The sequence below is a fragment of the Andrographis paniculata genome, unplaced genomic scaffold, assembly GCF_009805555.1.
Source record: "Andrographis paniculata isolate CXL003 unplaced genomic scaffold, ASM980555v1 Contig9END, whole genome shotgun sequence".
NCBI lineage: Eukaryota > Viridiplantae > Streptophyta > Magnoliopsida > Lamiales > Acanthaceae > Andrographis > Andrographis paniculata.
The window spans coordinates 182,991-251,014 of NW_026137639.1; the positions used below are offsets into that span (position 1 = coordinate 182,991).

At 34.3% G+C, this 68,024-nt stretch overlaps 11 protein-coding genes and 1 non-coding gene across 18 annotated transcripts; 8 read left to right on the forward strand and 4 right to left on the reverse strand.

Moving 5' to 3' along the window:
- Nucleotides 1-3,192: 3,192 nt before the first annotated feature.
- On the forward strand, nucleotides 3,193-12,209 carry LOC127244221 (ARM REPEAT PROTEIN INTERACTING WITH ABF2). The gene is made up of 19 exons (XM_051264658.1): nucleotides 3,193-3,518; nucleotides 3,778-3,938; nucleotides 4,531-4,703; nucleotides 4,777-4,897; nucleotides 4,972-5,046; nucleotides 5,156-5,250; nucleotides 7,509-7,584; nucleotides 7,699-7,806; nucleotides 7,891-8,019; nucleotides 9,268-9,336; nucleotides 9,427-9,486; nucleotides 9,640-9,763; nucleotides 9,877-10,016; nucleotides 10,797-10,860; nucleotides 10,941-11,020; nucleotides 11,146-11,210; nucleotides 11,324-11,441; nucleotides 11,534-11,658; nucleotides 11,743-12,209. Exons 1-19 carry the CDS (start codon nucleotides 3,263-3,265, stop codon nucleotides 11,840-11,842), a joined length of 2,139 nt encoding a protein of 712 aa, XP_051120615.1. The 5' UTR covers nucleotides 3,193-3,262; the 3' UTR covers nucleotides 11,843-12,209.
- A 6,700-nt stretch (nucleotides 12,210-18,909) lies between these two features.
- On the forward strand, nucleotides 18,910-21,180 carry LOC127244410 (uncharacterized). The gene is made up of 5 exons (XM_051264941.1): nucleotides 18,910-19,200; nucleotides 19,301-19,378; nucleotides 19,471-19,546; nucleotides 20,661-20,734; nucleotides 20,817-21,180. Exons 1-5 carry the CDS (start codon nucleotides 19,078-19,080, stop codon nucleotides 20,886-20,888), a joined length of 423 nt encoding a protein of 140 aa, XP_051120898.1. The 5' UTR covers nucleotides 18,910-19,077; the 3' UTR covers nucleotides 20,889-21,180.
- A 533-nt stretch (nucleotides 21,181-21,713) lies between these two features.
- On the forward strand, nucleotides 21,714-23,172 carry LOC127244227 (protein FANTASTIC FOUR 3-like). Of its 2 annotated transcripts, none has more exons than XM_051264668.1 (2): nucleotides 21,714-22,095; nucleotides 22,186-23,172. In XM_051264668.1, the coding sequence occupies exon 2, from the start codon at nucleotides 22,337-22,339 to the stop codon at nucleotides 23,147-23,149; it is 813 nt and encodes a 270-aa protein (XP_051120625.1). In that variant the 5' UTR covers nucleotides 21,714-22,095; nucleotides 22,186-22,336; the 3' UTR covers nucleotides 23,150-23,172. The 2 variants fall into 2 exon arrangements, with proteins under 2 accessions (XP_051120625.1, XP_051120626.1); XM_051264669.1 differs by having other exon boundaries at nucleotides 22,189-23,172.
- On the forward strand, nucleotides 21,752-21,823 carry TRNAH-GUG (transfer RNA histidin (anticodon GUG)). The gene has a single exon. It is a non-coding gene; the product is annotated as a tRNA-His (tRNA).
- Nucleotides 23,173-26,319: 3,147 nt separating the features above from the next.
- On the forward strand, nucleotides 26,320-33,080 carry LOC127244201 (preprotein translocase subunit SCY2, chloroplastic). 2 transcript variants are annotated; one of them, XR_007837097.1, is made up of 14 exons: nucleotides 26,320-26,477; nucleotides 26,931-27,434; nucleotides 27,927-28,015; nucleotides 28,605-28,684; nucleotides 28,811-28,900; nucleotides 30,156-30,247; nucleotides 30,533-30,616; nucleotides 30,923-31,064; nucleotides 31,353-31,469; nucleotides 31,674-31,803; nucleotides 31,891-32,014; nucleotides 32,097-32,203; nucleotides 32,320-32,542; nucleotides 32,942-33,080. XR_007837097.1 is itself a non-coding variant. In XM_051264633.1 (13 exons), exons 1-13 carry the CDS (start codon nucleotides 26,432-26,434, stop codon nucleotides 32,407-32,409), a joined length of 1,695 nt encoding a protein of 564 aa, XP_051120590.1. In that variant the 5' UTR covers nucleotides 26,320-26,431; the 3' UTR covers nucleotides 32,410-32,630. The 2 variants fall into 2 exon arrangements, 1 of the variants encoding a protein (XP_051120590.1); XM_051264633.1 differs by lacking the exon at nucleotides 32,942-33,080 and having other exon boundaries at nucleotides 32,320-32,630.
- LOC127244202 (protein trichome birefringence-like 10) lies at nucleotides 32,556-35,655 on the reverse strand. The gene is made up of 4 exons (XM_051264634.1): nucleotides 34,317-35,655; nucleotides 33,594-33,983; nucleotides 33,347-33,505; nucleotides 32,556-33,275 (listed from the first exon to the last, which is right to left on the reverse strand). The coding sequence occupies exons 1-4, from the start codon at nucleotides 34,772-34,774 to the stop codon at nucleotides 32,903-32,905; spliced, it is 1,380 nt and encodes a 459-aa protein (XP_051120591.1). The 5' UTR covers nucleotides 34,775-35,655; the 3' UTR covers nucleotides 32,556-32,902.
- A 123-nt stretch (nucleotides 35,656-35,778) lies between these two features.
- On the reverse strand, nucleotides 35,779-37,839 carry LOC127244206 (small nuclear ribonucleoprotein SmD1a-like). Of its 2 annotated transcripts, XM_051264638.1 has the most exons (5): nucleotides 37,698-37,839; nucleotides 37,508-37,584; nucleotides 36,242-36,433; nucleotides 36,085-36,149; nucleotides 35,779-35,980 (listed from the first exon to the last, which is right to left on the reverse strand). In XM_051264638.1, exons 1-4 carry the CDS (start codon nucleotides 37,709-37,711, stop codon nucleotides 36,088-36,090), a joined length of 345 nt encoding a protein of 114 aa, XP_051120595.1. In that variant the 5' UTR covers nucleotides 37,712-37,839; the 3' UTR covers nucleotides 35,779-35,980; nucleotides 36,085-36,087. The 2 variants fall into 2 exon arrangements, with proteins under 2 accessions (XP_051120595.1, XP_051120594.1); XM_051264637.1 differs by having other exon boundaries at nucleotides 35,779-36,149.
- A 109-nt stretch (nucleotides 37,840-37,948) lies between these two features.
- Nucleotides 37,949-39,450, reverse strand: LOC127244203 (probable aspartic proteinase GIP2). Its single transcript, XM_051264635.1, has one exon. It carries the CDS (start codon nucleotides 39,433-39,435, stop codon nucleotides 38,116-38,118), a length of 1,320 nt encoding a protein of 439 aa, XP_051120592.1. The 5' UTR covers nucleotides 39,436-39,450; the 3' UTR covers nucleotides 37,949-38,115.
- Nucleotides 39,451-40,985: 1,535 nt separating this feature from the next.
- LOC127244200 (uncharacterized) lies at nucleotides 40,986-44,474 on the reverse strand. Of its 2 annotated transcripts, none has more exons than XM_051264632.1 (2): nucleotides 44,364-44,474; nucleotides 40,986-43,884 (listed from the first exon to the last, which is right to left on the reverse strand). In XM_051264632.1, the coding sequence occupies exon 2, from the start codon at nucleotides 43,819-43,821 to the stop codon at nucleotides 41,485-41,487; it is 2,337 nt and encodes a 778-aa protein (XP_051120589.1). In that variant the 5' UTR covers nucleotides 43,822-43,884; nucleotides 44,364-44,474; the 3' UTR covers nucleotides 40,986-41,484. The 2 variants fall into 2 exon arrangements, 1 of the variants encoding a protein (XP_051120589.1); XR_007837096.1 differs by having other exon boundaries at nucleotides 40,987-41,163; nucleotides 41,254-44,430.
- A 348-nt stretch (nucleotides 44,475-44,822) lies between these two features.
- On the forward strand, nucleotides 44,823-46,170 carry LOC127244205 (transcription factor MTB3-like). The gene has a single exon (XM_051264636.1). It carries the CDS (start codon nucleotides 45,239-45,241, stop codon nucleotides 46,004-46,006), a length of 768 nt encoding a protein of 255 aa, XP_051120593.1. The 5' UTR covers nucleotides 44,823-45,238; the 3' UTR covers nucleotides 46,007-46,170.
- A 6,576-nt stretch (nucleotides 46,171-52,746) lies between these two features.
- LOC127244365 (myosin-9) lies at nucleotides 52,747-65,268 on the forward strand. 3 transcript variants are annotated; one of them, XM_051264853.1, is made up of 28 exons: nucleotides 52,747-53,188; nucleotides 53,679-53,807; nucleotides 54,557-54,700; nucleotides 54,835-54,980; nucleotides 55,059-55,221; nucleotides 56,483-56,541; nucleotides 56,631-56,790; nucleotides 56,888-57,037; nucleotides 57,117-57,253; nucleotides 57,338-57,484; nucleotides 57,572-57,673; nucleotides 57,747-57,804; nucleotides 57,885-57,986; nucleotides 58,551-58,588; nucleotides 58,681-58,807; nucleotides 58,896-59,078; nucleotides 59,177-59,308; nucleotides 59,405-59,514; nucleotides 59,620-59,680; nucleotides 60,067-60,244; nucleotides 60,437-60,642; nucleotides 60,727-60,846; nucleotides 61,683-61,940; nucleotides 62,016-62,155; nucleotides 63,068-63,312; nucleotides 63,507-64,220; nucleotides 64,359-64,452; nucleotides 65,189-65,268. In XM_051264853.1, exons 1-26 carry the CDS (start codon nucleotides 53,186-53,188, stop codon nucleotides 63,557-63,559), a joined length of 3,351 nt encoding a protein of 1,116 aa, XP_051120810.1. In that variant the 5' UTR covers nucleotides 52,747-53,185; the 3' UTR covers nucleotides 63,560-64,220; nucleotides 64,359-64,452; nucleotides 65,189-65,268. The 3 variants fall into 3 exon arrangements, with proteins under 3 accessions (XP_051120810.1, XP_051120811.1, XP_051120812.1); XM_051264854.1 differs by lacking the exons at nucleotides 63,507-64,220; nucleotides 64,359-64,452; nucleotides 65,189-65,268 and having other exon boundaries at nucleotides 63,058-63,289; XM_051264855.1 differs by lacking the exons at nucleotides 61,683-61,940; nucleotides 62,016-62,155; nucleotides 63,068-63,312; ... (1 more) ...; nucleotides 64,359-64,452; nucleotides 65,189-65,268 and adding an exon at nucleotides 61,571-61,681.
- A 482-nt stretch (nucleotides 65,269-65,750) lies between these two features.
- On the forward strand, nucleotides 65,751-66,957 carry LOC127244208 (LOB domain-containing protein 16-like). The gene is made up of 2 exons (XM_051264641.1): nucleotides 65,751-66,215; nucleotides 66,302-66,957. The coding sequence occupies exons 1-2, from the start codon at nucleotides 65,940-65,942 to the stop codon at nucleotides 66,803-66,805; spliced, it is 780 nt and encodes a 259-aa protein (XP_051120598.1). The 5' UTR covers nucleotides 65,751-65,939; the 3' UTR covers nucleotides 66,806-66,957.
- The last annotated feature ends 1,067 nt before the right edge of the window (nucleotides 66,958-68,024 follow it).

The window sequence follows — 68,024 nt, forward strand, 5'->3', positions numbered from 1 at the left end:
TTTTTATTTCTTACTATCATTAATTTTTTCCTTAAAATTATCAAATAAAAATATAATATTTTACAGAAAATATTACATTATCAATCAAAATATAATTTAAAAACTATTTCGAATCAAATACAAATATTATTTTAAAATTCGAATCAAATCGAATGCAGCCATAGTAAATTCATATACAAGTTTGTTGCAGCACAGCCTTGCCCCTTTATCCGTCCGCCAAACTACACTATTTAACTCCGTTCCAAACAAGATGTTTTTAGATCGGTAATATTAAGTATGATATTTTAGAAATTAGGTGATGTGATAATAGAGAAATATATATTTTATTTTTTTATTTGGATGATGTGAGATGATCAAATGTGAATATAGATTAAGTATAATTAATTATTTTATATTTTAAAATATTGCAGGGTGTTTGGGGTAATTGGGAGAGGCAGTAGTATTTATAAAATGTAATAATAATAATAATAAATAAATAAAAAATTAGTAAAATAAAAAAAAATATAAATACATATATGTGAGGCCCAAATTTTCCATATTAGATGACGACCCAAAAGTAGATAAAATAGAGGCCCAGCCATTCGGGCTTCCGTATGGCTCTAGAACATTCCGCCTGTTTAAGGGCGTGCTTCTTCTTATTGATTTGATTACTATATAATAAAAACCTTATTTGAAATGTGATTTTTTAATAAAATATTTTTCATGTCAGTTATTTTTTCTAAAAAACATAGAGTAAAAATTATTTATATATTTCTCATAAATACATAAGTATATTTTTATTTATTGTTTATTTTATACATTAATACATTAATTATATGTTTTTCACTCTTTTTTATTATATAAAATTATTTTTTCAAGCATAATATTCAATTTTTATTTTTAATAAATATATATTATGAATTCACGAGCAATGTCTTATCATTGTCCTGGAGTTTGGATTATGGAATTGTAATCTAAATAGATTTACGATTTGATATTAATAAAATATTAATCCACTCTTTTGAATATAAATTTAATTTTTTAGAATAATATAAAAATAATAAATAAAATGATTTGATTTGATATTTTTTAATGTAATTTTTTTATTAATAGCATAAAATTTGAAAAATTTTCGGAAAGAGTAGTGAAATTATTTACAATTAGTCTGATCACTTTAGATAGAATTGATTTGTTTGTGTGTGTGGTATGAGTTAATTCTAAATGGCTAAGGAAATAATTGTGTGTTTTTTGTGGGTTTTTATCCGAAAGTTTTACTATTTATCAATTTTTTTTTTAAGAAAATACATATTTTTTATTTTATATATTTTATTAAAAAATTAATTTTTATTCTAAATATTTAATCAATACATATTTATATAAAATCATATAATTATTTCAATTTAATATTTTTATTATTTAAATATTAAGCACAATATTTAAACGCTCAAAAGAATAAGCTCTAATATTTTAATAATATTTTATATGAAAAAAAAAAATACAGCTTGTTTATCAACATAATACAATGACAAATGAATATTAATAAAAAATGCTAGCTTTGTTCTTCTAGCACGACTTTTCAAGTGCGATTTTAAGAAAATAATAATAATAAATACAAAATATATCATGCAAAAATAAAAAAATTTAAATTTTTTTTTAAATAATTATTATAAAAAATTCAAAAATCAACATTCAATCTAAAATAATTCTATTTTTGTTCGCTTAACAAATTATTTGTTTTTTCATTGTAGTGTATAGTCAACATTACAAATATATTTTAAATTTACAATTTATTATACAGATGTTATTATATTTCTATCATATAATACTTTTAGTTTAGTTTTTATACTTTTATTTATACTACATTCTAATATGATACTACTATTTATAAAATTTCTACAAAAAACAAACGGATAGACATATATAGGACAGATGGAATATTATATAGAAATAACGACATTTATGTAATATATTATAAATTAAAATGGTATTTGTAATATTATATATATAATATTTTGTTATGAAAACATACTAAAATGAAAAAAATGAATATTTTGTTAGATAAATCAATAGAGTATTTTTTTTTTTATAATATTATAATACAAACTTGTATTAATGTGTTATTTTGAATGTTAAATCAACTTTGAATGTAATATAATAAATAAAAAAAAAATTATGTTGAATTTAATATTTTCAAAATAAAGAACATTGAATTAATAAAATAAAGTGCAAAATTTTAAAAGTAAACACATCCATTGTTTGGTTTGTGTTTGAGTTTATGTTTTTGTTTGACTTTTATTTTATTTGTATTTAATTTATTTATTTTAAAAATGCACTTGTTTAGGGTTTTAATTAGTGATAATATTTCATGTGAAAAATAAAAAATTATATCAATAGTATAAAAAAAAAATATTTGTATTGAAAATTATTATTTTTTATAAAAAATATATTTTTTCCTTCTCATTTAAAGATTATAATTTTTTATTTTGGTCTGTCCCAAAATAAAGTTATCATTTCGAATTCAGTAATTCTACTATCTACTTAACATAATAAATATCCTTTAAATTTATAATATATTTGTCATTTTCATTACAATCCAATATAATAAAAATGGAGTATTATATATTGAAAAATATTTACTAATAAAAAAAAAACAATTGAACAAATAAATCCTAATATTTTTTAAAATATATATTTTTGTTTAGAATGTTTTGAAATTGAAAATTTTTTGGATGAGAAATAAATTTAATACAAAAAATACTTTAATACTAGTACTCCGTAAATAGAGAACTCTTTTAAATAAATAAAAAAATATTATAATTTCAATAGGAAGTATTATATATTGAAAATATTTACTAATAAAAATAAATAATTGAACAAATAAATCCTAATATATTTATAAATATATATTTCTATTTAGAATGTTTTGAAATTGAAAATTTTCTGGATGCGAAATAAATTTAATACAAAAAAGACTTTAATACTAGTACTCCATAAATAGAGAACTCTTTTAATTATATATTTTATTAATTGATCTGATCAAATTTTGGCGAGTTGATAAGAAACGCGGGAGCGCTAATGTTCAAATTATTTGAATAAAATTGTTGTTGCTCCAAAATCGTTTATTTAAATTACCCGACAAAAAGCGCACTGCGAAATACCTGAAGTACCCCGATCCATTCACAAGCTTTCCCCCACACAAAAACCATTTCCTTGGGCTTGGCACAGACTATATTCATTACCATTCTCTCTCCTCTCTCTCTCCCAGAGCATCTCTCTCATCTCCATGGACAACCACGGCCAGAGCTCAGGGCGGCGCCACCGCGAGCAATCGCTGTCATCTTCGACGTCTTCGAGGAGGAGTTTGAAGAGGAAACTCGACGATGAGTTCTCCGTGGAATCGCCTTCCGATATTCAGCAAGATCTCGTGCGCGAAGTCCGGGCGCAAGTCGAGATCCTAGAAGCGACCTTCTCTTTCTCGGAGAAAGATCGTGCTTCAGCTAAGCGCGCTATACATGTCCTGTCAGAGCTTTCGAAGAACGGTACTAAAAAATCGGAAAATAAAGGAATTAAATTAACCAAAACTGATAATTCGTTGTTTTAAGAGTCGAGAACTGTTTTCGCGAGCGTGATTGTGCTGGATTTTGAGTTTAGGTTTTGGATCTGATGAGTTGTTGCGCGTGTGGTGTAGATTGTTCAAAATTCTGATTAACTTGATTTTGTGTGTCCTGATGAGTCCTTTTAGTGTGCGTTCTGACTTGGGTTGCGATATTAATAGATATTATGCGCTCGTGGTTGCAGAGGACATCGTGAATGTTTTGGTGGATTGTGGGGCGGTTCCTGTGCTAGTCAAGCATCTTCAGCCTTCGCTCCCAGCAAGAGAAGGTGAAACCGGTCCAAGGCCGTACGAGCATGAAGTGGAGAAAGGCAGTGCTTTCACTCTCGGACTTCTTGCCATTAAAGTATTATCTCTACTGAAAAGTGATCTATCTGATATTACGCGTGTGTGCTTTTACGATTACTCAATTATCTGGTTCTGCTCTTATCAGGCGAACTGACATAATGTTTGAAGAAGCTCTGTATAAATAGTTTAGAATTATAATTATCATAGCATTATTTTGGCTTATTTTTATCTACATGCCTAGTATCCAATGTCTATTCACAACAAACAATTATAATTTTCATTTTGGCAAACTATCATGTTCTTTTAAATGCATACTTCATACTGTAGGCTCTGCTTATGAAATCACTTGTGGATGGTATGTCTGAATAAGTGTTTGGTTAATGATTAAATCAATCAATTTCATGGTTGTTTGATTCTTTGGGAAAAAACAGAGGAAAAAAAATAATTCACAAGTCTTCTTATTATTTATCATTTGTTCTTTATTTCAACACCGGGGCAAGTCTTTGGTATAATGTGACAACTTTTGAATAATAATTGTCCATCTTGGCAAACAATCCATGCATAATACTTTGTTGAGAAAATGATGTAAAATTTTATTTAGATCTAATCTGTGCAACAAACTGACCTTGTACTATTCACTTGTTTGACAGCCAGAACATCAACAGCTCATTGTTGATGCAGGAGCTCTGCCTCATCTTGTGAATTTGTTAAAAAGGCATAGAGATGGTACAAATTCTCGAGCTGTAAATGGCGTCATTAGGAGAGCAGCTGATGCAATAACAAATCTTGCTCATGAAAATAGCAGCATTAAAACTCTAGTTAGGTTGGCACTGTTGTACTACTACTAATTTGTTTTGTATCTTGTGCTTGGCCTCAACAATCTTTTGCTCTTCCAGGATTGAAGGTGGCATTCCTCCACTTGTTGAATTGCTTGACTTTTCTGACCCCAAGGTGCAGAGAGCAGCAGCTGGTGCCCTTCGAACCCTTGCTTTTAAAAATGATGATAACAAAAACCAGGTTACCATCAACTTTCTGCAACTTGAAAAGCATATTTTTCTCCATTATCTTTTCTGATTTTTTTCAGCGTTTAGATTGTGGAATGGAATGCTCTACCAACTCTTATTTTAATGCTGCGCTCTGACGATGCTGCCATACGCTATGAAGCGGTTTGCAATTAATTGCTTTTATTTTCTCAACTACCCTGTAGCTTTTTATGTGTTGCCAATTCGACTTAGCATAATGTTATATTTTATTTTTTTAAACCCTAACCTTCAGGTTGGCGTAATTGGAAATCTGGTTCACTCATCTCCGAATATCAAGAAGGAAGTCCTTGCTGCTGGAGCCTTGCAGCCTGTCATTGGATTACTGAGGTATGTTTATGTGCATATCCTTGGTTGAAATTTTTTAACCAGGATGGTGGTCTCTTGTCACTAAACACCAATATATAGATATGGTGAAATATGAACTATTATTCTTCTACTGGCTCATGTTGGATGAGATTTAACTTTTGTATGGAATTTGGTGGCTGCTACTACCTATAATCTGCATAATCTACATGTTGCCTTCTGTTAAAACATCATTCTGTATTTAGAGAGAAAATAACTACTGTATTACAAAGATTTGGTCAACTTGGTAACCCTTTGTTGCGTTATTGCTCTCTAAATATTGATCTTGGAATTGACATATAATCTCATAGCATGTCCATGAGAAGGCTGTGGTGTTTTCTATCCTTGTTCTAGCCATATTGATTTCCTTTCATTGTTTCACTCTGATTACAGAGGCTTTTATAACTTAAGTCATGGATTTCCTCTAGTTTCTCATTTGTAGGACAAGACATTATTAAACCTTCAAATTGTGAGATATTTCTAATTCAAAATAATTTTACCAACTCGCTGAAACAAGTTATTATATATGTGATTTTAGTTTCACTGGTGTGAGCATAGGATTAAGGAAGCTAACAGTTGAACACACCCAAGCAATCGCACCATATGCAGTATTTATGTTGTAATTTTTTTATTTTATTGGGTTATTATTTTTTAAATGTCTGTTTTTCTTTATAGTTGAGGCTCCTGGTTGCCAGCTCGAGCTTCTGTTTATGCGTTTGCTATTGGAACAAACTAATATCTACCTTTTCTTTATGAGCTTACTAAAAAGCAAATAATTCTAGTTGATTCATGCTTAATAGTAGCAAGAAGACTACAAGAATATACTATCTAATACAGAGTATTATTCATGTGCCACTCTCTGTGCCAAGCACTTGCAAAGATGCTAGTCTTGTTCAACTTGCTCTGTATGCAATTAAATTGAACTCTATATGGATGTTTTGTGAATCTGTTATCCATAGTGTCCACCAATCTTTACATACTTTCGTAGAGATGAACCTCCTTTTTATCTTTGCTCTCATGTATTGACAACAATAACATATTCTAATGTGTTAGTCCTTGAATTGGATAGAACATGTTGCAGCAGGAAGATTTTCTTGGTTGTCTTATCACACACTTGCTAGACTTAGGTGTTCTAGTTTCTTCTCTAGATAGCGGTTGTTAAGCATTCAGTTATCAGTCAAAAAAATGATTCCACTCCTAATTTAAAAAGGAACCCTGTTGCAGCATCCTTCAACCATGATTGCTTTAAATGATCATTATATGGGACATAATTGTCTCCCTCATATTGAAGTCACACACAGCATAGTGATGGGTCTTAGATAGCCAGATAGGCAATTGGTCTCTTGGTGGTTATGTTGCCTTCAGATCATCTGTTAAGTTCCCTACTTTTGTTCACAATGAGGTTTTTTCTTTTCACAAACCCAATTTTTTGAGTGTGTTTTTTATACAATATAGCGTCTTATTCTACCCTTGAGTATGTTCTTATTTACACAAGGGAAATTATTAATAGATATAATTGGTTATCACCTAATATATACACTAACACATATGGCAGCTTACACATTTGTATAATCTAATGTTCTGAAATTAGAAGATTCAGTTCCTTGATAGATATGCGATCTGCAGTTTGAATAGTTTGGCTATTGATTAAGGTTGGATTAGAAATATTATTGCATTTTAAATGATCAGCTCACTTGTTCTTATTTTAAATATTATTGTTAATGCTTCTTTTCTCCAACATGCCCCCTCATGTGTGTGTGGAATTACTTCTCCACGTGCTTAGCATGTGAATGCCATGACATTTTTATTAGTGGGTGAAGGCGGGATATGAATATGAGGCCTCACTTTGTTAACATGTTAACACACCGCTTAGTTTTATAGTTTAATCTGATAGGAAGAAGTGTGATAATGCAATATTAATATTTCATTTTTTCCAACATATTTATTTTATTGGAAGGAGATGTGATATAACTTAGCCATTGAGGGTCTGTTTATGAAGCAAAACTGTTTGGATTCACCTGATAGCTTAAACAAAAAGCACATTATAATACACCATCATTTTTTATCATTCTATTTTACATGACTTTATTATTTGTTTCTAAAAACCTCTGTTGCCTGTACCTGTTAAGTTTCTCATTACTTTGCGATCTGCCTTCCCCTTTTCATCTGGATTTTAGAAACTTTATTTTTGGAATACCGGATAATTTCATGAATAAGTCTAACATGATGTTTATGAAACACAGTTCATGCTGTTCAGAGAGCCAAAGGGAAGCTGCTCTTCTTCTTGGACAATTTGCTGCAACAGATTCAGACTGTAAGGTTGAGTCAATATTCTGCTGAACCTGAAATTTGCATCAGTAATTATATAAGATTGATTTCTTTGATTCTTCAAACTTATCAATTCTGACAATACTGTGTGCCATCCATTTGCAGGTGCATATTGTTCAAAGGGGCGCTGTACCTCCTCTAATAGAAATGCTCCAGTCACACGATTCTCAATTGAGAGAAATGTCAGCTTTTGCCCTGGGAAGGTTGGCACAGGTAAAAATGGTAGCACTTATCAGCATGTGAAGAAGTAATCTTTATTTTATATATTAGACATTTAACTAGTTTTATGCTCTGCAGGATACTCATAATCAAGCTGGTATTGCCCATAGTGGAGGAATAGTACCATTACTAAAGCTTCTTGATTCTAAGAATGGTTCTTTGCAACACAACGCTGCATTTGCTCTTTATGGGCTTGCAGATAATGAGGTATTACAAACATTACCTTGGTGCTATAACATTGTTTAGTTATTTTTATTGTTATGTTATATATTTTGTTAGATATATCATGATATATTAGTTAGTGATGATTATGTTGTGTGGGCCCAAGTCCAATTTAGATTAGGGTTATTATGGCAATTAAGTTTCACAAAGGAATAGATTATTCTATTTACATGGTATCGGTGCGGAAAATCTTGTGTTCAAGTCCATCTCTTTATTGTCAAGGCCACGCCTTGGACGTGAAGGACATATTTGAAATTTATATAATATGCATTTATGTATTAATTTAAGTTAATTCGAGGAATAATTGGTACACCTTCTAGTAGAATTTCTTTTTACTTATATCTTTGGAATCTTATCCCCATTATATAGACACCAAAAAACAACTAAAAAATTGCACCCCGCAACCTACTTTCTCCTGTCTGGAACCACCCATCCAAAAACATAGTTCACCTACACTACATCCTTAAACCTTTAGCACTAGAGGGAGCACCAGCGTCTAAGTCAAAGGCGGCGGATATGGAGCGGAGGGTGACAGAGACGAGGTGAGATGGTGACCATACAAAAAGTGCACCAAATGCGTGTAACACCACATGCAGGAACAGTTGATGGCAGCAGCTTCAGAGGCGGGCAAAGGAAGAGACGTCGAATGACAAATTGTGCTCCAAATGTTTTGTCTCAAACCCTATGTCACACATATTGAAGTTGATATTGCTAATTTTACACTATTTTTCGTAGCATTCTGTGCTACATATTTCTTGGATTGAATTTAATTTGATCTTTATTAGCAAATTAACACGTGCCTTAAATTGTTGTGTTCTATTCTTCCGCAATCATTGTTTTTTTTTTTTTCAAAACCGTGTGATGAAGATGATTATTTGTAATGGACACACATCACATGGACTCTATATCTTTGATATTTCTACTTCTGTCGAGTTTGATTCCTGTGTTGCATGTCTTGGTACTTGCACTCCCTTTGGAGTTCATTTTTGACTCGGTCATTTCTCCCTGTATATATTAGTTAGTGATGATTATTTAGCTGGGCCCAGTGCAAATTAGATTACGGGTTTTTACATAAGTGTACATTGTATCTTCTTTTTTTAAGTGTACATTGTAATTATGTTAATTAAGCTTCACAAAGGAATAGATTACTCTGTTTTCATGTAGAGGTATGATTGTGTTTCTTACTTTCTTGGTTGAGTTTTATTCTTATCTTGTTTGATTTTTTTTTTTTAGGATAATGTTGCTGACCTTATTAGGGTTGGGGGTGTTCAGAAACTTCAGGATGGTGAATTCATTGTTCAAGTACTATCTCTGTCCGAACTCTGTTTGGGGGTGTGTTTATCTGTACTCCCTTTTAGTTAGCATAACCGATTATCCATTTCCTTTTTGCAGCCAACCAGGGATTGTGTGGTTAAGACACTGAAAAGATTGGAAGAAAAGATTCATGGACGGGTAAGCAGAATCATTCTGAATTAGTGTTTGTAACAAAAATTAATTAGTATGAATTTTGCTCTGTGAACTTGGAGATGCAATGCCTATGTTGTTTGTGAAGTTTGTAGAGTTAGTTTTAACCGATCTTTGAGTTGTTATGATTTCATCTAGCAGGTATTGAGCCATTTATTGTACATGATGCGGGTTGGAGAAAGAGATGTTCAAGGGCTTGTGGCTCTTGCCCTGGCACATCTTTGTTCCCCAGAGGACCAAAAAAACATTTTCATTGATAGTAATGGTAAGATGTTTGCCTACTTAGTTTATGAAGCTAATCAGTCAACTAGGCTCTGCTGTGTGTTATGCATTATCTGGTATAATTTTCCTTTGTAATGCCCCTTTTATTCAATGTAGGACTGACGTTACTTTTGGAGCTCCTGGAATCCAGCAACTTAAAGCACAAAAAGGATAGTTCTTTGGCTTTATGCAGGCTAGCTAACAGAACAAGCTCACTTTCTCCTGTGGATGCTGCTCCTCCTTCCCCTGTACCTCAGGTAGCAATTTTCAGAATTAGATTGTTTTATTGAAGCAGTTAGTGAGAGAATTTTATGGACTTACTATATTGCAAGTTTGCAACATCTAGTGTAACTTTTCTATATTTTAGCAAATGTGCACCTGAAATTTCATTGAACTGGATGATATCGGGATTCTATCATGTTAATAATTCTAATCCATTTTCCCTTGTTGTCTTTGTGTGTTTTACAAATTATTATTCAGCCAGTTAACAATTTAATTTTCTGTCATAAATATTCTCTCTATTCTTTTTCAATGTTTCTTTATTATGCTTGATCTAGAACTGTGTGACAGCATGAAAAGAAATTTGAAATTTTTTTCTTGGTCATTTTGAAAAAAATTTCTTTTATATATAGATTTGAATTGGTAATCCATCTTCCGGTTCTCACTTGATTATTTCAAAATGGTAGGGACTTTGATAGGCTATTGCTATTCGTTCACATGTAAAAATGAGCGGTTTAAACTGAGTTTTATGACATTTATATCACAAGTCACATGCTGCAGCAAAATGGTTTAATATCTGATGATCTCATCCAACTTTGGAAGCATATGTAGCGAAACTAGTCTGCCTTTGCTTTGTTCTGTAGTCAACACACTTAATTAGTTTGATTGATCAATGATGTTTTCTATATTGCTTAGGCACGTTTTTCTTTGTTAGTTTTTTTTTTTTTTTTTTTTGACTGTTGCTTGTTTTGGGTTTGAATATGTCTAATGTGCTGGTATTTTGCTGGTGACATGTTACTGTTGCTATTTTGCTGCAGGTCTATTTGGGCGAGCAATATGTAAATAATCCTACATTGTCCGATGTCACATTCTTAGTTGAAGGTTGAACTATGTTCCAAGTGCCTTTGATCCTTGCAAACCCCACATGTGTTCTGATTAATTGTGTTATTTGTCATCATCAGGTAAACGGTTCTATGCTCATCGAATTTGTCTTCTTGCTTCTTCTGATGCATTCCGGGCTATGTTTGATGGTGGCTACCGGGTAAGCATTCATTGATACACTACACAGCATACCTTAAGTTTGCATGTGTTGTGCATTCTGTATAATACTCATGGGGTTATTCCTTGGCTTAGGAATAGAAATTCTAAGTATTACCTTGCCTGCAGGAACGAGATGCCAAAGACATAGAAATTCCAAATATTAAATGGGATGTTTTTGAGTTGATGATGAGGTAAGTAGGATGGTATCCCTTCTCTACTCATTGCTTATTATAATGCAAGATCCATCAAAGTTGATATGTGCTTTCTTTATTTTTTGTAATTATGTTTTACTCCTTCCGTGTAGATACATATACACTGGATCCGTAGAAGTCAATCTAGATATTGCTCAGGATCTTTTGAGGGCAGCTGATCAGTATCTATTGGAGGGCCTAAAACGGCTGTGTGAATATGCCATCGCACAGGTTGATTCACCTAATAAAGAATTTCTCGTTTACTCATTGGACACTATGTGTTGTGCTGTTTCTGATAATTGATTGCTGTGTACTTTCTGAAGGACATATCAGTGGCAAACGTCTCTCTAATGTTCGAGCTTTCGGAGGCATTCAATGCATCCTCTTTGAGAAATGCTTGCATTCTATTCATCCTCGATAAGTTTGAGAAATTATGCATCATGCCATGGTATCTTAGATAACCTTTTGGTTTCTCCTTATGAATGTTTGGTATTGGTGACTGATCTCTTGGGAAAATCAATGTTCGATGTAGGTATTCTGAGCTGATTGGGCGGATCTTGCCCGAGACTCGTAATTACTTTGTGAGATTGCTGACGAGACCTCTTCGCCCCCGCCCGGAATTAGGACAATAGGAGGTTTGGCAGCAGTTTTGATACTGATCATCCTTGACTAATTAACTGGAGAATGATGGTGGTGGTGGTGGTGGTGTACATATATTTGTTAGGTTCTTGCTTGAGCCATGGAGAGGAAGCCCATTTGTGATCTCTTGGTCTTGAAACTGTTGTAAGTCTTGCACCTTAATGCCAACACTTACACTGCATAATCATCCATTTTGCCCTATTATTTGGACTGACTATATATATATATATATATATCTATATCTATATCTATATATAGCATCCATATGCATGCATGTTTTGCCTCATCATTGAATTTGTGTTTGGCTTTTAGGATTTTTGTTTGATTGTGGTGGTGATGACGGGCAGGTTTTGTTCTTTACGTCCCCTAGCAAATTAAAAAAGCAATGCATGCTTCTCATGTCTAATTTGTAGTCTTAGTCAGATACCATCCCTGGCACTTGTTTCTTTTATATATATATATATATATATAATTATATATCTTATTTTTTTTGAGTTTTTATAATGATAATATATTTGTAACTTATATAAAAATAATTAAAGAGTATTTTAGTGTTAATATATAATTATTTTTATTATAGAGGATATATTTTTGATTTGGATTACAAAATAAATAGTAAAAGGATATTTATAATTGTGACAATAAATATAAAATAGTACATCCAATAGTTATTTAATTGAAAATTTAGAAATACATAACATAAATATAAGTAATATTTTGAATATAAAACAAATTTTTTAAAAAATAGTTTTCATAAAAAAAAATTATATTTAAGCTTTGTTCTTTCAAGTATGTTTAATTTAAATTTATGTTGAATTTAATAGCTTATAATTTAGGCTAGTTACATCTAATTACGTCAGCTAATATCTAAAGGTGTCAGAAGTTTGAATGTATAGTTTTTTAGTTTGACCTCACATCTTTAGATTATTTTGAAAGACTTAAAAAAAAATTGAATTTATAATCTTAAAGGTTTCATGCTACCATTAAACCATTTCTTATGGAATTTACAAGGACATTACTATCACATTCTGTAGGTGTGATAATTGATAGGCGATATTTACAATTTTGCAAAAATCTAATGATGTGTTTTTCATTTTTTCATAATTTTTATTTTTATTTTTTTTATGTGATATCAAATTTAATAATTATAGCTCACATTTTAATTTTATTTTTAAAAAATCTACACTATTTACTATAATAGTATTTTTTAAAAGAAATATTATATTAAATAATATTACTATATAATTTTTAAATTTATTTTTTGTATTTAAATTATATTATGTTATAATCTTTTATAAAAAAAATAAATAATACGAATGGAATCAATCTGCCTAAAATTTTAATCTAAAATACAAATCAAACACGGTCGCTCCTATCCATGTTTCGTTTACCAGTGAATTCTTTACACGACAGTGCCATTACGTGTCGCCGCGTGGCTTGCGTCCAATGGTGTTCTGAATAAATATCCTTTATAAATAATCAAAAATCAAATACTATAAAAACACTAGGCTAAGGGTGAAGGCTGCGACTCTGTTTGTTTGGCTTTCGAAAGCCATTTTAGCGTTGATGCTTGCTACTTTATTATCATATAAATTTACTCTGTATGTTTGGAAGATTTTTCCAAAATTTTCTTTTTTATTAGTTTTTATTTATTTTTTTTTTAATTTTATAAAAAATATCAAATTAAATAATTATTTTTTTATATTATATTAAAAATTAACTTTGTAATCAAAATATCTCATCCTCGATACCCATTTATATAAGTATAATTCTTTAATTCTAAATTTTTATCACTTAAATTTCAATTCAAAATTCAAACTCCCAAACAAACATACCAACTTATATTTCAAAATTCTTATTTTGGAACTTATGGGTGAATAAGCTATTCTAAATCAAATATTTGATCTAAATCAAATCAAAATTGAAAATTTGATGTAAATTATATGTAATATTTTTAATAAAACTGTAAAAAGATATAAAATTATAAAAAAATTAGAATTTTAATTATATTATGTATTTTCGTAATTTTCAATTTTGTTTGAACTTTATAATTCAGATTTTGAATTTTAGAATTTTGATTTAGTTGGAAATTATAATTCAAATTTCGAACTTTTTGAATTGATTTTCTTTTTCTTTTTTTTTTTGTTTTTATAAATTCAAAATTTAAGATTGATTTTTATTTTTTAAAAAAAAAGTTTCAATTTTTCAATACAAAAATCAAAGTTGTATTTATATATAAACATGCCCAAATTCCTAGAGGAAGAAAACCCGGCTGAAATAGGGTAAAAATTCAAAGACAAAATTACAACAATATTCATAGAAATGCCGTACAGCCGTTTTGGGGCTAAATTTATAAGGGAGAATTGGGCGGTACTACTTGTCAATAATGTTAAATTTAAATTGAGTCCTTATTACTAAAAAATTGATCTGCACTCTCTTATTTTTAATATTAATTTAATTTCAACTCCTATTTTTTAATTTTTCATTAAATAGTATAATATAAATATGATATAATTTTAAAATATATTTAAATACTTCTAACCCTTTTTTATATACTTACCACATATCTAGCTATACCTAACATCCCACTCTATCTAAATTGTTCAACTATATACCCCTATATACTTTCTACGTACTTTTATTTGTATATTTTCAAATAAAAATAATAATTATAGTCAAATTTTATTGTAAGGTAAGACATGAAACTACTATACATTTCTCATACCTTAGAAAAAATTATATACCTCTTATTTGTGTCATTTTTCTCAATCACCGACGAAATGAAGAAAATATTGCAAAGCATATATATAAATTATTATATCAAATATTCAAAAACCTATGTATAAGATACAATTTTTTAATTAATACTAGTAATATAATTTATTTTTAGTATTCTATATATTTTAAATATTTACTATGTAGAAATCTTATTTGATAGAAAATAAAATTTACAAGAAAATAACATTAAATAAATTTTAAATAATAATTTAGTTAGGTGCTTTTATTTTTGCTATTACATTGTAATAATTTTTTTCATACAAAAATATATATAGTTTGTTGGGGGTTTGGATTTTAGTTTGAAATTTAAATAATAAAAATATTGCATTTTGAAGGATTTTTTTTTTGAATAGTAAAAAAATTGTAAAATATTATAAACGAACACACCCTAAATATACAGGTAGATATGTACACAATTTTGTTAGAAACTCTTTTTCATATTTATTAATATTTTAATTTTTTATTTTAAAACATGAAAATAATATAAATAAATTTAATTTTTTGAAAAAACCAATAAAAATAATACAATCAAATTCTTTTACTATTTAGCAATTTTAATTATAATGACATACCTAAAATAAAAAAAATAAATAATAATAATAATAAATTTATTCAAACATACATGCATATACTCTCACTGATGGAGGTAGTCTTTTCATGAAGTGTCTTAATTGATATCAATCACTTAAAGAATACTTGCAACTATACATATAATACTTAAGTAACTCCAATCATACATTGACTTTCGGTGTTGTACCCTGATTATATTGTTACATACGTGCACTAAAGACATACTCCAGTGTGGTTTTTGCGTACTTGCAATATGAAGTCATATGTTTCGCTAACGCATATCTATATTCTAATATATCTATATCTTGATAATCTATGGTTTAAAAGTGGTTGTGCTTGGTTCAAAATATTCAATTGATCTTTGTTACGATAGATAAATTCATTATTATTGTGTTCTCGTGACTTCCTGAATTGTAAGTAAAAAAAAACACAAGTTTTACTATGGATGACTAAACAAGTTAGAAATGATGTGGTTAAGTTTGTCGGTTGTTACTTATACATCACTCATCCCACGAATTGATTGTTTTTTACATATATTACATAGTAATCCACATTGTAGCACATACAATAATATTCAGTCCATCAAGTCTATGAGAGGAAGTGCTCTCACCGAGTACGCAAATTGACCTCTCTGTGTGGGAAAGACTAAAATAAACTACATTCGAGGATACCTGGTAATACACAAATAATACCTATGAAACTATTATTTATACCTCCGCATTTCGGTGTTTGTACCCAGATCACATTCTACATACCTGCAAAAAATATCCACATACCCTGGGGTAGATTTTAACTACCTATAATAATGGTCTCATATGCTTCCGTAAATAGTATATATGCTCTAATAACCTGTGGTTGGAGAACAGCTGTTTCCGATTCAAAATATTCACTTGTTGACAGTAAACAGGGATGCGCGTTTATCTTGTTAGTCTTCTTGTGACACTCCAAATTGTCAGAAAAGGTAAACAACACATATTTATTATGGATGGTTAAACTAGTCAGGAATGACTTATATAAATTGTATGATATATATACTATTATAGTCCAATTTTCACTTGTACATGTCTAACAAGGTCATAAGTGACTAAGTAGGTTGGTTGTTAGGGTACATGATTGCTGCCACAAATTAAAAATATTTAGACCTATTATATATTAATCCACACCGTAGTGTACACAACTTTCGGTCAGAGAAATCTAAGCATAGAGTCTGACTCGGCTAACCAGGTGAGTACTCCAAAACGGTTTTGTTGTACCCTCAACTTGGCTTCGTGTACAAAATTCTACTAGTTGTATATCTACTGCGATTTTATTTTTTATTTTTATGTAAATAAGCACTATCGCATAGATGTTGTTCGTGTCTATATATGTCAGTATATTCTCTCGTTTGCCTTAGTGTACCAATTACACTCAACTGCATTTAGGTCTAACCATTTCGATTATTATTTTCGGAGACTTGACTGACCTTGATAAGACAGTATTACCATACCACGTCATTGTGCTTCAAGAAATCAACTAAATACCCCCATAAGATAATTTGTGTGCCTCTGTTACGTTTTTTTATACTTGTGTCATTGAATTATCATATACAAAATGAGACTAATATTGTGTTCATGTATCACGATACATCCAAATTACAGCCGCACTTCTATGCAAGTGGAGTCTTACTATTGTATATTTACCTACAATATTATATATTATATGAAGCACGCCAAAAGTAATTACAAACTGCTTTATGGAAAAATGACATGAAAATTCTTTGAAGTGAATGGAAAGGCAACCATAGATGAATTGGTGAACCTTTTGCATGCATTTCTTCACAAGTATGCATAAGTTGCATCATCAATTCAATAGTTATATATTTAAATTATAATTTTTTTTATAATATTGTTGCAATGTCATAGTTCTTTTAGTATTTTCATTTAGTGTGAATTATTTGGTTGTTTTGTCTCTGTCTAATTTTTATAGTAACAAATTTATTTCATTAACATTATATGTTAATATACCGATTGGAATGCCGTTGAAACCAAATAATTTTGCATATTTTGAGGATAAGGCCTATTGCATTCTTATATACCCGGGTATTGATAATATATACGTTTCTATACATGATGCATACTCTATTAATTTTAGTAAATACCTCAATTAATATGCAATAAATTCATGTTGTAGTATCGTATGTCCCAAAAAAAAGAATGCATATCCATCAATAGAACAAAATAGTTGCCCGTATGATATATTCATTGCATTAAGATTATGTATGTCTTGTACTCATATATTCTTAAAAAACTATCGAAATATATTGTATCATATTCATAAACTAATTAAAGTATCAAACCATAACATATTGTGCCACAGAATACTATACATATACTTTGTGCCACAGAATACTATACATAATTTGGGTGTCAATACTTTATGCCACAAAATACTATACATATACACATTAAACTTAGATGTTCATATTATGATAAAAAAATTATTAGTACAGAGTACAAAAATCACTTAAATAACCTTAAAATAATATTTATTGTGTATCTCAATACATATATCTCTCACTCAAGCCATAGAAATAAAGACGTGTATATGAATACAGTTGTTTTGTCGTGACAGACATCATCAACTCCCTGTAATTATATTATTCTTTGTAACATCTCCAAATTCAAACAGTTTACAAGAATTTAGCATCAAATTAATCATGCAATAAAATAATAAGATAATTGCAAACTTGATGTTAAAGAACTTAAAATCATAATCATCCTATTGACTAGACTTATGTTCATATTCCCTATGCACAAATAGATTCGAGCATGGATTGAAAGGAGTCGGGAGTGCTTTGGCTATTGGAGGTTCTTTGGATATCAACAAGGTTTGTTAGTCCCCAATCAACCTTCGAGCTTGAAGATAAACCTAAATTAGCAATTATGTTGGTAGGAGCAACTATACACAACCGCAGACCATGTACCTGTATTTTCTAACATTCTCAAAATATCTAATGACTTAGCTAAATCCTTAAATTCCTGTGCCATATCTATACTCAAATTTATATAAAAATAAAAATAAAAATGTCTGATCATTTGAAAATCAAACAAAATCATTAGAATTGACTATAAAAAGTTAAAAAAATAAATAAATTCTAATAGGATTGTAGCACAATTACGGCAAAGCAATTCATGCTTAACTCAACTTCGTATTGGTGAAAATAGACAGATTCAATCCATCTAAGGTTACACAACAAATATGTCTTCTTTGAGACATTTTATCGAACGAAGTGCATAGAAAAAAAGAAAAATAAGTGTGAATTCAAAATCAAATAAACTACTTAAAGATGAAGTGAAATCAATTACATACAAAATAGATAAATTCTCATACTTCATTTAAGAAACCGTTATTACCTAAAGATTAAAGTAGGGAGAAAACGGGAAAAAGAAAATGTTTTCTACACGAAAGATATAAAGAAGATGACTGCTAGAAAATAAAAAAAAAAATAGAAAAAAAAACTCTTTGGCTTCCGCCAGAATGATATCTCGCGGGTGATGGAGAGATGCATTTGAAATAAACTAGAAATAAACTATTGAAATTAATTAAAATATACGAGGATGAAAAAGGGTAAAAAAGACAAATAAAAGTGAAGGGAATTAGTTCCAAATATTTCGCAAAAAATAGGATTGCAGTTTAAGATCTTTTTTTATAAAGAGGCTTACTCGTAATAAAAAGTCCAATTCCCCGAATTTATAATCCCTAACCGTCTGCCGAGCTCTGCTCTGGTGTCGAGCTCTACCGCTGTCTTCTTTCCATACTTCTTATCCTCTCTTCTTTCAATCAAAGAATTCCATCGCCAATCTCACCGTAATCCCCACACCGAGAAACTCCTGCTTCGGAAATGGTGTGGGATGAATGGTACAACTTCTTCGACGAAGAAGAAGAAGCAGCAGCAGCAGAAGAAGAATCCGACCGATACTCCAATGTCAACTTCGATTTCTTCTCCGTTTCTTCAAAGCCTAAGGTTCTCTTCCCCTCTCGTTTCATTTCTTCATATTTGGTCCTTTTATTTATTTCCTGCATCCTTGCCGATTTTGTTGTTCAAATCCCTTGTTACTTGGTAGGATTATTACAAAATATTAGAGGTGGATTATGACGCTTCCGATGAAGCGATTCGCTCCAACTACATCCGTCTTGCTTTGGTACTCGAATTTACTTTGCTTCTTTTCTTCAACTTTCCTCGATTTTGGTTTTAAACATGTTTTTTCCTTGTCGGCAAAAATTCTGTACTCAGAAATGGCATCCGGATAAGCAGAAGGATGGGGATTGCGCCACTTCAAAGTTTCAGGAAATAAACGAAGCTTATCAAGGTAATTGAATTCTTGGCAGCTCATCCCTAATTTAATTTCTCAAATATTGTGGTAAAATTATTAACCCTTTAGTCGGATAATTAATAGGATAATGGTGTGGTGTCTCAATTTTTGATATATTTCAATGCATCTTCAATCGGTGCCGGGATCTCCCTGTGTATCTATCCTCCATGTTATAGATATATATGTGTGTGTGTATCGATCTACCTTGAGTTTATAGCCTTTCTTGATGATGTTCATGAATATGTAGAAGGAAATAGGTCTCGTTGGGATTATTTGCAAGCCATTTTACTTGTCGGCTTTTGAGTTTAAAAGCCTTTCTTGATGATGTTCATGAATATGTAGAAGGAAATAGGTCTCTTTGGGATTATTTGCAAGCCATTCCCCTTGTTGGTTTTTGTTGTCTCTAGATTTACTCGTGTTGTGGTACTTGGGGTTTGAATACAAACATGAGAGTTAGATCCCGTCGGCCACTTCTATTGTCAAATGTATTTGGATGCCTAGGAACAGTTTGCCCTTCGCCCTGGGGGTTTTGAGATTAACTAATTGAGGCGAACATATATATATATATATATATTTTCTATTTGTGCTCATGGTGTAATGAAATAAATAAATGAATTGCATAATACCCCTTTTGTTTTAGTAAAAAGACATAAAACAACTTGTGTTTTATTTATTGCGGGGAACCCTTGTGTTATATTAAAGTAGGTACAAAATGTCTTCTTCGTTCGAAAACACTCAATTATGCAAGTTTTATATTATATTTTAAATAATCCATTCATTTTATAGTTTCTCTTAAAAGGATTAGATAGTAGTTCATCTCAAAAACACTTAATGATTGCTAAATTATTTAGTTATTTAGGTTTGTAGTTTTTGGATGAAAAAGGGTGTTTGGTGTATACTTTAATTTAACATTAGGATTTTCATACAATAAATAAAACACGCAATGTTTTGTTTATTTTTACTAAAACATAAGCGGTGTTATATAATTTATTTTATTATTATTTTTTTTTTGTGTAGATTAACATGTGCGCTAGATCAGCTACTTCTTTAGCCGACTAACATTGAAATGGTGTGTTCCATTATCTATGTGCTTATTTATGAGCATCTGCAGTTTTAAGCGATCCTGTAAAACGCCGCGAGTATGACAAGAAAGGAATTGTGTTTTCGTACGACAGCAACCTGATGGTGAGACTGCTTGCTTGCTTTCTATAAATCCTCTTGTCTTTTTTTCGCTTGTTTTTAAGCGATCCTCGTTCGTGCTCTGCAGGACTACCTTAACTGCTACAAGGGCCTCATTCTAACATGCAATGGTCTTGGCATGAAATGTTCTATATGGTGAGTTATATACCCGCACCAGTTTGTGTTTAGTATGAATGATGTCTGAAGCATATTGTGGCTTAACATCCATTCGATTCCATTTGGTCGGGCCTCTAATCTACCAAGTAATATATATTGAATGATATGATTTAGTCTAGTTGTAAATTTAATTTTGAGCTACTGCCAGCCCTTTCTAGTGTTATGATAAATGGTGAATATTACTATAAAAATAATTAATATAACTTATGTTGTATAAGGTCTGGATCTGATTTTGCACATTTATTAAATGTTTCTTCTCAAAATTATCTAATTAAGTAATTTTGTATATTATTTATATTTTTGTATGTGACTTGTACACATTTGTTCTTTGTTTATTTAAAACTTTTTTATTCATAAAATAACATTGCAAAAGGAACAACATTTTGAGCATTCAAATTGGTATTTGATTACTCTTACTAAATTTCCTAAATAATATACATGACTGCAGCTAATTCGGTGATGGTTAAATTCGAACAAGGTTTTAAATCTTGGCATTTTGTATATTTAGGTTATCGAATAATAAAATATCAATCTTATATAAACAACATATTTAATTATGTACAAAAATATGAAACATAGTGAGAATTGCACTACTGAGCAATAAAATACAATTACTAAATTACACACATCTATGATTATATTAATAAATCAAATAAAAATAAGTATTTGATTTTAACATTGTTTTGGAGAAAAAATAATATTGATTAATAATCTCAAACCAAAAAAATATGAGTACATATAAATACAAAGCCTTATTTGTCAGTCTCAAAATTTCATTCATAAATAGCAGATGTTATCTTATTGTTTATATAGTTGAACTGAAAAAACAAACCTTTGAATAAAAATGTGGCTGTAGTTTAGTGGTAAGAATTCCACGTTGTGGCCGTGGAGACCTGGGCTCGAATCCCAGCAGCCACATATTTTATTTTCTAATCAAAATCTGTTTTTCTAAATAAATAAATAACTTTGATGCAGAGAGGGATGAGGGTATTTACCTTCAACCACTTGCTAAATAACCGCAGATGCAGAATGAAGAAACAGTCATGGAGCAAAATTTGTGTTGCGGAAAAAGGGGCCCATAAGCTGCCAATTCATAGCCCCTTCAACATCAACCAATCAAATGGTTCATTTGTGAGAGAGAGAGAGAGAGACTGACTTGGACAGGTCTTTTCTGTGGAGAACAAAAAGCAGTAAGTTGTGTTATCTGTGTCCTGTAATGGAATCTTAGACAACAATTTGTCTGTAATTTTCACTAATTCCTTCCTCTGTTTGTGTGGCAGCAGAGTGGAGACTACACACACACAGATTCCATGCAATACCTTTTCAGACCTATAAATTCATCCCCAATCCATTGCCATTGCCTCTCCATCTTCCATCCCTTGCCTGCTTTGCTTTCTTTGAGTTCATCTTTTCCACATATAAAGAGTAGCCATGTCCTCTAATTCAACTGTTTCCCAAGGATTACAGTCCTGTCTGGAGCCTCTTCTTCCCCGACCGAACCTGTCAATGCACCCACTTCTACTCTCTTCCAAACCAGACCTGTCTTTCCCCTGTACTACACAAAATCAAACCACAATTCCATATCCTGAAAACCAGAACAACTGTGGCGCCTGGAATTTCATACTTACAATTAAAAGCAACACGGATAGTGGCAAGTGTACCAATACCAGTACTGATACAGAGCAGGTTTACGTACCTCCCCTAGATATTCCCCCTGTTTCTCCATGGCTGACTAATCGAAGCCTGGAATTGTGTACTGAGAGCCTGGGGAGCGAGACCGGAACCTACATTGATTCAATCATGGATGAATTCTCATATCCTGGAACCACGAGACAAATTACTCCCAATAAAAAAGCCCTAGAACTTCGCAAGCGGAGTAAACACGTCGGAGTGATTCCGCCGCCGCTGAGTTCGATCCGCGGACGCCATTGCGTTCATCTACTGCAGATTCACCGCGAAGACGGTCGGTTGGTGATCAAAGCTTCTCGATTCTCCTCCTGCAGAAAGTGTTTCAAATCCGAGCGCGGGAATGGAAGACTCCGGCTCTCTTTGATGATCCACGATCGGAATCAGGCGGAGAAACCAGCCGCGGCAGCAGATTCCCACGTCTCGGAGCACAATGATGCAGGAAGCTCGAAAATTGGGGGGAAATTAGGGTTTGGGAGCCGATGCAATGGTGAGGATCTCCACCAGGGCGGCACCACTAGGCTCCCAAGCTTCCCAATTTATGTAGCTATGTCGTGATCAATTAAGGCCCTGTTTGTTTTTATAGTTTAGGCCTTAATTGTGTATTTAATGTGCAAATCTTCAAGTACTAATAATAAAACACTTCTTGGTAGTTAAATTTATTGCTCCAAATTAAAGTTTGTAACATACAATACATATTACATTTGATTCAGTGAAAGAATATAAATACTAACACTTTAATATATTGTAATAATTCACACAGTATATTATATATACCATATTTGATTTTATATTGTATCATATTTTAATAAAGCATAATATATAAAATTAACTTACAATATACTATAACGCTATACACGAAATATGTTGATTCAATAATGCTCATTAGGCTCAATCACTGTTATTGTAAGTGGATTTTCACAAAGTTTTATAATTTACTTATTTTTTTTTATATTATTTAAAAATAATTTACATTCAAAATATCATTATCAAATAATTATTTAAATTTAAATTTTTATTATTGAAAAAATCTAAACTCAAAATCCAAGTCCTTTAATGTGATAAATTATGTGTATTTAATTAATTGCCACGTAGTTTGGAATAACATATGAAAGTTACCCAATAAGGAATGATTTTATTGTAATAACAGCAAAAACTTTCATTAATATTTACACACACATATATATATATATAAATATATATATATATGTCTTATTCCAAAAGCTCTTCCATTTTGTGTGTGTGTGTGTTTCTTTATTTGATGTGAAGGAGAATAATAATTGGCCATGCAATTACAATTTTAGAATAAAATGGCTTGTCATCCACTTAGCCATCATGCATGGACACAAATTAAACCTCTAATAATTTACTCTCTAAAGTAGGGACAATATATATACATACACAAACTATTTACTTGCTCCTTTAATTAAATTTGATTCTACCTTTCACATATATAAATATATTCTTTGGGATCGAACCCGATAAAGAATCCATGTGTGTATATATATATATATATATATATACATCTGAAATTCAAAATTTTTATGCCCGACAATAATGACGAGTACTTACTTAAGCTCACTTTCGTGGGATTTTTTTTTTTTTTTTTTTTTTTGAATATTGGCACTATACAGTGTTTTATAACGTATTTTGTAATTATATATATACACTTATAGAAGACACACACACACACATATATATATATATATGCGAGGCATGCATAAAAGTGTTCCTCCTCAAAATTAAATAGACAATATTAATAATAATAATAATAATAATAATAATAATAATAATAATAAATTATTAAATTAGAGTGTGGTGTAATTAAGTTGGTGTCTTAATCATGCAAAGTGCGGGATCTATTCTCTTTTTGGTGGCCATGCATGACACTCAGTCTTGCCACGTGGACCAATGGAACTCCGAACATTTCTGTCCTACGTGTCTCCCTGAATTGCTGTCCACAAAGTAGTAATGTAAATGTTTGTGTCCAAAGATTTAGGATAATAACTTACAAAAGTTTTGTCGAATGTGTGTCATCAACCTAACCTAACCCAATCCATCCTATCCTATTCCTATCCATTCTCACTCAGAAATAATATTGGTGTCATCATCAGTCATCACCCACTTTGATGGGAATTCAATTCCGTCGCTCAATCTACGCCCTTCATCTTGTTCTAAATCAACGGAGGAGGATACATGCTGGCATACCCGTCCGATCCGGCCGGGACTCCCACTCTATGGAGTCCGCATAGCTGGAATGAATTTTACATGATTTTCCTTTTTCTTTTTACAATCCATGCAGTCCAGGTATATTTTAGAATATATATATATATATATATATAAAATACAAAGTCTATTTTATAATTAACATTAATAATATTAAAAGAGTACGGACAATAAAACAAAATTTATTTTAGTATTTAAATTGAAGGTATTTTTACTAAAAGAAAATAAAAATATATATAATTCATCTTGTAATAAGACATAACATTAAATACTCATTTATTATTTCTTATAATTTTTTCTTTTCAAAATTTCAAAACCCTATCGTCTAAACAGAGAAAGTGTTTGATTCAGTGATTTTGAGAGAATTTCTTTGATTAACAGTTCGAAATTAAAATCAAACCTTTGTAGAAACAGACACTTCAATTTTCATTAATTAATTCTTACAAAGTAACAAAAAAAAAAAAAAAAAGTTTAGCGTGGACAAAATAACATGTTTTTACATGTAGGTGAATTTAACACAATAAAGTAAATTAAAGTGAATAATTGTTTCCAGGGCCGAATCTGGTCGTAGATACCATATAATTATATTATCACTACAAAAAATAGTATATTTGTAACGAAATTTCGTTCCTAAAGTTCACGTAACTAACGTAATTCCGTCCCTAATTCAATCTCTAATATCATTAGTAACGGAAAAAATGGATTTAAATATAAAAAAATGTTGTTACAAAATTGATATTTTTTTGAGTGTATTGCAGTGGCATACAAAGATCTGGAAGGTATATATATATATATATATATATATAAGGATTTTTGGAAAATCTACTGCATGCATATTGCTATTGATAGCTGAGGAGAATGTACAACGTAATAGGCTATTTCTTCTTCTCATTTACTACATATCATTGGCAACTTTGACTTATAATTACTTTGTCTCTTCTCGTGTCCATTTATCATTGGCTACCTCATCTCTTTACTCGATCTCCTACATGCATTCAACAAAATCTCATGTCTCTTTATTCATTTCTTGCATTGCATGCACTCTAATTGTATGTGTATATATACGTCAGACTCATTTCAGACACGTACGTACAGACTGAGCTATACCAGACCCACTTCAATTATATATACACATTATTCGTATGATGATGTTATGGGGTTGGGTTGGGTACTTGGTCAATGCATGTATAATTACTCCATATATAAATTGTTGGTATCCCACCTGTCTAGGCCCTACCTTAGCTACGGAAGGTAGCTACTGAGCTTTCGAATTTCAATTGGTTGCAAACTAGGCGACCACCTACGTATACGTAATATGAAATGATACTGTATAAAATAAAATATACGAGAGGGATTGTGCTCAAGCCCGACGGCCCAAACTTAGAAACTATTGGACCGGTCAACTATTCAATTACTTATGGGCCGCAAGTAGTGAAATACAATATGGAGAGGGAAGCCCTAATTATTATTATTGAAGAAAAATAAAAGAGCACGGGTAATTCAGGGATGCGTCGCGGACCATGTGGACCGGGTAGCACTGGGCAGATAAAGTAGTGTAGTTCTTCCGTCTTGCAAAATTTTCAGCTTTGTAGCAGCGGCATCGGTGCGCTCCCAATGGAAGCTACTCTTCTCAAGCCTCGCTCTCATTTCTGTGTGCAAGGTTCCTTCCGTTTTGACTTCGGAATTTTCATCCTTTGTTGGTAGTCTTTCTTGTATTGACATGCTTTCGTGTGCTGTGATACAATTAATTCTTTTGTGTATTGGCGTAAGTTGCGACGTGATGCTTTAGTGTCGATGATTTCTCCATGTCTTTCACTGTTGCAGAGCTGGAAGTGACGTAATTATGCGGCTCAATTGCTGTAGATTTTTATATATATTTTTTTTATAAGTGAGGTGGTGTAATACTCTTTCGTGGAGAAATTGAAAATTCTTTGATGTTATTGGTCAGGGTTAAAGAAAACTGGTATCTGTGTTATAGTTCGTGGTTGCATACTTTCTGTTAACCAACTTGGTTTTGAGTAATAATGCGCGGGATTCAACGTATTCATTGGCCGCACAGTTTTTATTTTTGGGTTCTCATGCCAATGTTTCTTACTGTTCTTCCAATTGGCAGGTCGAGATCATTTGCCCATATTTCAGGAAAATAAGTCAAGATTATTGAAAACATCTGCTTTTCTCAAGATGGGGGATTCAAAATTAATTAGGAGGCAACTGTCTTTATCTAGAATGCATGTATCCTTGAAAGAAAATAGAAGGGATTCTTTTTCAAGGAGCAGAATGCATGTTCGAGCCGCATCAACTGAATCCATAAATTTTGAACAGTTTATAGAGACACGAGAAATTCCAGAAAGTTCTTTGAATTTGAACAATGATGAAAATTCAAAGTTTTTGGAGCCTAAGCCTGAGTCTTTCCGGAATAAGTTTTTGAACTTTGTACGAATCAGCTCAATCATTAACAATGCTGCGGAATCATTTTTCAAAAGTGAAATAAGGAGGAGATTGTTTGTGACTGCCATGTTGATAATAATCAGTCGCATTGGCTACTTTATTCCATTGCCAGGATTTGATAGAAGGTTGATACCAGAAAATTATCTCAGCTTTGTTTCTGGTTCTGTTGGTGAGTTATTTTCCATATATGCTTAAATTAATATCTCCTGTTAATTAATTGAGTAGAGTTGGGTCTTGTGCTAGGACATTGAAAGTTATTTGGAATCTTTGTGGGTAGAGAACACTGACTTGTTGTTTTTAATCAACTTCCTTGATGTTATCTTGGCCTTAGGTTTGCTCTCTTAGATTTTTTTGATAGTTGAATTGTTTACTTGGCTATATTTGCATGAATATCTTCCTTGCCTGATTTTCTTTATTATTTTCCCCTATTTGAATTATATAATGGAGTTCTATTCTGTATTCAAACACTTGATATATTTTTATCAGATGCAGTTCCATAAACAGTTAGTTAATAAAATGTTTTATGTGTTTCTATTTTACCATATCATTTTTGGATAGATTGCATCACTGCATTCCCCCCCCCCCCCCCCTCCCCCTAAATAGACCTGCTTCATTCTGCATAAACCATTTAAATTGAATTTGGATAAATCTCTGTTTGCAGATGACCTGGGTGATTTGACACCAGAGCTCAAGCTTTCCCTTTTTCAGCTTGGGATCAGTCCACAGATAGCAGCCTCAATTCTCATGCAGGTTTAACCCTTATCATTGAGATCATCTATTTATTATAAATGACTTAAACACACCGTTGCACTGTTAAAAATGTGAAATTGCTAACATAATAATCTTAGCAGTCTTCATATATTGTTGGATAGCTCACCCAGGCTTAGTTTGATCTCTAATCAATTTTTTGTAGAAGAAATAAGTATTTTGTGCTTTAATTGTCCGGGTTCCTCTGTCATGGGTGTCTCTGGTAGGTACTCAATCAGATAGCATAGGAGGTGTTTGTTCACTTTAGTTGAAGAATCACCAAAGCATTCCATCTATCAGATTACATAGATCATATACTTCTCCAATCTCTATGATTTGTAATACACTTAACTTCCCAGATCGAATGCCCTAAGGTTTGGTATTGAGTGAAGCATATTTTGCGGAGTTTGGAAAAATGACTGTCATGAGTTCAATCATGGAAATCTTAAACCCACTGATCAACGTAAATTATCGGAGGGACAGGATTTCCAACATTTTACAATTTTTTTCCTCGAAATATTCTTGTACTGATCTTGCTGGTATTAAATTATGTGGTCTTCACATTTACTCATTGGCATATACTTTTGTTCAGGTGCTTTGCCATGTTGTTCCTTCTTTGGTGAAGCTGCGGAAAGAAGGCCTAGATGGTCATGAGAAGATTAAGAGTTATATGTGTGTCTAGTTATTCTTCTCAAGCAGTGAGACAAGTCCTTTGCGAAATATCTTGTTGCTTGCAGAATCATTTTTCTGATTGCAGATGAAATGCTCTAATCTTCATGCATCTCTTAAATCTTTCAGATGGTGGATTTCCCTTGGTTTTGCAGTGGTGGAGGCTCTTATTCTTTCCTTTTATTCTCTACCCTACTCTGTTTATGCTGCTAGTCACAGGTAATTCTGGTGCATGTTTCTTTTGTATATTAAGCCCTGAAGTTGCGATACAAGTAAATTAACCTTGTTGGAGCTAAGGGCTCTTGACTTCCATAATGATTCTTAGTATTTGATGTTATGTATGCATTTCAGTGCTTACCTATGTGCTTCCCTAAAGCCATTTATTTTCCGGTTGGAATCAGTTATGAAAGAAGCATGACATGAATCCAATTTTTCTGAATTTCTCTATGAAATCTTTTATTAAGGTTGTTTTTGTTTGAAGGATTGAACACGAATGACCTTTGTAGATTCTTCTTCAATATGATCCATTCATACGCATGCATGAGGGAAAATTCATAAATGGTCTTCTTGAAAGTGTTAATAAGTCTACTTTTTGTGTTAATGTCCATATACTTTCTGTGTTAAAAATAAATTTGGTCCCACATCTCTGGCGACTAACCCAATTTATTGACATGTCTTACGGTTTGTCATTACAGCTTTACAATGTGTATATGGAAGCGGGACACAAATGTTGAAGGATTCGCTTGTGTTAAATTGAACTGTGTACTCTGACATGAAAGTGCATTCATGTGAGAAAATAAATGGCATTTTCAATTCATGTATTCAATGTAACATGGGCATGTTGTGTTTTAACACAACTGCATCCGAATCAGATGACACATCGAAGAGTTGGATGCTGTGTATGACAATTTCCCAAATAAATCAACATCTTGGGTTGGCTGACAAAAGTGTCAAACCATCTGTTTATGTTTTGTTGTCCACGAGATTATTTATGTTACAAAGTTTATAGTGGTACTTTAGGTGTTACTCAATACTGTCAATGGGATCATTTGTGATTTTTTCCCCCATGAATAATATCTTAAAAAGCTCAGAAAAATGTTGCGTTGTGAGGTGGTAATGGTTGCTTCATGCCACTTTTGATGTGCTGTATGCATTTTGCAGTGCTTAGTATATTCAATATGCCATGCATATGAGTATATTTTTTAAAATTTTAATCTGAAATGTAACATTGATGAGATATTGAGATGTTTTATAATTTGCTTCACCAGTCATTGTTTTTCCAGGTTTCAATCTTTTGCCAAACCTTTATTGGTGATGTTCTTATTTTGTTAGTTTCCCATTCATGTGTATTCAATACCATTTTTGTACAAACAACTTTGATCTGACTACTTCTTCTTCTATTAAACATATATATATGGCTCTTCCTTTGACCACTAGTAATGTAATTGTTTTTGGTATGTTGTGTGCTATGTAGGGTGAAACATGTGATGATCACTACTTTGTATCTGGTGTGCGGTGCAATGACAATGACTTGGATTTGTGACAAGATAACTGAGTCTGGATTTGGTATGTTCTCTACTTATTTCTTCTTCTTGCTTTATTTTTATTTAAAATTTTTTGCTAAAGGCATGTGCTGTGAGGTTTTACTTTTTATTTGTTTTCATCTACAAGTGATTAGGGGGAAGTGTAATGTAGGCAAAGGATCGCTACTCTTCTCAATTTAACTTGTTGACTGAATTCAAATTGTACCCATTGAAACCGTTATCTAGCAGCTCTGTATTATTTATAGATAGTTTTTTTTCTCCATTATATATCTTGCAAATCATGATACTCTTGTACCTACGTTTCCAGGTCAAGGATCATCACTAATTATCTGTGTTAGTATATTAACGGGCTACACGAATACATTGTACAAAATGTTGACTCAGCTATCAGGTGAGTGGAACAAAATCACTCTAATCTCTTTGCTCTTGTTAGATTTTCGGTCTCCGTTCTCTCTTTAGTTGGTGGTGCTGGCAAATGAACATGAATTATCAGAAATTCTTAAGTTTGGACAGGCCTGTGAAACCAGGATTTAGATTGTTGACTGTTAAGCATTTCAACATGTTGAATGATAAAATTGCATATAAAATATCTATCCTCTTATTTATTTTGGACACCATAATGATGCTGTATCAACCATTTCCCAGAAGTTGCTCTTGATCCAAATCATTAAGCCTTTTTGTTTCATGTCAATTTCAGGAAGTTCTGTGGGCTGGTGGCCATATGTTCTTGCAGTTTTAGGTGTTTTCACTGTTGTAACCATGTGGGCAGTAGTCGTAACTGAAGGTTGCAGGAAGATCAAGTTACAATATTATGGTTTCAAACTTGCTTCTGCTGCCAGGTGAAATCTCCTTATGCATTTTGCATGAAAAAAATAATAAAAAATCTATTGCTCAAGTAGTCGCCACTTGCCATTGTGGTTTAGCCATGAAGGTTGAGAAAATCGGATTAGATGAAATGACCAATATGATGTGATTTCAGTGATACGTTGTTTCAGAAACCTGAACCTTATATAACTCAACTGCACAACACTATAATATGGAGATTCCATAATGAATGTTGGGTTTGGCTCTCAAAATTTATTGGTTTGCTGAATGAGGGAATTATTCATTTCCTTTTCTTGCACCAGAGAAAATTCTCCACTTACCGAAGTGGAGCCTTACATTCCATTCAACATAAACCCTTCTGGAATGCAACCTGTGCTCACCACATCATACCTCTTGGCATTTCCTGGCATTGTTGCAAGGTAAGAAACTTCCACAATGGTTTGTGTTTGTGATATATTTAATGCCATTATAATAGGAAACATTTTGTGATAACCTGGACTTGGACCTTCTCCTAAATTTGTAGTGTCATCTTTCCTTGTGTCTGATTTGCATATGAATATATTTGTACTACATTGCTGACGAGCCTTCACCTCTTCCTTGACTTGTATATTTTAATTTTACAGTCTTTTTGGATCACGCCTTTGGGAGAATTTGAGAGATATCCTGAATCCGGACACGCCTTCTGGTGCACCGCCATGGGTTTATTATTCCATTTATGCATTTTTTGTATTCCTTTTTAACATATTTGACATCGTAAGTACTTCACCCTTTGAATATGTCAAAATTGATATTCTTTGGCCTTATGAATAGTCTAAAATACATTGTTATCCATCCTTCCAGGCCAATATGCCGAAGGAAATTGCGGATTACTTAAACAAGATGGGAGCCAGAATTCCAAATATAAAACCTGGAAAAGCAACCATAGAGTACTTGACAAAGATCCAAGCTTCAACACGATTTTGGGGTAAAATGCTTTTATTGATACAATTATTGTTGACAAATAGCTTGATTACTTTGTTCAATTTTCCATCCTGTTTTTCTTGCAGGGGGTTTGTTGCTTAGTGTTTTGGCCACTACATCGTCAATACTAGATCACTATTTACGCCGAATAAATGAGGGGTTCTCCATAGGGTTCACATCAATTCTTATAATTGTAAGTTCACTGGTTTCAGTATGCCAGGATTCTTCATCCCATCTTTGTTGCATGTCAAATTCATTTCTTTTTCTGTATGAAAAACCAAACGGCTCTGAGCTTCTTGATATCTCCAGGTGGGCTCGATCATCGAATTGCGGAGATCCTACCAGGCATACAATGTTATGCCAAGTCTCTCCAAAACACTGCGCCGATATGGATTGTGAAAGATTGATGCTCTTTCTTTTGAACTTTGAAGTAGAACCATTTCCATCACCATTGTCAACAATTTTCAAACTCAAGCAAGGTTCATGTGTGGCTAGCGACAATCAAGATGACATCCCTTGCAGGCATAATGAGGTACTACTGCTCATTTATGCTAAATCTTTTCAACGTAAAATATGCAGAGAAATATATGTATATGTGATTGAATTAAATACATAATAGATTTAGGAAGAACACAGAAGAATCATAAATTAGAAGCTACTTCTAAATCACTGCCTTTCAGTGTATTTACATTTGTCAATCTTGAATGTTTCTGTTGTCCCATGGAAACATGAACCAACATCTGTTTCCACTCAACTGGAAACAAAAATCCCGATTTGGTATTTAACATAATTTTCTTGATGCAGTGGAGTGAAATCCAGAAAAAAAAAAAAAAAAAAACCATTACTAGAACTACAAAAGCTTTAACTACAATCCCTCTTGTAAGAATTCAGCCTACAGCTTTAGCTGGGAAGCTGATGATGTTTTGTTAAGGTGTCGCCGGAGGAAAATTGCATAGAGAAGCTCGTTCCATGAATCAGGGACCCCGGGGAGGCACCAATGGCTGCAGTCTTGCCGATGAAGAGAAACTGGTCCGACTGAAGGATGCAAGTAATACAAAGAAGAATGACCGTCTTTTCTCTTGGATGTCATGCTCGTCACGTTGAGTAGATCGATATCTGCCATGATCGGATGCCCAGATAAGACATCAAGAACAGTTTTGAACTTGATGTACGAGTCGGAGGAGACAAGATACGGAGTCAAAGACACGCTCAAGTCCGGGATCGTCTCCAGGTGACAACTCCCACCAGACCTCCAGTCCCCACCTCTGTTTTTACACACAATCTTAAGGTACTATCCAACATGGCTAATACTTTTACATAGCTAAGAGATGATTACCTGAAATGCACCGGAGCATAGGTTCGGAAGATTAACTGAGTTTTGGTCAGATTCAGTTCGCTTCCGATCCAATCGAACACTGTCTTGATAGATCTCCGAAACGCACTTTCTACGCTCATCTCCGTCTTGATCTCGAACCCTTCTTGAAAGTAACACCCCCTGATGCAGAAACATGAAGACTACACATCTAATACAGCTTTTGGATGAATGATTGATCGATGAATCGATAGGTTGCAGTAAGGCTTACTCTCGGATAGTCTTTTCGTAGTTCCACCAGTGTCCCGTGTTGAAAATCAGCACGTCTGCATCCTTCCACCGATTGCTGCTCCAATCCATTCTATCGAGCTTTAGTGTCATTTTGACCCTATCGGGTGCCGTATCCGGCGCCCGGCTCTGCAGGACGAGAAAAGGTGCCCTGTAGTACTCGACAGTGCAGTCGAAGTCCCGGAACTTAAAAGCTAAAGAGCCCGAGTGCTTAGTTATCGGGTTCCCATTAACTTCATATATCGATGTCTTGTTCGGGATTGCGATAGACAGCATGCATAAAAGGGACTCCCATTGGTTCCTACCGATGGAATCTCCGACAAACACTAATCTTCGGCCTCGAAGCTCCTCTAACATTGTCTTCGCCTCGAATCTGCGCTGCGGAAGAGCGGATTAATTTTGTTGTAGTAGTGTCTCATTGAGTTTGGAAATATTGGTGTGACAAGAAAACAAACATAACCATATGTGTGCTTATGCGAATGAGAATATGCATTTAGCTGATAAATGATGCAACAATGTGTGGCATTCTTGCTACTTCAAATTGATTTTGCAGTCATGGAAATGGTCATAGCCTCAAGAGCTGTAGGCTAACTTTGCAAACCAAGAACCATACTAGCATGCTTTCTTATAGTTTAAAAATGAAAAGAATTTCCAATTACTGAAAAAGATAAAAATAAAATAAATAGAGAGAGAGAGAGAAAGAAACCTGGGCAAATTGCAATTCTTGGGCTGCCAACGCCACTTAGTGTAGAATGCATCAGGCCTTCCATTCTCAGCACACCTGAAGCCTTGATCCAAGAATCCACAATCTTGTGACTGGTAGAGAGGGTAGGTCTGATCCCACACCCAATGTCCATTAAAGATATCACACCCTGACCCACCACTACTCTCCATTTCAAGAAACCCTGCAAGCTTGTCTGAAGAAGAAGAAGAAGATCCATCGGAGTTGAACTGAAATGATGGTGGTGTTGTCTTGAACGTTGATGTCCCCAGGAGGTTGTTGAGAAACCCATAATCCAGCAAGAGGAGGCTGAATATCAAGAAGCAGCCAAGAGCACCTAGTGTAGGCTCCTCCTGCAAGAACTTGAATTTGTTGAACAAATCCAAGTGGGCCAACTTGGAATGGCCCTGAGGAGATGCTGGGATGCTGCTACTTTCACACATCAACCTACGAAAACAAACACACCCACCCACCCACCACTCTACTCAAAAAAATAAGTCCCTTGTCCTTCTTCAAGGGTTCTCTCTTCTTGTTTCAAAATTTGAGTCTTTAACCAAATGGATGCATGATGATGATGATTTATGAAGGGGAGAGAGACTGAGAGAGAGAGAGAGAGAGAGAGAGGAGAGTGTTGGGGCAGTTGTACTTTAATAAGAATGGCAACAAAAAATATTTATTGGAGCAAAGACTCGTAAACAGATGGACACAGGTGGTGGCTTTTTAAGCTACATTGGAGAAAATTGAGGCAAAACGGTAGTATCATTTTTAAAAAAAAATTAAGTTGGAGGGTTGGTTCGGGCGTTTGGCGGAGGATTGGAAGTTTGGAGTTTGAAATTTATATATTTACTTAATATAATAAAAATATTTTAAATATAAAATTAATTTGAATATAATATTAAAAAAAATAAAAATTATGTATTAAATTCGGTGTGGTTGGCCACAACAACCATTCTTTAAATTTTGTAACTGACTATTCTGTAGGAGCACAACCACTTCTTAAAGGATGTTTTAATAATAAGCTCCATTCTTCTTTGTCATTTTTTTTTTCAAAAGGTTTGTAGACAAAGTAGCTATTTGGCTAACTTTGGGGACAATGTCTACTTCTAGCCAAGTTATACTACTGTAGAAATTAATTAAAGGGAGTAAAAGTTGTGAGTAAAAAAAATAAAAATAAAAGATAATAATAATAATAACTTGTACAATAGTATAACTTGACCAACGATATAAATATTCTCTTTGATACATTTGCTTTTGCTTGTTCTGTGCTTCTTCACTCTTTTGAGACTGATAATTCATTCCTACATATCCACTTTTCAATCCATTTATGAAATTGCATTGAAATTTAAACACTGTTCAACAATGTATTGGCCTCTCAATTGCATTCTTTATTACTTGACTTCACTTGCCCACTGTCCCATTGATCGAAAATCAAACAAACAAGCACAAGCACAAGCAAATGTCTCCCCTTTCACGATTTTCTTGACAATATTTATATTGTTTTTCTCGACATTGTATGCCTTGGCAAATGCAAAACAATACAACTTGCCTAGGAGATATGTTTAACAGTTCCGTATTAAACAAAATTCTATGAAATATTTATATAGTAAGAAATGATACCAGGCCAAGCAAAGATGGCTGGACATTGGCAACTGCAAGAACAAACGAAGTTAACAATCCAATACGTTTTCGATAAGGACGTGATCTCGCAGTATGCTATCAAAGTTAAGATGATTTGAGCCCATAGTATTAATACCATCTAGCGACCTCGACCACGTCCACGGCCACGACCACGCCCGCGACCTCGCCCAAAAGTCTTCCCTGAACCCACCGGTAATAGCACATTATACATCAGTGGAGGCGCAGGCATTTAAAAGCTGTTAAGGATGGAAAGTTTGTGATTGTTGTCTTACCAACTGTTGGCTTCTTGGGCTTCACCTTAGGTATGTCTTCCACTAGGAGAGTCTCGAGGTTTAAGCTGTCGGGAAGGATGTAAGACCGAATGTTGTTACCCCTGACGCTCAGATGATCTAAAGCCACGGGATTCCTTCCCTTCAATGCAAGCTTGACAGTTTTCAGATGGGTGTTCATGCTTATGTCAACACCTATAAAAGAAGATGAATTAGTTGGAAGTAAAATGTTGCAACTGTACATAGTAAACAAGTTCATGAGAAATGGCAATTGTGAAATGTTGAAAAGAAATTGTTTCCTCGTGAAGAAATCCCAAGACCCCTCTAAAAGGGTGTGAGTTGCAGCTGTTTGGTTTTCATTTTGATCATACATATAAAACTATCTCCTTCCCTACCAATTTTGTTATATTCAACCAAATGAAGAATGAAACTCACTTCATAATGCTTTTGGTACAAGCTACATACAATCTACTGTAAACATCCTGATTTTCAGTCAAACAAGCTCAGCTAATTCACAAGCATATATAATAAACTAAATTTCCAGAATACAAAAAAGACATTTCCTATCCTCACTAAATAATCATTGATATGATCAAGAAAACTCCAGTCAAATCCAGATTATGCATACAACGTATAGCACGGTTCTGTGGCTCCACATTGTGCTTTGAGTTCTTTTCTGGCCAATGGGGGAGCTAAATCTGATGATGAGTGAATCGAAGTTTCTTTTTTTTTTTTTTTTTGTCATTAGGTAGATAAATGCATGGTTGAAGTTATACTTGAGCAAATGCACATGAAGTTGAGAAATTGAAAGGCATGGAATGATATTATAGACAGGAATCACAATTAGCTGTCCAATGCCAAAAATGAATAGTGACAAGCAGCTTCTCTCCTTAGCTTTTACAGGTTTGTCATATAGGCCAAAATGCAATCATTCAAAAAATTAAAGTAGCACGCCCCATAACAGAACCATAAAAAAAATATTAACAGAGGCGATCAATGATCTCTATATAACAAATAGTTCATGCACATGTGCAATCATGACTTTTCGAGTATAAAGCACTCGTACAACATTCATTCATTGGGAAAACGGTCAAGCACTTGGAAGCTCGAACCGCGTATATTGTATACGGTATACAGCCTACAAGCCACATTTCTACTAGGTTTCAGGTTAATGCAATATACCAACCATACATCCATTTTCCGTTCGTGAAACAAACTATTTGACAGAAAATGAAACTAATGTTCAAATAGGTTTTAACTAGAAAAAACCTGTAACAGTTCCGTGGACTACCGTCCCATTCTTGAGTTCGATGGAAACAGTCTCATTGTTCAGTTTCATCAGAAACCTGCTCAAATCAAACACACATTATGAAAACAACCAAAAAATAAATCATTGTCTCGCTGAAGTCATACTCAAAAGCAATAGCACAAACAAAAACAGAAATCAAAGAACACATACCTGACGAGCTTCATCGAGGCAGTGGAAGGATTACGAGCCTAGGGTTTGCCCGTAAAACAACGAAAAAGCAAAATCTAAACTCACAATCACAGCAGGCTGGAGAGAGTGAGAGACCGCATTGCACTGCAGCGCGTCCATGGTCAAGTTTGAAGACCTTTACGACGTCGTTTACGTGCGAGCGAGACTATTTGGGCCTCAGATGAATATTTTAAAAAATCTATAATAGCCCAAAAGGCCCAAGTCATTAATAATTAGCCCAACGGCCCAATTCGAAGTTTATTCAAATAATACAAACAAACAGTAAACAAATAATACATACATCATTTCTTTACTACATGAGTCACGACGCATTTATTTCTTTCAGTATACAAATGGCAATGTCATAAAAAACACAGGTGTGGATTCTTTCTCGATTCTTCTAGACGTTGGAGGTGAAATTGAAATTGGCACAGGTGGTTTGCCTGAAGAACAGTGTGCTAGTGAATCCCAATCTTGAAGCTGCCAGATCGAACTGCAGCAGATTGTTCTCGAACTGGAATGCTCCGATAACAATGGCCGTCCGTGGATTCGATCCCCCGTCGAGAAACCCTAGGCACAAAACGTCGTCGTTTACGGCGACCATGGAGTTGGAGCCGAAGATCGTCCAGACGGGAGAGTTCTGTCCCTGCAGAACCAGGTCGATGGACGGCACCGCCGGGCCCACCCTGGTGCTGCCGACGTTGGCGCTGCTGAAGCATACGTCGAACGGCGCCACGCCGGCGACTCTGGTGATGTTCCAGGCGGCGGCTTCGCGGATGTACGCCGTCGTCAAGGCGGTGTAGATGGAGGTTTCGAGGAGGGTGTATTGATTGACGGTGCTGATTTTGGTGCCGCCGTCGCCGGCGGCGTCGATGGTTAGCAGAGAGGTGTTGATTGAGATGGGTTTGTTGTTGATTCTGATGGCGTTGATGCGGATGAAGTATTCGGTGGAGGGTTCGCCCTGGGTGGAAGCGCCGGCGGTGCTGACGGGGTTTATGTACAGCGGCGTGAATAGCGACGGCGTGACGTCGATTCCGGGGAGGAAGACGTACGGGCCGTCGCCGAAGAAGATGACTCCGTCGGAGGAGGTGGAGGACGAGAGGCAGACGGCGAATTTCCGGCGGAAGCTGAAGGCGGCGGAGAACAGCGACGGAACGCCGATTCGGGCGCGGCCGAGCCCGGCCAGGCCGGTGGCGCCGGCGGCGAGGCCGCGGAGGAGGAACGTGGGGGCGCAAGAGAATATGAACTGCGGCACGGTGGCGAGGCGGCCGGGATTGGATCCGTCGGTGGATGGGACGGCGACGGCGTCCTGGGCGAGCTCGCCGCTGGTGGATGTAGTGATGAAAGGGTTGTCGGGGAAGACGCCGCAGGTGTTGTTGTTGCAGCCGGGGCGGGGGCCGTCGTAGCAGTCGCCGCAGGCGGCGGAGCCGGCGAGGGAGCACTGGGCGGAGCGGCAGCGGACGGGGCGATAGGTGGAGGAGACGTAGTTGGCGTCGCAGTCGACCCAGAGGAATTGGCCGCCGAGGTGGACGACGAGGCGGACGGCGGCGGACGGCGTTCTTTGGTTTATGACGGTCACGTATTGCTGCGTGGCGGCGTCTTTCCTGACGGGGAGGACGAGCCCGTCGGGCCGGAATGAGGGCTGGGCCTGGGCCCGGCCCAGGCAGACCGCTGAGATTATTGCTACAAGGGATGCTAAAAATGAAGCGTGGGAGGCCATGGTGATGGTGTAAGAGAAGAGATTTTGGATTATTTATATACAGAAGCAGAAGGGGAAGCATGGTGACGTGGCGGGGGTGGTCAATTCAGATCTGGCTGGACATTTTGACCAAATGTGTTGTAATAATATTAATTAATTAATTATAGTGCCAGCTTGCTTTGTTTGAGTTAATAATTAGTGGTAATAAATGGATCATTAGGATAAGATTAAGATCCCGTACGGTACGGCCGGGTGGGTAGATTGGAAGCTACCTCTGAGATTTCGCTATGTGGAAATCCTTACGCGCAAATCTCTGTTGCCATTCTTACAGCATAATTAGTATTAATTGGTATAAGAGTGTGTGCAAGAATTGACCATTTATTTAATAAGGCATGTCAAAGAATTTGATGAGGTAGGAACCAAATATATTCGTGTTTGTTTATATTTAGTTTCTCGTTCTTGCACGGTATACTTTATATGAAAACCATCTTTTCAGGTAAAAAAGGGCAATCTATGTAGATTGCTCATTCTGGATTCTTGTACTCTATATTTTATATGAAAAAATCTATTCAGACACACAGAGATTATCATTATTTTCCTATTAGGTGTGTGTTCATTATTATTATTATTATTATTTAGAAGAATCAAAGTCAAAGGCTAGTGCTGTATTTGAATGAGTCGTTTTTCGTCATTTATAATTGCTAGCAATAGTTGTATGTATGGGTGGCGCTACCTAATTAATTCATTTATCTAACGGGAACATTAAAACCTAGAGCAGAGCAGAGCAGTTGCTTTTTATTTTTATATTTCTGTTTTTCACACATATAATATTGTATTTTGTATGTTGTAGCAGGTCACAAATTGGCTCTTATTCGCTATGTATTAAAAAGTTTGTTGAGATATGTTTGAGCATAATATATATTCATATTCTTCTTCTAATTAATTATATATATTTAACACAATTATCTAGTGATTGCTATAATCTAATTGGCATAATAAATTCTAACATCGTTCCGGCTGGACAGTTCGTGTTTGATCCTGACCGATCGGATTTGGTTTCATAAGTTGGTGGTTTTTTAAAAAACATGTACAAAAATTTTAGGTTCTGTTTGTTTAGAGTTTTTTAACATGATTTTTACTGCTCATTTAATCTGGATTCCGGAAGACTAAGAATTACTAATATTTTAATATAAAAATCAGAGTGAAATATTATCCGAAATTCATTAAGAAATTTGATAATAAAAAAAACAGGATAATTGAAATTATGGGCACAGTGATTATTATTTGGTAAAGTAAAATTAATAAATTTTTGAATCAATAAAATTAAAAATTGACATAAGTTTGAACATTCTAACTTAAAGATGCATCAGTTGCTAGAAAAGTTGAAATTGGATTGAGTGGTATTTTGTGCTATCAAAAGTTTCAGGCACCCATTATTCGTTTCAATATATTAAAAAAATTTATAATTTTCTATCCACTTATTTAAACATATAGCAAAGTATAAAAATGAAAGATAGCAAAGTATTATACGAAACGCAATTGCATGTATACATACATACCTACATCCAATTATTTAAAGCAGAGAGTCAGTTTACGACTTTATACATCTGTTTCTGATCTACATCTCTACTTCCATTTTATTTATTCAGACAGACAATCAAGAATGCTGAAAATACTAGAATAACACAATCGGCTAACTTTTGATTTGATGTGGTTCGTGCACACGTGCCCACCTCTGTAATTTAATCCCTGGGTCATTGTCATTGTCATTGTCAACGTCAAAACTCAATCACACCACATCTAACTGTAAATCAGTACAATCTCCTCCAGAAGACATACCTGTAATAATTCATTCATTCCAATTCAATGGCTCAAGAATCTTTCTTTTCAAGTCACTTGTTCTTGTTGTGCCCAAAACAAAACCAATGAAATCAAACTCAAACACCCAAAAAGAAGCACAAATGTGATCAAATAATACTCACACAGACTTCCAAGCATCACACACACACACACACACACATATATATATCCGATAATCCCAAAAATATCAAGACAATGCCTGCCAGAGCTCTATATAGGCGTGGCACACGTCGTTCTAAAATGTCCAGTCTGGTAGCATCTGCTACAGTGCACCACTCTCTTTACCTGGCTTCGATCTCCCGTGTGCGTTGTTCGTCGTTTCCGCGCCTGCGCCGGTGGTCGGAGAGACTTAGGTGGGTTCACAACAATCTCCTCTTCATTTTCATGCCCCCCCGCCGTCTCCTGCCACAGCGTTCTATCGGGAATCGGGTGAATTGTCTGTGAGTAAGTCTTCCGGTAACTAGCAACCGTGAAGCAGCTCTCGGCGAATCGATGCACATTCTGTCTGCAAGAGAGGAGAGCCGCCACAGCATGAGAACAAGGAAGCCCGTATATCTGCCAGCTCCGGCACGCGCAACAACGGTTTCTGATATCCACAACGAGGGTTCCGTCATGGGTTACGACTTCAAACTCAGCTTCGTCTGCCCGAAGAACCTGGTAAGTTTGTGCGTTCTCAATAGCCTCAGAAACTGGCCCTTCCGCAGATGGAACCAATACGGATGTCCACTGCATGCTGGCTTCCCGACGTTCATTGAACCATGTCATCAGATGGCGTCGTAGGGACTCCATCATCAGAACTATGGGCAGCCCGGAAGCTTCAACGATCCAAGCTTTGAGAGACTCTGCAATGTTGGAGGTCGTATTCCTGAATCGGGTCCCCGCGAAGTGTGCAGTCGCCCACAGAGAAGGTGGGATTTCTCGCACCCAATAGCCTGCATCTTGAGATATATTTCCTATCTCTGTTAATTTTGTTTCGAAAGCTATCACAGTCAGAGCATTAGCAGCTTCCCAGAGAAGGCTGACAAGAAGATTATTGTTAAACTCCTTCCGGAAACTCTCAGTGAGGTGAAGCAAGCAAAACCCGTGAAAAGCAGTAGGAAAGTTCACTTCTACAGCGTCGACAATGCTCTTCAGCCTATTCGATAGGATTGTAAGCCTCGGCATGTTCTCTGCGTTTGTATCAAGAAGATTGTGCAGCTCTGAGAGAAACCACATCCAGGTTTCATCATTCTCTTCTTCCACAATGCCAAATGCTAATGGAAAGAGAGCCCCATCCCCGTCAAATCCGGAGGCAAAAAGCACCGTTCCAATATACTTATTTTTCAACACAGTTCTATCAAGCCCGATGAGTGGCAGGCAACCATTCAGAAACCCGTATATCGAAGCTTGGTAAGAAATAAAGAGGCGTTGGAAGCTGTTATCCACAGGATTTACACAAACTGAGGCCAAACTTCCTGGATTTGTCCGTCTGATTTGGTTGCAATATTGTGGCAAAAGACGATAATCCTCTTCAAACGAACCTCGCAGTGAAGCCATGAACCTCTCCTTCCCTCTCCAAGCTTGCTTGTATGACAAAGTGATACCATATTCGCGATGTATCTCCTCCAGTATCTCTTTCGGCTTGCAGTGTGGGTTTTCCCTGAGGCGTTGCTCTACTGAGCTAGCCACCCACTGTACGGAAGCTTGTTGGTGACCTAAATGATCTATACCACCACAGGTATGCTCCGAATGAATAGTCCTAATGGTGAAAGTAGGAACGCCAGGAAGCTTAGCTGCATGAACACGCCACGGGCATCCTTCACTGGCGCATTTGGCAGTGAAACGCATCTTGTCGGACTTGACTGTCTGGATCTCAAAGTGCATCGCAATTGCCATGTCCCTCAATGCCCTGCGACAGCTCTTAACATCAGGAAATTCCTGTCCAACAGTCAATTCTTGCATTGGTGCAGGAACCATCATTCGGGATTGAACAATAGGATATGCCATCCCATACTCAGGTTGGGATATCGAAAGATGGGGTGCAGACATGGCGCCCATTTCAGAATCCGGGTGGATCATCAGCTCACCACCTACGTCACTAGTTTCCATAATGGTAAAATCATTATTGCCTGAAAAGGCCAATTCGTCGCCTGGAATTGTAAGGGTCAATTGGCTGTCAAGATTTCCTGAGGCACCATCCTCTTGATGAATTCTTGCTTCTCCACTGTCAAGATTTAAAAACTTCTGGTCTACAACGCCATACTTACTCTCATCCTCACTGCCTTGATCATACTCATTGTGATATTCAACATCTTGAGCATGTGAACGAGCCATACCTGGGTCAATACCTGGAGCCTGAAAATGGCTACAACTAATGCCTTGTCCGGAGCCTATATCATCCTCATCTTCTTGCCTCAAGTCCAGATACGAACTGTGGTTCGATTCAGATGTTTTCATGGCAGAACTTTGTCCACTCACAGAGATATGATTGTGATCAAGACTGAAATGCCCATCCTGAACTAATTGTATTGCTCGTTTTGCACCAATTAACTGATCCTGATTCACCATCCGTTTCACTAACTTATCTTAATTAGAATCGTTTGCAGCTTTCTCCGCCTTCACCACGACTTGCTGGTAATCAAGAATCATAACAATTTACGATACTCTATATACAAATAGTAATAGTGTAAAATTAAAGAAAAAAAAAACGGATCCCCAAAATCAACGACAATAAGCATTCATCATTCAACAGAAGAAACAATTCAATTAAGTTACAAATTCACCGTGTAGGCGTGTACCAAAATCCAAACCAATCACACAACGTTAAACAAAACACGGAGATAGCAGAAATCACATCCAATCCCCCCAAAAAAACCCTCATTCCAAAACCAAAATTTCGCCTTAAATTAAAAAAATCAAAAATAAAAAATCGTCGCCGCTGAATCAAACAATCAACGAAACACAAAATTAGGGTTGAATCACAAAGACGCATTCAGATCAAAACCCACTCACAACCCCAGCGAGCGACACAGCCGCCTCTTGAGCTTTGGCGCGCCACAATCAATTTCGAAATACGTAAAAAAGTAGAGGACTGAAAGGCTTGAAAATACCTGAAAAAATGAAGGGCAAAGGAAGCTGATAAATTTTGAAGGGCAGAGGCGAGCGATAGGAAAAAACCTTTCGGAGGCTCCGAATAGAGGCGACGAACGAGGGCAAATCCGTCATCCTGGCCCACAGGTTAATAACAAATCCCTAGATTATCCCTCTCGAGGGCAAAAGTGTAATTTCAGACAAGAGTCAAAATTGCGGCAACATATTACATCCAAAGTCAATAAAAAATTCCACCACATGGACAGGTGGCAGAGCCAGAATAAGACGGTCGATTTGAATTAAGATACAGGGTGCAATAATTAAAGTTAAAATTAGGGTTGTTCAGATACTTCGAACCCAATCGAAACTCAATCCACATGGAACACGAGCCCCTTTCTCAGCTTCCACAGTGAGAGAATTCATGAACCAGTCTTCGTGCTCGAGTCAGGCTAGAACTCTCTCTCTCTCTCTCTCTCTCTTTTGGTGCATTTATCACGTTCTTACATTCTCTTGTTTTATTTATATATATTTTTCGGTTCAGACTGAGAATGACCGTAGCTGGCGGTATCTCGTCTTGTGCGCGTTCCTAAATTTAGGACGCAATTCTCGGGATTGAAGGTTTATTTTGGTTCGGATTAAAAGCCCTGGCTTTCTTTGATTTCTTATATGTTATGAATTTATACGTTTGTTTGTTTAATTTCTGGTAGTTCTTTGTTGCTGTTTTCGATTTCCGTTCTACAGAGTGGCTGCTCTATGATAGCTTTAGATTTAACTGCTTTGTTCAAGCTTGAAGATTGAATTTGTTTTTAATTTCCTACTTTTCTGAGATAGGATTGTATTAATTCGATAAGATATATAGCTGTTGTGTGTTGTGAGGATTTTGTGTTGATTGGAGATGGAGAAGAAGTTGGGGCGTAGTGAAGAGGAAAAGGGTATGCCGGAGAGAGTATCCGGCAATGAAATGGCCGAATCTGTTGTGAAATCCAACGTCGTGCTGGCGAAACCCTGTCCAAAGATTTTCGGGCAAGATTTGAGCATGAGCATATCTCCAAATCTGGAAGATGGTTCCATGTTTTCTTCGGAATCACATGACTTGCAATCGACAGGTGGGAGCAGAGAAAAAGGCAATTCACCAAATGGGCACCGAGCTAAGGAGGATTCCGTGGCATTCGACATACAAAAGCCCCGAAAACGGGGAAGAAAGCCGGCCAATGGGAGGGAGGAGCCACTGAACCACGTGGAAGCCGAGAGGCAGAGACGGGAGAAGCTGAACCAGCGATTCTATGCATTGAGGGCTGTGGTTCCGAATATCTCAAAGATGGACAAAGCATCTCTGCTAGGCGACGCCATCGCCTACATCAATGATCTTCAGGTGAAAATAAGAAACTTGGAAGCAGAAAAAGTGGGTGCTGCTGCTGCTGCTCCACTGGATATCGACGTTCATGAAAGGGTCGAAGATGCAGTTGTTAGAGTGAGCTGCCCGTTGGAGTCTCACCCGGTGCACGGAGTTGTGAAGGCATTGAGGGATCAGCAAGTGACTGCTCAAGAATCTACTGTCGCGATAACTGATGCCGGCGAAGTTGTTCATACTTTTTGCATTGGAACTGATGGTGGCGATGCCGAGAATTTAAAACAACGCTTGGCTGCTGCTCTGTCCAAATGACTTATCGGTAATATGACTACTAATCATATGGTGTTGTAGCGCGTTTTCTTGTAACGAGTCGTGGAAGTTATGAGTAGACTTGTAAGGGGATTTGCTTCTTTTGTCGATTTGTGCTGTTCTTGTTCGAGAAATTATATACAAGATGATACACACATCTTTTTTTATATTTGGCTTACTAGTTGTTATATGGAAAATTTTTTTTTAGATTAGACGATCATTCAATGTAATTTCATTGAAGAAGCTGTGGGAGAAGTGAAAGAGAAGACATTTATGAGTAGCTAATATAAACAGATGTGAAACTCGAAACTTTTTTGTGTTGTTAGAGTTCTTTGGTCAAATCCATAAACTTGTGCAGTTAACCAAAGAGGAAAACTGATGGAATGAAATATATATTTCTATCTTTGAACGATTTTATTCATATACTTGACTGGAAACTTGCTGCAAGAAATTAATTCCTTATAGATAGTTAGGATGTGAAGTCCACAGTCAAAACTTACGCTGCTCTATTGAAAGAAATAATATTTAGTAATCTTTTTCGTAGGCAAGAAAACTTATTCTATCTCGTGACCCATAATGACTTGATTGTCACAAATTAAAGATTGCAATTTTGTTTCACAAAAGACTTCATCGCTTTTATCCCAATTGCATCATTTCTGTTTCTTATTTCGTCGCCAAACCAGAATGCGTAATAATTACTGAAAAAAATTAATGATCACAACATAAAATTATTCTTGGAATTATTATTTATGGATGAATTCCATTCTGAAACACCTGGTTGGGAAGATATGCTTGATTGGGGATGATAGAGGAGGAGCGGCGGCGGGCGGCATGGTTGCGCTGGTTGATGGCGGCGGCACAGGGCGTCCCTCCACCGCTGGGGATCCATGTGCAGCCATTAGGGGCGGGTGGGTTGACGGGGCGGCGCCATGCACGCAACGAGGGCAGCAAGAGGCGTTGCTGGTGGTTGTCTTCTTTAATATTAATATTATTATTATTGTTGTTGTTGATCCATAGATAGCGGTGGTCTTGTTGTTTTTGGGCCAAGACTCTGGTGGCTGAGGCTCTGCAATATCTGCTTGAAGATGATGATGAAGAAGAAGAAGTGGTGATGGTTAGGAGGACAATAAACAAGATCACTATGGTAATAGGAGACATCATCGATCGTGCTAAACAAAATTCAAGTTTTAATTTTCTTCAAACTGAACTGTCTTTAATTTGGATTGGACTGTCTATCAGACAATCAATCTGCACATATATATAGATAGATATAGAATGCATGCATGAGCATGAAGAAGAATAAGGAAAAGGGATGACTGGAATTTTTCCACTATGTGTAATTTTATTTTTCATGGAATCGAGTTTTGACTGTTGACTACTGCATAGTATATATATATATATATATATATATGCACGTTATATTGAAATTGAACAAGTCTGAGTCTTAAAAATTGTGTAAATATTTATACTCCTAAGTGTCCACATAATGATTAATACAGGGTTTGTTTACTTCTTCACAATATTTATTGATGTTTTTTATTATGGGCTTTAGTTATTTTGCTTTTATGTTTGTAGTTTGTGTTAATTAAATATAATATTTTATGAAATATATAAATTTGTCAAAAAAAATTGAGATAGTTAAATGATAAATAAAATACAAATAAAAACAAAATGTTAGAAGTGAAATTATTGTAGCAATTGCATATTTGGAATTAAAACTGAATAAATGGAGTTAATGGATTGGAGCTGGCCTAACATAACTCTTTCTATAGTTTGTTTTTTATATTTCTTATGTTTAAGAAGAATGTGTTTGTCTGTGGTTTTAGTTTTTGGGTTTGGATTTTTGAATATTAAAATATTAAATTTCAATAATTATTTGATGTGATATAAATAAAAATTGATATAATATTTTAAATGTAAAATAAATTTGTAATATAATATAAAAAAAAATTATGTGATATTTTTGGAGAAAAAAAAATAATTGCATACTAAAAAACTATGATAAAACCACAAAAAAATACAACCTGAGTGTTTTTAGGACTTAAAGCTCAACGGAAGAAGAATGATTTGATTTTTCAATTAATTGGAGAGGAAGATTAACCCATGAGCGTCAATTACTTTCAATTAGACAAGTAGTATGTTAATTTTTTAACAACAGTTTAATCGTTAGTTTCCTATATATGGATATCTAAAGAGGACGGTAAAATATAATAATTAGTGATCAATATTTGTTGAATCGTAGAATTCATTGTATATTTAGCGATAGATTTATTGGATGTCTCGTGAATTGAAACTCCAAAATGTAAATTGTTGCACTGTGTTTGTTTGGAGAATTGAATTTTAAATATATTAGTCACCCCATTTTTCTCCTTCAATTTTTATTTTTCTTGTTTCCTTTTTACTTTATTTGAGAATGTTGGAATTGACATATCTTTACCCGACAATTCTTCTCTTGGGATGCATTCTTAATTTAATAACATAAAAATAAAAATTTGCAAAAGTGGAATATTCTTTATATTAATATTCACATAACTTACAAATGTCTAATTAAATCTGACCTGAAATTGTCATGTCATAAAGAAAAATAAATAAATAAAACTTGTAAATCATACTTCCTCACCTTAATTTAATTTTAATATAATATCGTAAATAATATATTTTTATATATGTATATAGTTAAAATTTTGCCCATAAATTTTTTATTTTAATGGTTTTATAAATTATATTTATAATAATAAAATAAAAGTATAATATAAATATAATAAATATTTTTCAAAGAAATAAAAATAATAATGGGAGCTTTTAAGTATTATAATTGGATTTGAAAAAGCTATTGGAGCAAATGCAACAAGAATCAAGTTCTTGTCGTTTTTCTCATTCTCGTCTTATCCAATTAGTCAAACAATGTATTCCAGCAAGAATATTATTCTTGACGTATTGTATTTTCACTGCATAAGCAAGGCGTGTTTGGTTTTAATAATCTTAAAATATTTTTTTCTGCTCAAATAAAATGTACCTATTTAAGTCTTACATGCAGATTTACATGTTCATATTATATATATATATATACACAGTATAATAGAAATGTTAAATATTTTATATATTCAATTTTAATTTTACCGTGTAAAATTTACTTTGCAAACTAGGCCCGAACCTAATACCTTGCAAACGAACCATGTGTAAGTGTGTAACAGGCAGACCTAGAAGCGTGGGGTTTGAACCCATGACCTTGTCACATTCATTTTATAAATAATAAAAAAAAAACTATACACTTTAGTATAATAAATTTATTTTTAAAAAACAGGGATTTTGTTCTCTTATTATTATTTTTTTTCAAAAAATTTATCATACAAATTTAGAATTATTTTCTTCTTTTTTTAAAAAAAAAGATTATATTTAAATAATAATTAAAAAATATATTAGTGAAAATAATTATTCTGTAATAATATAATTTTAAATTAATATTAAGAGAATTAATTAGTTTAATCAAACTTAAACAATTATAAATTTAAAAAATTAAAATGTATAATATTTTTTTTAAAAAAAAAAACGACAGACGAAAAAAAAAATGAATACAATAAATAAATGAGTAGAGATAGTAGTATTTAGTTGATAATTTATAATATTTTTTTGTCCATATATTTAAATTTGATGTAACAGTATTAGTGTAAATAAATTTAAAATTAGAAGTATTTATAATCTATAGTACAGTCAAACTTACTTTTAAAAAAATGTATATATTATGAGTGAATGAATTAAAAGAAAATTACATTACTATTTTTTTATAAGTAGTTAAAAAGAGTATATATTTATTCTCTCCTAATACATCAATTTTTTTTTTATTTTTTTTTTTCTAAAAAAAATTGTATTCAATATTTAAAATACTTATTAAAGGCTCGTAATTTTATGTTTAACTTTTATTGTTTATAAAATTTATTTTTATTTTTATTTTTTTCCATGAGAATCCAAAACAATGAATATAGAATATATCTGCACAAACAATGATCGGTCTATAATGACTTTGGAAGAGAAATAAACTTCAGACAGAAGACAATCTCAAAATGTCATTAAAGCAAAAGCACAGTCAATCATTAATTCATTAATTAATTCGAATGTTTCCACACGGAGTTGAAAATTGAAATGAAAGTCAGCACTTCTTTGCCGTTGGGCTTAATTAATTAATTAATTGAAAGTCTCTTAGCCGTTTTGCATCATTTAATAGGGCAATTGGCTTAAAAAATAAGTTAGTAAAAATAATTTGATTTTGTATTTGGATAATTCATTACAAAATTTTAGAGGTAATAGAATTGAAAGTGTTTAAAATTATTGGAAAGAACATGTGGTTAATATAATTATATTTTTTTATAAAAATATAGTACATAAAGTTTTTTTTTAAATTATATTTAAATATTTTAAATAAAAATATAGAAAATATATTTTAAAATTTTAATTTAAAAAAAATATATAAATTAAAATAAAATTACAATACAGTAGGAGTATTAAATTATTCGTATTTTTCAATTTTATTTTAAAATTTTATAACTTATATTTTATAATTTTACTATAATTAAAAAAAAAAATTATATACTACTTATATTTAAATTTGATATCTTAATTGTAATTTTAAATTTTAATTCAAATATAATATATAAATTAAAAATAATAATATAATTATATTTTCTAATTTTTTTAAAAATATAATATATAAATTAATTATTTTTATAATATATTACTTCCTCTGTTCCTTGACTGTTTTTGTCTGTTCATAACAAAAGTATCTATTTTTTTTTATAAGTGTACTGCCTGTCATTTTAATTTACAATATATTAAACAAAGCAAATATCATTACCTTTATATTATACCATACTAATAGAAATACTTTAGTCTTTTTATTTTTATTTCGACTATGGAGATAGTACAATATTATATTTATTATTATTATTATTATTAGTGATAAAATAATAATTTTAATTGAAAAATATTTTACTTATTTTATAAGCTACTTTCAATGTGCTTTGACAAAAATATTTTTAAACTTTAAAATATTTTTTAAAAAGCAAAAGCTAAAAACAGTTTCTACAAACCAATCCAAACTGAAACGGGCTTTACACTTTCGCACGTCCAATTGTGCAAAATTCCAAAAACAAATAAAAAATATATTTAACTGATTTAGTTTGAACGTTATTGTATTCGTTTATAGATTAATTATGTTTACTCACTTTAAAATGATTATTTATTTACCATTTGATTTTGTGTTTTACCTTAATAATACTTTAATTGATATTTTATAAACAAAATATTTTTATAAAAATTATTTAAAAATTTGCATGATAAATAGTATGAATCTAAATCTTAAGTAAATATAGCATAAATGTATTTATTAATTCAATTTAAATGAATAATTTTGATATAAAATATGTTATTTTAATAAAGTGGTATAAAAAAATAAAAAGTGAAATAGAAGGAGGTCTAATTTAATTAAAAAAAAGGGGGGGGGGGGGGGGGGGGGGGAAGGTTATACACAATATAAAAGAGATTAAGTGATGACTACGGTTAATCAATATCTTATTGATTAGCTTAATTGACACATAGAATATAAACCATTATTGTATGAAAATATATGTTGATTGTTGCACATTATATTTATGTCAGTATTAATATATTTCACATACTAAAATAGGTATTATACGTAAAATTTTGTCATGTAACATTAGTTTATTTATTGTTGTATTTATATTATATTGGAGTTGATTTCTGTTTGTAAATAAATATATAAATAATGCGTATTCTAATCATTTAAACTTTTAATTGAAATGACCATTTATATAATCTAATATGGCATCAGAATTTTAAGTCTCAAATTGACGAGTTTGAATTTATCCTCCACCTTTTAAGTGATACGATCATTTATATCATATAATATACTCTATCCGTCCCAAAACTATAGTTTTAATTGGATTGTACACGAGATTTAAGGAATATTGATATTATATTGGTAGTTGGTAAAAAGTATATATAATAAACTTTTTTGCCCTTGTGGGTGTATTAGTGTAAAAAGTAGTGGCCATTATATAATAAAAATAAAAAAGTAGGGGTAGTTTTATGGTGATATGATTATTTATAAAAATAAGACTATTTTTTTAAGATTAACAAAAAATAGTAAACAAGACTATTGTATTGGGACGGAGGAAGTATATTATTATAGCTTACATGGTTGTTTTTATTATGGGTGTGTTTGTTTGGGGGTTTGGATTTTGGATTGAGATTTGAATAGTAAAAATTTTGAATTTGAATAGTTGTATGATGTGATATAAATAGGGTTTGATGTGATGTTTTGAATGTAAAATTGATTTTTAGTATAATATAAAAAAATGAAAAATAGGTGTTTGATTTGATGTTTTTGGGGGGAAAAAATTGGATGAATAGTGGAAATCCTCCAAAATCCTTCAAACAAACACACCCTATGTGTATTGCATATTAAGATAACAATTAATAATACATAACAATAATCCGCAACATTCTAAAAAAAAAACAACTTAATAAATAAAAAATGTTTTAAAATTAATAACATATGATAACAATTTAAATAATATGTATTGTATTAATTTTAGTCATATATGGATGGATCCATCTATGTTTGATATACTTGCTATCAACATCTGTGATGTTCAATTATTACTATTAATTGTTTATGATTATAAATGGAAATTTATAAAGTTGGGGGGCTGTAGTTGCAATTCCGATCATATTCAAATTGTTATCATCCCTCGTTCACAGAACGAAGGATTCAACGTCTCCGAAAATGGCGGACTGCCAGAAGATAACGTCCCCCAGCCCTTGTCCGCAAACCCATTTCCAATTCGACGCGCACCCGGAGAGGATTCCCGATCCGACGGCCGACTTCTCTGCCACCCCACCCCACTCTCTTTCACGAATCAGCTCCAGGGAAGGCCGCTGTTCCCGAACCCAACCCAGCCCTCCCCACGCTGCCCCGGGTTTTTCTTCATGCGTTCCCCGCACGCCGTCGTATCAGGATTGCGGCTGGGCCTCCCAATTCAAGATTTGGATTTATGGAACTTGCAGCATTGTGATCAAGAATTGGGATGTGTTGAATGCCGCAGACACCAAAAGGAACCTTCTCCTGATCAGATGTGTTCATAGTTTTTCTTTTCTTGAATCAAGATGGTAGGCTTATCGAATTTCATTCCATTTTCGTTTTTCCTTGTTCAATTGTGCGGAATTTAAGTTATCTTCTTGAATCATGTTTCGTAATTATAATGCAGCTAGGATTAGATTGGTAAGGGTTTCGGCACAAGTTCTTCTATGCGACTTAGAAAGGGGATGTATAAATTATCTGCAGTCCTTTAGTTCATGAAAACTTCATTTCGTTAGGATGTTATATGAGAATATGATCATTTACTCCAAAGTTGAAGCCAAGAGTGTAAGTGCAATGAAAATATAATTTCATTCAAAACACATCCTATAAGCAGCAATATGATTATAATCACTGCCCATATAAGTTTCCCAGAAGTTAAATGTCTCTATTATCAGTTGGATATGATTTTGTTACTCATTATGTGAGAGTAAATTATTTTATTCTGAACATTTCCACTCTCCAACTCACAGTTGCCTCATACTCATGCCTTGTGATATACATTATGGTTTTCGAATACAGGGTACCCCAGTAAATATCACAGAAGGTTCTTATGTGTGGGTTGAAGACCCCGACGCCGTTTGGATTGATGGGCAAGTGACCAAGATTGAAGGAAAGGAGGTTGCGGTCCGAACATCTGACGAAAGGGAGGTAAACAAGCTTTTGTAGATGTAATAAAATTCACAACATTGATTTTATCATATAAAAAACATTGTGAATTGTTAAGAATTGAAGTTGTCAATATGGAAAGGTCTCTTGAGCTAAATACCAAGTTTTGCCCACTGATCTATTGATGTCTTGAATGGGAATCTTTGGAGCTGAATTCTCAGCCGGCATGCATAATGATTCATATCTATGCATGCATGTGAATTGAAGACAGACATTTTATATTGAGATTGTAAATGTATAAAATTAGTACTTTCTCATTGAGTCGATCTCTTCCTTACTGATTTTTTCCCCTTAGAAATACTAGTTATGTTAGCTTCAAACACTTGCTTTCCAGTTAAATGTACAGACACGTGTTATTTGTTTTTGTCTTTTTCAATCGATACTATAGCTGGACATTACTTAGTTAGAACATGGTTCACATGACATCTGTTGTTGCCTTTGAAGACTCTCTCTCTCTCTCTCTCTCTCTCTCTCTCTCTCTCTCTCTCTCTCTCTCTCTCTCTCTCTCTCTCTCTTTCTCCCTCTTTGTGTAGAATAATAATAAAGTTGACAGCAGCATTATGTTATATATACAATTTGGGCAAATAAAGCCGGTTCTCCTTGTTGATTTTTTCTTCTTTTCTATGTATATTAATGAACCAAATATCCTTTGGAGAATATTATTGTGTATTGCATCTAATAGAATTTATATTGTAGCAGCAGGTATGTGACCAATAATTATTCATGTACAGGTTACTACTAAGTTATCCAAAGTATACCCATATGACGTGGATGCTCCAGAAGGTGGGATTGATGACATGACCAAACTATCTTATTTGCATGAACCTGGGGTTCTTCATAATCTTGCAATAAGATACATGCAGAATAAGATCTATGTAAGTTGATATAAATGACACTTTATATTTCATGTGTGATTCTTTGTTTCATTTCATGTTGAGAGAGAGCATTGGATTACTCCAGCTATTGTGTGTCCATCATGTTATCATATGCTACTCTGACATTGTGGCAGACTTATACTGGCAGCATTCTTATTGCCATCAATCCTTTTCAAAGACCACCTGATTTGTATGAGAACCACATAATGGAACAATACAAGGGAAAGCTACTTGGAGAACTACCCCCTCATGTTTTCGCTGTTGCAGATATTGCTTACAGGTGATACTGCACTTGGTTGTCAGCATTTTTTCTCTAAGTATACTTCTGATCACACCTGAATCTTTTCACATCTATTAGGGCAATGATAAATGAGGGCAAAAGTAATTCAATATTGGTAAGTGGAGAAAGTGGAGCAGGTAAAACTGAAACTACTAAGATGCTTATGCAATACCTTGCACATCTGGGTGGTCGTAGCCATGAAGGAGCTGAACGTAGAACAGTTGAACAACAAGTTCTTGAGGTAGATCTATGATTCAATCCTTTTATTTTATGTTTTATGATGTATAATAATTGTGTGACCTTTTTTTCTTTTATATAATGAGTTTCTAGTACCTAATAATATTAAGGTAAATCATAGTCAAATCAAATGCATGAGTTCAAATTTCACGAAAATGCCAAGAACATGCCCAAAATGATGTGTAAAATTCATAAACATGAAGTTGTTAAAGGGGTGATGTATCGTGTGTAATGGAATAAATTGAAAAGTAGGCTTGACAATTGCATTAACATTTTCCTCTCCAAAAACTGTGATCAAAAGCATGGACCCTGTTTGAACCATACTAACTGGATTGAGAAGCTATGAACCCTCATGCACTTACAGAAACACGCAGATAAAGGCAAAAAGAATAATTTTATGGAAATTCTCAAAACATGAAGGAATGAGCTAATATCTGAAGGCTTGTTGTCCAGTTTCAGGCTATGCTCTTTATAAGCCAAAATGAAAACTAACTTATCTCTTAGTTCTAATCCAACTCTAACTAAACTCAAGACTCAATTATCAAAATATTAAAATTTTATTGTAAGGCCAGTTCTTTATTCCTGTCTAATTCTTACACTATATGCGTACAAACTCCACATTTTATGTGGCTCTGAACTTCTCAAGAAAGTCAATACAAGTAACACTCTCTTGGATCCTCCATAAATGCTCATTCCACTAGTATCAAACATGTAGGTTGCAATAGCACCTTGAGTGTCTTACTACATTTTTATGTCAGCTGTGACCATCAGAAACACTAGTGATCTGTCGGCAGCTTTTGCATGTTTGCACCAAGATCTTTCACAATGTTAGCAGCCTGGAGTGACATCCAATCTAAGAGAAGGGAAATCTATCGGTCATTTTTCAATTTTGAATGAAAATTCTTGTTGGTAATTTTGGAACATATCTGAATGTGCAACTTGCAAGTATGGCTAATTGAATTTTTATGCTAAATTGAGGACATTAAACTTTGATAAATATGTGTTGGTTTCTTGTTTTCAATTACAAAGTAAGCAATTGTTTCATAGAAAATTGATGCATGCTTTTTGAGAAGTAGGGTTTTATGTTTTAAAAGTAAGACTTTGTTTTTGGATTTAAAAAAAGTGTTGATTTGTCTTACCGAATATACACATATAACATGTGAAAATTTTTAGAAGACTTGGTTGAAGTTCAATTTTGGTGCTTCTGCATGTAGTGTTATTCATTGAGGTTATATGTTAAAATTTCCTTGTATCATTCTTTGCAGTCAAATCCAGTCCTTGAAGCATTTGGGAATGCAAAAACTGTCAGAAATGACAATTCCAGGCGAGTCTATGAAATTGTTGGGTTGAAATTAGTTCTTGAACTTTGGTAGCTGTCTCTCTCAAATTTCTAATTGACTTATAATAGTGCAGCCGATTTGGTAAATTTGTCGAAATACAGTTTGACAACCGTGGAAAAATATCAGGGGCAGCCATTAGAACATATCTCCTCGAGAAATCTCGTGTCTGTCAAATTTCGGATCCGGAACGAAATTATCACTGTTTTTATTATCTGTGTGCAGCACCGCAGGAGGTCATCTTCCATCACACTAACTTTCTTCATCTATCCATTTTGTGGAAACTTACAAAGCATATGCATCATGTTGCTCAGTATCTTATCATTTTATCAGGAAGCCAAGAAGTATAAGATGGGACATGCATCATCATTTCATTACCTTAAGCAATCTAGTTGCTATGAATTAGATGGTATTAGTGATGCTCAGCAGTATTTGGTGACAAGGCAGGCAATGGATATTGTTGGCATAAGTCAACATGAACAGGTAAAGCAATAAGACCATGGTATCAATAGTGCTGCCCGTACTTTCTCCTCACAGAATAAGAGTTTCTCTTACTCTTCAGGATGCAGTTTTCAGAATAGTTGCTGCTATTCTCCATCTTGGCAATGTTACCTTTGCTAAGGGGGAAGAAATTGATTCGTCAGTTCTTGAGAATGACAAGTCAAAGTTCCATCTTCAGACTTCAGCAGAGCTTCTAATGTATGATTGAAGTTGAACTCCTGCAGTACGCTCTATGCCATGAGAAAATCAGTTTAATGATTTCATTTTTCTCTGTAATTTTAGGTGTAGTCCTGATGCACTAGAAGATGCATTAGTGAAGCGAGTTATGGTCACTCCGGAAGAAGTTATCAAGAGAAGTCTTGATCCTGATGGTGCGGTAGTTAGTCGGGATGGGTTATCTAAGACAATATATTCTCGCCTATTTGACTGGTACATGCTTGTTTGACATGGTGTTCTCTTTTTCTTTGTGTATCTGGAAATATTTTAATTATTTGTTCCCTTGTTTTCAATCTTTAGGTTGGTGGACAAAATAAATATCACAATTGGACAAGATCCAAATTCCAAATGTCTTATTGGAGTTCTTGATATATATGGATTTGAAAGTTTTAAAAATAATAGGTAAGAATTGGTCGGCAATACTACTGTCCTGCTGTGGCACTATATGCAGCAAGCTAATGTTTTGCCTGTGTAGTTTTGAACAGTTATGTATAAATTTAACCAATGAAAAGTTACAGCAGCATTTTAATCAGGTACTTTTATTTGCATGGTTGGTTAATAGGTTATAAGCTATGTTTCTCTCAATACTGAAATTCATTTGTTCTTTGTTCAGCATATTTTTAAGATGCAGCAGGATGAATACACTAAAGAGGAGATTGACTGGAGCTATATAGAATTTGTTGATAACCAAGATGTCCTGGATCTTATTGAAAAGGTCATTCTATGTTCAGCATATTCTTTGTGTTATTGCAGATTTTGTAGTTGTGTCATGTCTAAGAAGTTACCATGAGATGAAAGGCATGTTCTAGAGGACAGAACTACTAAAATCTATAATTGTACTAGAGTTTTATACATCTCAGGCATTATATTTTAGTTGAAGCATTGAAAGCAAAACAAGTTGTTAAATAGTTTAAAAGCCAGTCAAGTTAGAGTGCAGATCACAAACACTATAAAATAACTACTTTTATCATTATGACAATATTATCACTGCATTTCCTACTGGAAGTATCTTATATTTGACTCAGTGTGCTTTCTCAGTGATACCATTAAGTTTAAATTTCTGTCATTAGATTATATATTGAAATATAATATATTTCTTAAGCCCCCGCACTGATCCCCTTCTATATCAAGCTTCAAAACTTTCTGTATAGATAGTCACTGTAAATGTGGTGTGTGTTCACTTTTGCTTTTGTTTGTGCTGGAATTAGATTTCATATGTCATTGAGAATCTATGGCCAGAGCAATATCTTTATGCAGTACTTTTAAATGGAAATTGCAGAAACCTGGAGGAATAATTGCTCTTCTTGATGAGACCTGGTAAATTCATCCTACATTCCTGCAGGCAGCTTGCAAACAATTATTGTTCATACTCAAGTTGACGCTATCATGCAATTTTGCTTTGTTCCCAGTATGTTTCCAAAGTCAACAGCCCAAACATTTTCGGACAAGCTTTACCAGACATTCAAATCGCACAAACGTTTCATTAAACCAAAATTGGCGCGCACTGAATTTACAATTGCACATTATGCAGGAGAGGTAATCTGAATCTAACTTTGCAATCAAATTTGTAATTTTGTATTGCAGTTTAGTGAATAATTTTTCATTATATTATTTCTATTTGTAGGTTCAATATCAATCTGATCAGTTTATGGAGAAGAACAAGGATTACGTTGTTCCTGAACACCAAGACCTTTTAACTGCTTCTCAATGTCCATTTGTATCTGCACTATTTCCTCCAATCACCGAAGAGGCTACCAAATCTTCAAATAAGTGTTCCAAGTTCTCATCAATAGCTTCCCGCTTCAGGGTATTTTATTTTTCTTACTTGCTACTAAGTACTAACAACATATATAATACAGAGTTACAGTTTGGCGCTTGAATTCATCATTTGAATGATTGTTGCAGTTACAACTCCATCAGTTGATGGAGACCCTAAACTCCACAGAACCTCATTATATTCGATGCGTGAAGCCTAATAATCAGTTCAAGCCTGGCCTTTTCGAGAATGGCAATGCTTTGCACCAACTGCGTTGTGGTGTGAGTGCATTCTACATGTAGATATTCATTTCTTCTATAATTCATAGTTTTCTGATTGTGTACCAAACATATTGCACTCCTTTTGGTTACCTGCAGGGTGTTTTGGAAGCAATACGAATAAGTTGTTCTGGTTACCCTACCCATAAGACGTTTCCTGAATTTCTACATCGGTTTGGCAACCTTGCTCCAGAAGTTGTGAAAGAAAAGTAAGTAGTTGTATATGTTGTTTGTTGTTGTAGTTTTTCCCCCCAGTTGGAGTTACTGCTCGTAATGATAAACTATTATTTTCCTTTCCATTCTAATGTGAGAAGTGAAGATGAAAGGGTTGCATGCATAAAGATCTTGGAGAAGATGGGCATTTCTCAGGTTCAGGTACTGTTGAATTTCTTCTTAGGCTCAATGTTTATTGCTCCTTGATCTGATAACCAATATATAAGGGAATGCCACATCTCCCCTGGAGCCCTCCTCCTACGTGTGTTACTAATTGAATGCCATTCAATGGCCATCTGCCAATAGTAGATTTTTGTTTAGACTGATTTACCTGTTCACTTTTTTGATCAAGCATCCTTTGATGTTTAAATGCTATATAGATATATCCCATTGGCTCTATGATGTAAAACTCCTCCTTTGCAGCAGGAATTTTTTCTTATATTGCTTAATCAATATCCTTTTTTTTGTGTGTGTGTGTGTGTGTGTGAAAATACCTATTCTATTTTCTTTATCTTCATATTTTATTGCACTTTGCACCTTGATTGCAGATAGGAAAGACAAAAGTCTTTCTGAGGGCTGGTGAGATGGCTGAATTAGATAACCGTAGATTAACAAAGCTTGGTCATTCAGCAAAGATAATACAAAGAGATGGTAGACGGTATATTGCTCGGAAAGACTATGCTGCCAAGAGAAAGGCAGCGGTTTCTTTGCAATCTATGTGTCGAGGTTAGTTGAAATTTCAAGTTGTCTGATCTTCTGCTGCTCAACCTGCAATTCATTCTATATTTTGACTCATTCAACTATTCTAATCAAGTATTTGAGTTATCCCAAGCATGCTAATTTGTGTGTCAATTTGTTGTTAAGCAACTGAAGGTTTGGGTATACCCATTATGAGCATTTCATTTTCCTTGACTTTAGGAATACTTGCTCGGCGATCTTTCAACTTTATGGTAGAAGATTCAGCTTCTTTAAAAATTCAGAAGAGTTTGAGAGGGCTTTTGGGCAGGAAGAGCTTCACAAAATACAAATGTGCAGTGATTACAATGCAAACAGGCATGAGAAAATTGGGAGCCCGTGTAATGTATAGATATAGGAAACAGAGCAAAGGAGCAACTGTTATACAGGTGACTAAGTTGTTTCTTCTGCAAATTAAAATTTTTGAGATTCATGCTATATCCTGGAACCTTGACAAAAATACTAATTTTCAGGCCTATTGGCGTCGTCATAGTGCTTGCTCATACTACAAGAGACTCATGGAGGTGACAATTGTTATCCAGTGTGGATTAAGGGGAATGGTTGCTAGGAGAGAGCTCTATGAATTGAACAAGGTAAGCCAAGCTTTCTTATACAAATGGCAGTGTATTCGTTATGAATCTACAGAGCTTCTCCCTTTTCCCACTGATGCCAAATTCTACTGAAATGAGGAAATCTCACTGAAAATTATTTTAGCACATTTATGTAGTCTTTTGAGGCTAACAGCAGACCATACTTATGATATAATTTAAACTGTTTAACTACTATGGTTATTAGTGCAAGATGATCATGTTATAATTTTTTATTTTAATACAATGTGGATTTGGCAATATTTACGAAAAAAAAGATTTCATATCTTGTTAACTTCTTTCATTTTTTTCATTCTTTCTTTTTCTTTTTATATCTTGTTAACTTGCACACTAGTGAAGTCGCAACAGAAATGTCAACGGAAATGTCAGCATACCACAGGGAAAAACTTGTGCCTAGTTGAAACAAGGATTCAGCTTGTAAAACTAGTGGAAGATTTGGTATTACATTCACAGCATGAAAGATTAATGCATCCTCGTGTTTCTTTTTTCCCTGCCACGTTAAGTTTGATCTCCGGGCATTGTCTGCATTCATATTCATTTTTAACATAGAGTACATTATATACGCCACAAATCTGTATGTATGAAGGTAGGTGTATGCCTGTATTTGTATCTGCGAGTATATGTGCATGTGTGTGTGTGGTTCTTTGAAAAAATCCTGCACAGCCTAAAAGAAGACAGCCTCAACTAACAACTATATTCACTTCATCAGGTTGGGAGATTGACATATTATTATGATCCTATGTGAACCTTTTCTACATAGCAACAGATAATAAAGCAATTTGATACTCATTTTTCATCAAGACTGAGGCTATTTGTTCCAGGCTAACTTGGAAAAGGAAAGGGAAAAGGAAAAGGAAAAGGAAAAGGAAAAGGAAAAGGTTGAGGAGATATCAAAGTTGGAGCAGTCCCTAGAAGCTATGCAAACAAAAGTTGAAGAAAGAGATGCTCTTCTTCTTAAAGAGTGTGAGATTAATCAGGAAGCAATTGAAGGAGCCACCTCAGTCATTGAAGAATCTGTACTTCCAGTTGGAGAGGGAGAGAAGATTCAGGTTTTAACTTCGGAAGTGGCAAAATTGAAGGTAATGTTGGATTATGTGACGTTAGTCCATTGTACAGTGTCACTATATTCATGAATCTGGTCTTTAAATTCACAGAAGTTGCTACTGACTGAAAAAGAACGAGCAGACAATATGGAAAAATTATACTCTGAGGCCCTTGAATCGGCAGAGGGAAAACGGAGGAAGTTGGAAGAAACAGAAAAGAGAGTTCATCAACTCCAAGAATCTCTGAACAGGTACCATAATTCTTATAAATTGTTTTCTTTCATAATATAACTGGATCTAAACTTGAATGCACAATCTAAAAGTGTTCATTGGTAGAACTAGAATGAGAACTTAAACATTAGGGATACACATAATTTATTTATATATTACGGGAGTCAGTCAATATGTCCCCTCACGTGCAAGGTGGATATTAGTTACTTACGTATCTTGCATATGGACAATGACAAATGGGTGATGGTAGGACTCAAACATGGGACTTCATGTTAAAAGATGTTAAATGACGCATCTCAGCTAAAAGTTTAAACTTTAGGATACGGATTATTTATTTATATATTACAGGAGTCAACCAACAATATGTTATAACTCCTCCATGCATCATTTGTCACTCCTTTTGTTTTCCTCATTTGGAATGTCTTGTTGCAAAATACATTTCCTAAAAGGAGAATCTTTTCCTAACCTTCTCATTTCACTGACTTTCAAACCCAAGTTTTGGGTTAATGATGTAAACTTACATTAAAGTTTGACTTATCTTAATTTCACTGAGAACTACAAGCTAAATTAAACTCGACTTGTTTGGACATTGAAGAGAATGAGCATCAAGTTGTGGGATTTTGGTGTATCTTGATTAGAAGGGACAAGATTTACAAATTTCCTGTTTTCATTTAATCTCAAACTGGCAGTTTTCTAGAAGCTAACAGGATGGCTTGAGATGTCCTTGCTTATATTGAGATCCTTATAACATTTTCACACTGTCGTGCAACACACATGTTTGTAACGTGTTCTCACTTTACCCCAAGATCATTCAATTTTTAGTTGCGTTCTTTAGATACAATGTGGCAGAATGTTGAAGCTGTATTCTATTAAAATCAGAAAGTTCAATTATGTTATTTAACTAATACTAGATATGATCTAGTGTGCCTCAGGATGATATCCACCATGTCCGGTCAATTTTCAGAACTAAAGATGATTTTATGCTCTTCATCCAACTTGAGTTCGACTTCTGGATTTGCTGCTAGAGATCATTTAAATGATGATTCATCTTCTGAGACGGCATCTTCCGACTCAGATTTCACTTTCCCAGCCCCTAGTTCCACCCCGCCAAACTTTGCAATCAATCCAGGTGCCTTTCACCTCATTGTACAAGATCTTTCAGCAGGAGAAGCTTCAGGTCAGTCTGTTTTCCTCAGACTACATGACACACCAGAAGGTTTCTTACCATCAATTTAGAAAATTCCCTCTATTATCCATGCATTTTAATCTTGTTTCTCTCCCACATTGTTAAATGTAATATGGTTATCCAATTCAAATTAACGGAGTTTCTTTAGTTAAGCATATTTGTGCTGTGGTGGTTGCCATGTGCAGGAACTCAACACTGGGAAAGAGAGCGAGAGGGATCATTTGATGACTTCTTTTGATGATCTCAGTCTGTACTTTGCTGTACTATGTTTGCACTGATATGAAGTAATTTGTCCAGATTTCGCATAGGAAGTATCTTCGGTTGACACAGTATCACATACATCCTGTACAGACACATATGTTTTGTGTGTTTGTGTATATATATTATGTAACTTCCACAAGTATTAATTTCTCCTATACAACAAGTTGATTGGGAAATAGAAAATATGCCGTTTATATAACATATGATAAATTTAGTTTTCAGGTTCATCCCACCCTTGCTGGAGCATGACCATTGTAGATCCCTGCGCTGTCTTTCAGGTGATTCAGATATTTTATATTGTGTTATTAAGTTCATTGCAAAACTTGAGTATTACTTAGCCAGGATTCAACAAGTTTGAGTGTTCGTTTTTCACTGTAAAAACTACTTCTTTGGCAAACTCCAGGTACTCATATATTGACCCTGTTTGAAAATTTGTATTCATTATCTGCTGCATGCTTAAAGCTAAGAAGAATCTACTCTTCAGAATAATCTGCACATAGCGTAATAATATAATGTAGTTACTAGTTAGTAATTGTTCAATCTGTTTTAGGGCAAATTTAAATTCCCTTTAAGATCTTCTGGTACAGGGGAAAGCTTGTTGAAGCAGCAGTGCACTATCAACTAATTGTCTTTCCCAGGTTCTACATTATCCATTGTCCATTCATCCATAATTCCTTTACTATGTTTTTATTGCTATGGAGAGCTGAGCTGCATTTCATTTTCAATTTCACTGAAATCCTTCATCCTTTTTTTTTTTTTTGTTAATTTGGTTGCAGTCCAGGCACAATCTATTTCTAGTAATCTTTGGGAAGGAGTTCCAATTCAAACACCCCTGTTCCTGTGGCATATGTCAAGACAGACAGTTGCCAGGTATGCATATATATATATATATGTGTATCTATAAATTAGTCCCAGTTGGGCATTGTACTCGAGGAGGTAACTATTTGTTTATCAATCAATTAATTAATTAATTTAACCCTGAAGTAAAGTCAACAGCTCCTCCTCCTCCATGTTTGGCTGAGCTGAGAAAGAGGAGGAAGAGTAGAAGACACTGATTATATGGGTAAAACCACCCCACCCCAACCCTACCCTATTTGGATTTTGGTAATAACCCCAATTTCCAATTCCCAACCCCTTCTCCCCTCAGCTAATTGCTTCTTTCATAACCCCAATGCCAATTCCAACACCAACTTTGTCTTCACTCTCTTCTCTTTCTCTTTTAAAGTCAAACTTTCACACCCACTTCCCTTCCCTAACATAAATAATGTGTGAGAGTATATATTTTTGGCAATTGTTCACTACTTGGAATTTTTCTTTCTGCTACTTATCTTGAGTGCCAATTATTTGTTTTGCTCTATTTATTTAGAGTATAGTATAGTATATGAAAGTTGGGCAGTAACTGCAGCCCCATGTTTTAATTATAAAAACTAGTATTAAAAAATGCTGTGGAACAAACTCATGTGATTCATTTTTATTTATATTTAAGATGTTAACTGACTGAGTGCCTATCAAAATGAAAACCCCTTGTTTATGTTATCGTATAAATAATTAATCAATAAGATCATATTGTTGTGAGTCTTGACTCGACCCATGCATGGATGCTTAGACCACGTGTCCCTCAGCAAGTGCGATCAGATCGGAAAGCAACAAAAGAAACGACGACTACTGTGGAAGCAGCAGTTCCCAGGTGCGGCGTTCGGCGCTAAAATATTACTTATTATTCTTCTTCTTTATTCATTTTTATATACACAGATGGATAGATCCATATCTTTGAACGAACGAACAAACAAACCCACTTTGCATTTCCATTATTTTATTTTGTAATGAAGAAGGTACACGTTTGCATCCAATTCAATATTTTTTGTAATTTGAATTTCAATGCATTATTAATTCAAATAAACTAGTATATAAAATTAATGAGAGTGAGTGAGCGAGTGACGGAGTTAAACTGCAGCAACAAATTAGAAATTAGAGAGGCAAGGCATAATAAATGAAAAAAAAAAGCAATAAGCATTAGAGTTGTCGCCTTGGAAGCATACATGGGGACCTCCACTGTCCCCCATGCCCATACATCCCTTCCCCCTTTTATTTATTATACTTGTTATGTATGTATATATATATATGTATGTATGTATCTGTCCTCACCCTTCCCCAGTTCCCTCGTGCGCCTGCCTTCCTTTCTTCTTCTTCCTTCTTCACCATCCATCCATCTGTGTTGTCTGTCTGCTTTAATTAGATTCAGTCAGAGAAATAGATAGATTGATTGATTTTGCTGCTGCTGCTGGTAGAGCAGGTTAATCAATCAATCAATCGATAGAATCATTAATTAAATAATTATTGTGGTTGAGGTTAGGTTAATGGCGACGGGGTCTCCGTGCGGGGCGTGCAAGTTCCTGAGGCGAAAGTGCGCGGCGGAGTGCATATTCGCGCCTTACTTCTGCTCGGAGCAAGGAGCGGCGAGGTTCGCTGCCATCCACAAGGTGTTCGGAGCCAGCAACGTGTCGAAGCTGCTGCTGCACGTGCCTGTCCCCGATCGCTGCGAGGCCGTCGTCACCATTGCCTACGAAGCTCAGGCTCGCATCAGAGATCCCGTCTATGGCTGCGTCGCTCACATCTTCGCCCTCCAGCAACAGGTACCTACCTACCTTCCTTAATTAATTAATTTGTTTGTTGATCCATCACCATCTAATAATGTGCTGTGCTGTGCTGTGGTGTGCAGGTGGCGTATTTGCAGGCACAGGTAATGCAAGCGAAATCGCAGCTAGCACAAAACCTGTTAGTAATGGACCATCATCATCCTCAATCATCGGCAAGGTCGATATCATGCAGTACTAGTACTACTGCAACTACTACTACTACTGTAGATGATCTCACTGCTACTACAACAACTCCATCTCCATGGCCAGCTGGAACAGGAAGCATCAACTACATCCACCACCAGCAGCAGGCATCGATAATCCCCCAAATGTTCCAATCCAGCAACAACTGCTCATCGTCGTCTAATTATTCCAACAATATCTCCCCTCAGAGCTCCTTCGACTCCTCCAATGCCATCCATGAATCCGACTGCAATGACGCGGCTACAATACTGCCATTCCACCATCACCAATATCATTATCCGGCGGCGATCGGCAAGAGGAGACAGAATAACAGCGCCGCTGCCGACGACGAAATGAGTGAGCTCCAAGAACTTGCCCTAAGAATGATGAAGAATGAATACTAAAATCTATCTATCAATATATCTATCTTCTTCTCCATCATACCTACCTCATTAATCAATCTCTCATCTGCGCTGATCATCAATAATGTACTCCATAATAACAATAATCATCTCATCATTTCCACACATATTTATATATTAGATACAGTACTGATCATATGATGTATACTCGAGCGAGCAACTAAAATCGATCGATCGTTCGATCGGCTGTTAGCTATCTATTACATACAGTACTGATGCAGTACATCTAATCATCTGAAACTTCTGATCATGACGTTAACTGTGTTCGTACGTGTGCTACTGCTACATAAAATGTACGTACAAATTAGTTGGGAATTTAAGATGGAACTTACTATATACTAGTTATTAAATGAATAAATTAGTGATCGAATTAGGGATATATCGAATTTGAGAAAATAAACATTTCTTTTACTAGAGTGGAAACTGGAATTAATGGATATATATATTCATTATTGGGGTTTAATTTGTTTGAACCAACCTGTTATTTCTTTGATTAATTTTCTCCAGGTAATCAATCAATTTATTAAGAATTTAAACTAAAAGCACATGGTTTGATGATGGTGCTTTCCTTGGGCAATTTAGGCATTCCAATATTAATTACTTAATTGTAGGGACAGTTTTTCACAGTTAAGCTTGATTAATTAAGACATATATATATTTATATAATATGAGAATCTGCAACAGCTACTCTCGTAAACTTCTGACACCCTACAAACTTATTTAAATTTGTTCCCAATTCAGCACCTTAGCATAATAATAATAAAAATACAAAACAAAAGTCGATTAAATATTTTTACACACACAATTAATTGTGCATTCAGATACGTAAGAAGCATAATGACATTCAATTAAAATCTTCTTTGATCTGAAATGTCTCTTCAATTCGTCCAGACAAATCGGGCATGAAAATTTCAGGCACAAAAACAAACCCTAACTGAATTCATTAATATAAATATTACGTGTACTATCGGTTAAAAGGAGCTAAATTATACGTTATGTTCACTAAACTATAATTTAATTAAATTATGTTCATTTTGCCTTTCTTTACTATATAATTATAACTCTCTTTATATAATAAATATTTTGAAACTTTTGGTACGATTAATTTATATTAATTTTTTCAAAAATTATATCAAATATGATATTTTTTTATGAAATATTATTCCCACTTACCACAAACTATCGTTCTACTTTCCTATTT

What these genes read in the sequence shown, in the direction of transcription:
- LOC127244221 (XM_051264658.1), top strand. Translation starts at nt 3,263, where the DNA reads ATGGACAACCACGGCCAGAGCTCAGGGCGGCGCCACCGCGAGCAATCG. An exon ending in TCGGACTTCTTGCCATTAAA is followed by an intron (nt 3,939 to 4,530) that starts GTATTATCTCTA and finishes CTTGTTTGACAG; the next exon opens with CCAGAACATCAACAGCTCAT. An exon ending in CTGCCATACGCTATGAAGCG is followed by an intron (nt 5,047 to 5,155) that starts GTTTGCAATTAA and finishes CCTAACCTTCAG; the next exon opens with GTTGGCGTAATTGGAAATCT.
- LOC127244410 (XM_051264941.1), top strand. Translation starts at nt 19,078, where the DNA reads ATGGTGTGGGATGAATGGTACAACTTCTTCGACGAAGAAGAAGAAGCA. An exon ending in AATAAACGAAGCTTATCAAG is followed by an intron (nt 19,547 to 20,660) that starts GTAATTGAATTC and finishes GAGCATCTGCAG; the next exon opens with TTTTAAGCGATCCTGTAAAA. An exon ending in CGTACGACAGCAACCTGATG is followed by an intron (nt 20,735 to 20,816) that starts GTGAGACTGCTT and finishes CGTGCTCTGCAG; the next exon opens with GACTACCTTAACTGCTACAA.
- LOC127244227 (XM_051264668.1), top strand. Translation starts at nt 22,337, where the DNA reads ATGTCCTCTAATTCAACTGTTTCCCAAGGATTACAGTCCTGTCTGGAG.
- LOC127244201 (XM_051264633.1), top strand. Translation starts at nt 26,432, where the DNA reads ATGGAAGCTACTCTTCTCAAGCCTCGCTCTCATTTCTGTGTGCAAG. An exon ending in GAGAAGATTAAGAGTTATAT is followed by an intron (nt 28,685 to 28,810) that starts GTGTGTCTAGTT and finishes TAAATCTTTCAG; the next exon opens with ATGGTGGATTTCCCTTGGTT. An exon ending in AAACTTGCTTCTGCTGCCAG is followed by an intron (nt 31,065 to 31,352) that starts GTGAAATCTCCT and finishes TTCTTGCACCAG; the next exon opens with AGAAAATTCTCCACTTACCG.
- LOC127244202 (XM_051264634.1), bottom strand. Translation starts at nt 34,774, where the DNA reads ATGTGTGAAAGTAGCAGCATCCCAGCATCTCCTCAGGGCCATTCCAAG. An exon ending in TACGAAAAGACTATCCGAGA is followed by an intron (nt 33,506 to 33,593) that starts GTAAGCCTTACT and finishes TTTCTGCATCAG; the next exon opens with GGGGTGTTACTTTCAAGAAG. An exon ending in TATGCTCCGGTGCATTTCAG is followed by an intron (nt 33,276 to 33,346) that starts GTAATCATCTCT and finishes GTGTAAAAACAG; the next exon opens with AGGTGGGGACTGGAGGTCTG.
- LOC127244206 (XM_051264638.1), bottom strand. An exon ending in AGTCCACGGAACTGTTACAG is followed by an intron (nt 36,434 to 37,507) that starts GTTTTTTCTAGT and finishes CTTCTTTTATAG; the next exon opens with GTGTTGACATAAGCATGAAC. An exon ending in GCCCAAGAAGCCAACAGTTG is followed by an intron (nt 36,150 to 36,241) that starts GTAAGACAACAA and finishes CGGTGGGTTCAG; the next exon opens with GGAAGACTTTTGGGCGAGGT.
- LOC127244203 (XM_051264635.1), bottom strand. Translation starts at nt 39,435, where the DNA reads ATGGCCTCCCACGCTTCATTTTTAGCATCCCTTGTAGCAATAATCTCA.
- LOC127244200 (XM_051264632.1), bottom strand. Translation starts at nt 43,821, where the DNA reads ATGGTGAATCAGGATCAGTTAATTGGTGCAAAACGAGCAATACAATTA.
- LOC127244205 (XM_051264636.1), top strand. Translation starts at nt 45,239, where the DNA reads ATGGAGAAGAAGTTGGGGCGTAGTGAAGAGGAAAAGGGTATGCCGGAG.
- LOC127244365 (XM_051264853.1), top strand. An exon ending in TGCACCAACTGCGTTGTGGT is followed by an intron (nt 59,309 to 59,404) that starts GTGAGTGCATTC and finishes GGTTACCTGCAG; the next exon opens with GGTGTTTTGGAAGCAATACG. An exon ending in TTCAGCAGGAGAAGCTTCAG is followed by an intron (nt 63,313 to 63,506) that starts GTCAGTCTGTTT and finishes TGCCATGTGCAG; the next exon opens with GAACTCAACACTGGGAAAGA.
- LOC127244208 (XM_051264641.1), top strand. Translation starts at nt 65,940, where the DNA reads ATGGCGACGGGGTCTCCGTGCGGGGCGTGCAAGTTCCTGAGGCGAAAG. An exon ending in TCTTCGCCCTCCAGCAACAG is followed by an intron (nt 66,216 to 66,301) that starts GTACCTACCTAC and finishes TGTGGTGTGCAG; the next exon opens with GTGGCGTATTTGCAGGCACA.